This window comes from Topomyia yanbarensis, chromosome 2, assembly GCF_030247195.1.
Source record: "Topomyia yanbarensis strain Yona2022 chromosome 2, ASM3024719v1, whole genome shotgun sequence".
Taxonomy (NCBI): Eukaryota; Metazoa; Arthropoda; class Insecta; order Diptera; family Culicidae; genus Topomyia; species Topomyia yanbarensis.
In genome coordinates this window covers 443,010,706-443,082,794 of record NC_080671.1, presented here as the reverse complement: position 1 = coordinate 443,082,794, position 72,089 = coordinate 443,010,706, and the positions used below count along the sequence as shown (strand labels likewise).

At 36.6% G+C, this 72,089-nt stretch overlaps 3 protein-coding genes across 3 annotated transcripts; all 3 read right to left on the bottom strand.

The window, feature by feature from the left end:
* Nucleotides 1-31,883: 31,883 nt before the first annotated feature.
* Nucleotides 31,884-32,570, bottom strand: LOC131681066 (uncharacterized). The gene has a single exon (XM_058961772.1). It carries the CDS (start codon nt 32,568-32,570, stop codon nt 31,884-31,886), a length of 687 nt encoding a protein of 228 aa, XP_058817755.1.
* Nucleotides 32,571-35,123: 2,553 nt separating this feature from the next.
* Nucleotides 35,124-37,299, bottom strand: LOC131685658 (uncharacterized). The gene is made up of 3 exons (XM_058969527.1): nt 37,097-37,299; nt 36,954-37,040; nt 35,124-36,887 (listed from the first exon to the last, which is right to left on the bottom strand). The coding sequence occupies exons 1-3, from the start codon at nt 37,296-37,298 to the stop codon at nt 35,611-35,613; spliced, it is 1,566 nt and encodes a 521-aa protein (XP_058825510.1). The 5' UTR covers nt 37,299; the 3' UTR covers nt 35,124-35,610.
* A 365-nt stretch (nt 37,300-37,664) lies between these two features.
* On the bottom strand, nt 37,665-39,188 carry LOC131681065 (uncharacterized). The gene has a single exon (XM_058961771.1). It carries the CDS (start codon nt 39,186-39,188, stop codon nt 37,665-37,667), a length of 1,524 nt encoding a protein of 507 aa, XP_058817754.1.
* Nucleotides 39,189-72,089: the final 32,901 nt, after the last annotated feature.

Sequence of the window (72,089 nt, the reverse complement as noted above, 5' to 3'; positions counted from 1 at the left end):
GTTTAGTTTATTATTTTAGTCTAGATGATAGTACACTCCTACAGTATTATTTTGTAATTGTTTCTCATAATTTATCAATTTTGAATGCACTAATAAGGCTCAAGAAGTGTTTATCAATTCTGCATTGTTGGTGTAGGTAGCACTTCGGTCAAAATTTGAACTAGTTATAGCAATATATCTTTTTACATATACTTGAGTTACTAATCTTGAAAAGAAGTATTCCGCTACACAAACGTTGGAAAACACCTTGAATCTGATTATATCTCTGGCACTGTTTGCATTAGAGCGCGAGGTTATTGTTGAAGGATTTGTTCAAGGCATCTAGAAAATACTAGTTTTTAATGGCAGTGTTGCCAAATATGTAACTTTTAGTACATAGGCTTACTGACACATAATATGTCATTACACCTATTTTGACACTAGCTTGGAATTATGAGCACATGGACTCTGATCGAAGTTTTCTTAGCATTCCAATGTGATCTGTTTCAGAAAATCGATTGAATCCTTATCCGTATTTCTACGATTTTTTTCTCTCTGAATTTTGATGCAGGATTTTAGAGAAAGGCTTCTCAGAGGTCTGGTGGATTCCTTTTCAAGATAAAATTCTGTTGAAGATTATGATTTTTTTATGATGCTGATAGAATCTTGTTCCTATTTTCAATGAAATCCGGTGTAAAATTCTGATGAATATGTTGCTCTGAGTTCCAGTGAATTTTGACACAATATTACTCTTCTCCTATTATCCCCTTTAACAACTGATCCCTGCTCAGAATTCCAATGGCATCTTTAACCCCTTCATGTCCATGTTGTTTATTAACAACCTTGTTTCTAAACGACTATAATTTTGGGTTTACACAACATTTGTTCACAACGACAAGTAAGGCTTATGGGACTAATATCCTTCATTAAACTTTCAAATTTTGAGCATTAACAGTTATAAAAATTATCAGTAGAACAGAAGTTATTACAGTTAATCTGTTTGGGTTCCGCTCAAGCAGTGCTGCCAGGGATAGTTTCTGTTAATGGTGAAAACTTTGGAATATTTTCGTAGCCTGGCAATATTATTGAAAACTGGTAAAACTTTCTAATTCAACTTCCCAACTCCGGGTCGCTATCATCCATTTCATTCATTTCATCCATTTGATTCATTTCATTCATTTAATTCATTTCATTCATTTCATTCATATCATTCATTTCATTCATTTCATTCATTTCATTCATTTCATTCATTTCATTCATTTCATTCATTTCATTCATTTCATTCATTTCATTCATTTCATTCATTTCATTCATTTCATTCATTTCATTCATTTCATTCATTTCATTCATTTCATTCATTTCATTCATTTCATTCATTTCATTCATTTCATTCATTTCATTCATTTCATTCATTTCATTCATTTCATTCATTTCATTCATTTCATTCATTTCATTCATTTCATTCATTTCATTCATTTCATTCATTTCATTCATTTCATTCATTTCATTCATTTCATTCATTTCATTCATTTCATTCATTTCATTCATTTCATTCATTTCATTCATTTCATTCATTTCATTCATTTCATTCATTTCATTCATTTCATTCATTTCATTCATTTCATTCATTTCATTCATTTCATTCATTTCATTCATTTCATTCATTTCATTCATTTCATTCATTTCATTTATTATGTTGTTTATTTTACTCATGTAACTTATTTTATTCATTTTGTTCATTTTATTACTTTTATTCGTTTTATTCATTCAATTCATTTTATTTATCCTATGCATTTTATACATTTTATTCAGTTTAAACATTTTATTAATTTTTTTATTTTATTATTTTATTTTATTTATTATTTTAATTATTTTATTAATTTTATTAATTTGATGATTTTTATCATTTTTACATTTCTTATAAAAGAAATGTATAGAATTCGCTCAAACTTTCAAGATTTTTTCCGAGGCCCGGAGGGCCGAGTCTTATATACCAATCGACTCAGCTCGACGATTTGGGACAATGTCTGTGTGTATGTGTGTGTGTCTGTGTGTGTGTGTATGTAACGGACAAATTCTCATTCGTGTTTCTCAGCAATGGCTGAACCGATCTTATCCAAACCAATTTCAAATGAAAGAACTAAAAAACAGTATGAGCGCTATTAATTTGTTTTTGATTCTGATGTTTAGTTTCCAAGATATGAATGTTTGAATGCGTAAAACTGGCGTTTTTGCAGTTTTTTTAATTATCTGCCGAAATTACCAATATAGATTAACAATTTATGAGTTTTTAGATAGCTTTAACGAATACCTTTCGAACAAGCTATAGATTGTTGAAATCGGACTATTATCAAAAGAGATATTGAACATTAAATACGGACGAAAGATTTTTATCATTTCCCATAGCCAGAAATATGACCAAAAACATGTAATCTATTATTAACGCCAAAACGGCTTATTTTAGGTCAATAGTATCTTCGGAGAATATAATGGAGGCAATATGCCCTTTCTTTTGGTATTGTGCTTTTGCTGATTAATCCCCCTATGAGTGAGATATTTTCACAAATTTTCTTGGAAGTGATTATATCGAAATGATGCCTTCAGCAAATTTGTAGCTCTTACTTTTGCGAATAACTTTACTGAAGACTTTAAATATCTATTTTGAATACTTTAAAAGTTATGGCTTGTTGTTTGTGGATTACTCTTTGTCGCCTATTTATTGTTCAATATAGTAATAATCCATTGAAATAAGCTAAACATTATTTCGACAAATCGAATTTTGTATTTCATTTTTCTATCTACAACCGCTAGAAATAATCACCGAACACTTCCAAGTTGTCTGGAAGGAACTTGATAACTTATCAGTGCAAAAATGTTCATTTGTGCGAACCTTCTGACTGCAATTTTTCTAACTTATAACCATCGGATCGATCTGAACCATATCGGAAAATGAGAAGCGAAATAAATAACTCCAACCAACGGCGTAGCTAAGAGAAGGTTTTGGGGTTTAACACCATACAACCCCTCCCACCACACCCAGAAAAAATATTGAATTGAAGTTGAAAATTTATTGATGCAGACTGATTTAATTCAATATTACAATAACAATTATCTGATCCGTAGTTTGATAACCTGTTGTTTTAAACATCATGAGGACTTTTGATAAATTGTTGGAATGGGGTCCTCATATGTAACTGATCTATTGGTCTTGATTTCACAGTTGTCTAATAGCATCAATATCAAATTCCTGCCTGAAAACATTCCAATAGAAAATTCCAGAGTTCTGTAATCAATCATAATCCTCAGATTTCTTTTCAAATTGAGCTCGCTTATGTAGAGATGTACTGTAATAAAGGTCTTTATTTAATAGGAAGCGAAGTTAAAATTGATTTAATGTCTATGAAACATAGAACTGCTTACCAAAAAAATACATAACTTTCAACATTTGCTAAAAATGTTTTTGCCTTTCTCATACATTCTAAAATTCGTCAATCTAATCCCGACCCGGAGAGCCGTGTGTCTTATGCCAATCAACTGAGTTCGTCGAGATCGGAAAATGTCTGTGTGTATGTATGTGTGTATGTGGAAAAAAATGTGACATCTGTCTCTCAGAGATGGCTGGACCGATTTGCACAAAGTTAGTCTCAAATGAAAAGTACAACCTTCCCATCGGCTGCTATTGAATTTTTTATTGATTGGACTTCCGGTTCCGGAGTTACGAGTTGAAGAGTGCGATAACACAGCAAATTCCCATATAAACTGAAATGAAAAATTTTCAAAATCAAATTTATGTTTTTGATGCCAAATGACTTTAAAATGCATGAAACATTGAGATGTTTGACAAAAATTGACTTTTTTGGACTTTGGTACATTTTTGCCTTTCTCATATAGAAAGGTTATGCAATCACTCTAAAAATCGTCAATCATACCGGCCCGGAGGGAGTATACAGTGAGGGGTTGCTACTTTAAAATTAAAACTAGTTTAAAATTTCTTAACAAGTTGAAAATTTTCGGCAGGACCCGGATCTCCCGGATCTTTCTCCATGATCCACCGCTGGTTTCAAGCGATGTTTCAGTATCACATAGTATCTCAAGATCGTGGCTGTCGATCCATTGTATGTATGTGCAAATTGTACTGAACATGTAATATTCATTTCCACCATTGTATTGAACATAACCAGCCATGGAATCGTAGTCTGGACAAATGAGACAAGCACAATTGCACCACTAGGTGGATTAAAACAGGTTTTTATTTTGGAAATGCGTCGAGTTGAGACGAAAAAGTAATATGAATAAAAACGAGGGTAACACTTTCCGAATGTAGAAATTTATGAAAAATGACGATTTCCATTCGACTCTAGCAGGTCCTGATCGATTTTGATGAGCATTTGATTTTTGTTGTATGACCAATTATATGTATAGGTCAAATGTTTAAAAACAGTAATTTAAGGTCAAGATAGCATCATTCTGAAACCGCCAATTTCGGAGGTTTAGTATCTTCAATGAGTTTTACAAACGTTAAACAGCGCATCATTTGATAAAATAATTTTGACGGTGTATCGTCCAAGAAGTATTTATGGTGAATTTTCTCAGGTTAATATTCATGACTACAATAAAGTCTCAACAAATTCGCTAAAAACACGAACTCTGTTACTATTTTCTGAAAAATTAATTCTGCATAATTTTAAAACTTCAAAAATTACGGTTTCGGAATTATGTCGTTTGGACAGTATGATCGAGTTTCACCAAACCCCCACCAAACCGAATTTCTGGCTACGCCGCTGACTTCAAGTAAGTAAAAACAAAGTCGTTCTATACTCGTTCACAAGAAACTTCTTCGAATGCTGAATATCTATTATAATACATTGAAACACCGATTTTATCAGCCAAAGATGAACATATGTTTGATGGGCTCTAGCAGACGAACAAGACTGAATTCGAGTAAATCCTTTCTTGAGCATGTTTTCCTTATCATGAAGATATGCGAAATATGCGAAAATAAAAAGCTCATCATAATCAGAAATAGTTATCAGACTACATCAAGGGACGAGAAGAATATTTTAACAGCTTCAGTTTATTATAAAGAAAAAAATGCCCGATTTAGTCAATGTCCCCATTTTGTCAGCCTAAAATACACCATGCGACTGATAAAAATGGGTCTTTATTGTATCTATTATTCGCTGTGTTTCACATTAATAGGTACATTTCATTTTTGGAGATTTTTTTATTGCATCGAACTACAACAATTTTTAGGTAGTTTTCAAGGGGTTATTTTATAGACTTCTTCCAAAATTTGGCGAACCTATTCCAATTCGTATACCAATTAATTGGTATACTTAAGGGTTTATATGTTGCAGATAGAGAAAATACTGAAATTTTCAGCTTTTTTTCCTACACAATATTACGAAAGTTTATTAAACAATTTTTCCTAATAAGTTTGTGAAAATTATAAACTATTTGAAATTTTTTAATAGTTTTATTTTTTATTTAACCGTGATTTTTTAATAAATAGTGACCATCGTTTCACAACGTAGTCTATTTTTCATGGATTGCGGTGAGCACGATCTCTCGAATTGCTGAACTGAAAATTATGGAATAGAAATTAATTTTTAGTATTCTTTACAGATTTAACTCGCCGCGCAGATAGCTCTGAATTAGACCCGCTGGTGCCCTAAGACGGTTTCGCTAGATTTTCAGAGCACTGTGCACCCAGTGCATTAACGCAAGTGACGGAAGGTTATCGAAAAGTTTCGTGAAAATGAAAATTCCAGTAATGATGATGGTTTTCCCAAACGGTTCGTTTTCGTGAGGTTTTTATTTGTTCTTTGGCATTAGGATTAGCGATAATAATTCAAATCAAGGATACTACTGGGAAGTCACCTTTAGAAAAAGTCGATGTCGAAGTAAAATTTGAAACTATGCACGCGTGCACTTCAGAGATAGCGTGATATCAGGAGCTGCGATTTCAGTTCAACGCTTTTTTGTGAAAAGGGCGGTACTTACAAATGTAAACATAGGACTTTTTTCATACATGCGAATGAGGGCTTTGAAACGCAACAAATTAACCTAAAAATTTCGATTCTACGATATTGCTTTCTTAAACTACAGCAAAAAATACAACGGGCGAAACTGTATTTTTGTTTATTTATTTAAAGTTTCGCCCTCCACGCTCCATGCAAACAAACAGGGCGATACTTTTTTTGCTAGCAGTTTAGAGGCGAAACTTTTTTTTTCGTATTTTTTAGGATTATCAAGCTGATACCAGCTGTAAATAGCAACAATGATCGCTATTTAAAAAAAACCCGGACGAAATCGGTGGTGTAAAACGGTAATTACTGTAAAAACTGTACTGTCAATTTCAATAGCAAAAACAAATTTTAATTTAATAATTTCAAATACTTTATGAAGTTTTGGGTTTCGATCACTGAAAAATGTTCTCAAACGATATAATATCCGAAGAGAGTGATAAGAGTTATAAGAAATGTCTCATCACACAGTTAGGTAGACTTAATACGAATCCGTTTCAACGAATTGTTTTATGAAATATACGTAAATCTTACAAATCTTTACGATCATCTTTCGGTGACCTAAAGAACGAATATTTTCGTCATTCTTCATATTTAGTGTACGTTGCACGAAATTTATCGAAGACGTAACCATTTTTTGTAGTTGAAGCAAAATATTTTAATTTCTATGCAAAAAAATCGACGTGGTTAAACATCGATCCTAACAGATCGTTTGAAAAAATGTACGAAAATTTTGTTCGGCGAACGAAAATGAAATCATGCGACAACGGAATATTCGTGCTATTTACAAACATTTAGTAAAATGACGAACAATTTCGTTTCAATCACGAAACGTAGTTTCGTTTTCGACGATAAATTTTGTGCAACGTGCACTAAATATTTAAAATTACGAACATTTTGTGCCATTTTTTCAATTCGTGAAATGAACGAAACCAACTATTTGCAATGCAGGAAAAAGCTTCGTTGCAGAAAACGACGTTATGATTCATGCATCGTTTAATAATTTTCGTTCTATTAACAAATTTACTTTATCAGTGCCACAGCCCCCCCCCCCCCCCCTCTTCCTCCCCCATAGTTCAATAGCGCCCAGAGGAACCGAGTAAATTTAAGAAGATTCTGATGAAGATGCATACTCAGCTACGGAAATACGGGATCAATTTTTATTGTATGTAGACTTGAAAAAGGAGACATCTACTGGACACTGAGATCTCGCGATTGAGATTTTTTTTATTGGGTGTATGTTTAGGTTAGTAATGATCCAAAAATTAACCTTAGAATCTGTACTTAAAATAAAAAATTACCGTCTTACAAAAATATTACTTAATATACAATTAATCTTCATGTGAATAAACTAATAATTTCCATGACGAAAATAGCACTTCAACCAGAATTCAACGCGAAAATTTGCGATAACTCTAACGTTGAATTTAACGAAGTGTGTTGACGATGACGATAAAATTAACGTAAAGCACCACGCCGGCGATGGCGCTGAATTCATCGTTATCGGCGATAGAGTTGAATTCACCTGATTCTACAAGAATCTGGAAATAAATGTCACCAGAATGCTATGAAAAACTCCAATCTTCTGAGCAGAAAATCCAAAATCTTAATCAGAATTTTCGAAAACATATCGAAATTCTAAACAGGATTCTATCATGGCCCAACATTCCAACGATGTGGCAGGGAAGAGGTGTTAGATGTAGCTCCCTGCGCTGACAGTATTACGTATCAGTGGGGCAAACTGATTCGTACCGAACAAACTCAAATCTTTGTTATCTGACCACAAAGATCATTTTTGCTCGTTTAAACGTCTCGCTGGATTTTGTCACATATCATAGACACATAGGATACATCACACGTCGTCATACAGTCACGCAGATCGTGCAACTAGCCACACAAGATTATGGCCTCAAATAGTTACTTAGGATGAGAATATGCTTTCTCCAAGTGTCCCTACACTAACATGTAGTTTATTTTATTTGGCGTAGTACGATTAGAAAACGTTAGAATCGTTAGGAATCCTGGTACCTCTTGTCGATTCTATCGGTAGACTGTTATTGTAGATATTTTTGTTATTTCTAAAATATGCTTTTACCCGACCATCTTCTTATCCTCAAGATACTAAGAATGCTATCCACAAGTCAATTTCTCAAAATACCTTGTCGAACAACTCCTCATGGATGGTTGCTCTACACACCAATAGCCGAGAAGGCGTGTTTATGCTCCAGTCAACCTAATCCAACCAAACCGGTTTGAAGAAGGGGAGAGTTAGGAACCAGCTTTCCGCATTTGCATCCGGTCCATTTGCTGTCAGCTTAATCGATTTTCTATGAGACATGTACGACAAGCCGCTCGTTTGGTGCTCCCAAGATGTTCCATGATGGGGCAGGTTAGCCTGCACCGACCCCCGGAAGCAGATGTTGAATGTAATTAATCTTAAGCAGCAATTTAATTTGTTAACGTATGTACTTGGATAAATTTACCCGCATCTCGGTAGGCGGCGGTTTTGGGGCTACTGCCATCCCGTAAGGGGGAAAACAGACGGCCGAGAAGGGGACGATAAAATGTCTCTTTCCCGGTACGTCCATTAGTGTCCCTATCTTTTGCCGCAGTTGAATTATGTTCGATTAAATTACGGGTTGATGAACTGTGTCATTTACATTTGCTAAACATTTGCTTGTTGTGAGAAATAGTTATGACCGTATGGTTGTCGGACTGGCTTTCTTCATTCTGGTGTAGTTTGATGAAATGCTAGCACGTCTAGACTGTGTTCGCTTTTTACGAGACTAGACTCAGTTAAGGCAACTTTAACTGTAAATTCTTAATCTTTATGAAGTGTTGTAAAATTATTTAAATGTTGTCTTCAGCCACAAATGTCTAGTTACAAAATAAAATCCCGTCTTCGAATAGCAGGCCGTGAAATGCGTCAGAACTAAATGTGTATATACCAAAAGAAAAAGATCTAAACCTACTTGTCCGAAATCAATTCCTTTTAAAATAGCAGCTAAATTATCAATTTTAAAAATTGAAATCCGCATGTACTAAATCATCAGTACCAATTGGTTTAATTTCCTGCATCAAACTGTCCGACAGGATCGATCCGTTGCCAACGACGAAGCTGCATATATACCAGGAAAAGATCTTAAAAAGTAGCAACTCCGGCGAAAAGGCAGTGCCCAGAGTAAATTTGCATACTCTATCTTGCGCCAAATTGCCTTTTTTGCGCTCCGCTCCGGTCGAGTCCTCGACAGACAGTGCAAAAATCCCTATTCTGCTTCAGTATGTAAATAACACTTTGGGACAAAGGACTTTTTTTGTTGCCAAGGTTTGCTGGTGGACGCTGACACCGTCGTCGTCGTAGTCGTCGTCGCCGTTGCCTTTGTCGTCATCATCATCAGTTGCAGTTTTACATCGGTTGAAGAAAATTGGAAAATACTTCTCTGGCAATTTGAAAGACGTTCCATTTTCCCTAGGTCGGTGGTCGGTGAGTTTGGAGTAAGAGTAGCAACACTGCACAAGATTCCGCCGGCTTGAAATAATGACACTGGACTTACATGGACTTTACGTCAACTGCGAGAATTCGAGGTTTTTGTTCCCATTTTCTCATTTTTTTTTTGCCTTCTTCGAAAGTGTGCTGATATGCAGATGAATGCAAATGTCGGATTTTCCTGCACCGACAGTCGTGGTCTTTCGGAACAGGATGCCTTAACCTATCTGGAATAGAAGACCATCTTCGTTCCGTCTTTTACGCATTCTCGAGAGAATTCCACAATCTAAATTTGAAATGTTGATCTAAATTGACATTGAAACCGAAACAGAAAATGGAAATTTTGACATCTCTAACTATAATCATAATACAACCAGCTACTTCATCAAACTTTCACCCGATGGAACCTAATTCGCCTTCGGGGGTGAAAAATGCACTTGTTTTGCTCAGTTCATTTTCATTACCACCGCCCCAGATTGGATTAATTAACACCGTGAGATGAAAGCGCCGGCGTGACACACGGAAGATTTACTCAATTAGGGTAACCCTAATCTGCTAAATGTATGAAGTCTCATCGTCATCGCTCACGGAAGCCGCCCCGGAGCCTGTGTTACTTACTGTACGAAACGGTGTGACGGTGTCGTCCTGCAACTGAAACCGAAATCCTGTTGTCGGTCATACTGGCAATGATGATGATGATGATGACAATTATGGCATTATGCTGTGGCGTCCTCCGGGACGATGTGGTACTAACAATAATTAGATACACAAACGTATTTATTATCATTACTCCTCGTTAGCAGCGACGAAAAAGATTCCGTTCCGAAGATACTTCGCATATTCATTCTAGAACCAAATAGTGACACGTTAATTATTAACTTGTCATTCACGCACTCCCCGTTCTGTAACCAACCTCAAAATTAGTTCACAACACAATGTTTGAAACAATTTTTAAAAAGCGTTGAAACTCGTCGATGCACACCAATGCAACAAAGTGTCAACTCAACCCCGCCCGTCTCTACTCTGTTGCTGTGGCTGTATCTCGCCTACTACTTTTCATTGTTGCCAACAGATGTGTGCACTAAGTTTTCGTCATGTGCCTCTCTCTCTCTCTTGCGCCGCTTTGTCGGTGCATGTTTTGCTAAATTGAAAATTTTGATCGTGGCACATAAAACTTTATCGTCGTCATCGCCCAGCAGTCGTCACGCGTGGGATGATGATGCTGATGGTGATGGTGGTAGACTTTGGCCACCCTGTGGCACTGCGTTTTGCTACATGCTGGCTGACATCTGCTAAAACTAACATCCAACAGTCTTGTTCATTTGTTCGAACGGGGGTTACACTCAGAAATTGACGCAAGCATTGAATCAGGACTGCAGGATTGTTGATGGTCTAAGTAATTCGGTAATGCAACGCCAAAATAATTGTTTTGTTCGCGTCTGAGTCATTTCAATGTTTACAAAACCCATACAAAATTGGCGAATATGAGCAGGCTGTCAGATCTACAGAAGCTAAAATCGCTCCGACTATTACAGAAAACAATTGTCGATTGCTTTTATAAATCTCGTATTATGGACGAATGATCTATAGGTCAAAGCTTTAATGTTACTGGCTGTGAAAATGTAGATGGACCTCATGAAAGTGGTCCAAATACAGCTGCATCACGTATGTAATATGGTACTGATCTAGTTTAGAAGTTTAGCCGAGGTTTCATTGTGAAGAATATCAAGCATTACAATGTCCAGTACAACAATGCCAGAACGCAGATCCACGCAGATGTGGATTATAATAAAATCGAATTAAAATCACACGATTTTGTACCCCTTGCTAAGCCGGAGTCAATTACAAAGGTCCTGTCAAAGTACGAAGAAGTGGCACATTCGGAACAACACTTGAAGAAACTTTTTCCCAGATATTTCCAACGGCGTTCATATTGTGCAAATGCGGCGTGACCAAACCTATTCCTTCTTATTTACCTGTCTTATAGGGTGGAAGCAAAATGATCAATTTGGGGTCCCTAATAATTAAACGACAAAAATCTTTTATTTTGCCAACTTGCTAGCATTGCCAGTGTACCAAGGATAGTAAAACTTCAAGCTAAAATTACTTCGCAAATTTTTGTTTTACTGAATTGGTATGTTCGGATAAATGATTCAGCTGTGGCTGTGATTCACACTCTAACAACCGTCTATTATTCCTCTCTGGACCAAATTATTCTAGAGGTCATATAGCTTTCGGCGGGTTGAAGTATCTCAACCAGAGCTTTCACCATTCATTCAAAATTGAACTGAACGAACTATGAAACTGCTCGGCACAACTACAGCGCTCACGCTGACTGGCTGAGGTGCCGCTATTACCTGTGAAGATACAACATAAGAAAACAGCAGCGATAACGAATGCTCTCATACATGCAAGCGGATGAACGCGTCCTTATATAATTATATAGTGGTGAGCATCGTGTGAAGAGAGCGTAGCAATATTCTCAAATCTCTTAAATACAAATCGCTTATTATATTGGTGGCTTAATGGTATACATGGTTCAGCCTTCTTCTGGTTACTGAATCATTCACATTCAGTACATATTCCTGAATTTGAATTTGGAAAAACTTCAGTGCGTTGTGGTTTTCAATTCTATGAGGATCTAGAACTATACGCACGTATACTATACATTTCCCGTCACTGAGTTGTTACGTTGAAATATTACGTGCCGCAAGGGAGTTGAGGATAGGTAGCTTGGGATCAATTATTCCACAATGTAATATATCGGATGGTTTTGTAATATTATATTTAAACATTAATCTTTGTTCGTTACAAACAGTTGTATAGACGGTTAGAAAATTTCATTAAAGTAAGATTTAACATATATCATATTATGCAAACGTTACCTATAGCACCTATTTATTTCGATTATCGCTATACGCAGCAACTTACCTTGTGAAGTTTTTTTTTCTCATGAATTAACTAGGAACTTCAATTCAAATTCTGAATAGACTTGATAAGTAAGGCCAGAATATTCGGTTGGGAAGAAAAAGACGAAATATTAGACTGATTATTTTATTCCTCTTAGATTGTTATATAATGAGTTCGGCAATACGTTAGGTTTCCGTTTTATTTAAAGCATCACAAAGTGCCGCTGGGATTAGCGGTTCATTTAGTTTAATCTGCATGATGTTCTCTAGCGTTTCCTCACCAATTGTGTGACGATGTGGAGTAAAAACTAATGAGAAGTGTGAATTATCTCTCTCTACTGAAACTTGAGTAGATGCTGCGGAAAACACAATCTTAGCAATATCCCAGATGCGACAATCGTACACTTTCTGTTTAAAATAATAGTCAACTATTTTGAAATTGGAGTCCGAAGCAGATTGCCGTCGTTGGTACTGTATATTGCGTAGTACTGACTCTATATTGTTCTCAGCTGTTTTTGACTCTTCTTTTCCCTCTCCGAAATGGCTAGATATGTATTTATCTATATCGAAATCATCCGTCGAACTTTGTCCAGGATCCTGGGATGTGCTGGCCTTTGCAACTTGCGTGTTACCACGAATGTTAAATTTATTCCACACACCCAACAAATATTGCTGAAAATATTTTTTTCTAAAACGTACATATAACCTATAGTAATGAAATGTTCTTACTATTATTGATTCTTTCTCGTTTGCAGTAAATAGAGTCGAGCCATTGTAGACAAACCTCGGATCCATGTAGAGTGCTGCTCGATAAGCTTGATTCTTAAAAATTGTCATTTGACGCTTTTGCATGGAGTTGAGTATTCCCTGTTTGAAACGATTGGTCGAAGATATTGAAGAAACCTTTCCGAAAACGGTATGCCATTCCAAATAAAATTGGCTTAACGTACAATCAAGACTTTGCACACGCACAGTTGCTACATAAAGAGATGCAAATGCTTCATTGAACTCGTTCACAAAATCCCAATATGGTGATAGATCTGAGAAAAAACGACAGATTGTTTCATGGCGAACAATGTTATGTTAAAAATTCTTACTTCGTTTTGAATGATTTGTACCCAGTTTATCAAAAAACATGCGTCCATCTTTCAAAACTTGCATCAATAGAAAACACGTTCCCCACCGGGTGATATTTGGAATTGGAGGATATTTTTGTTGATTGAGTTCAAAAGCCTCTTTGAATTCAGCAAGGCGATAAGCTTTAACCACCTCGACAATCTTGGAAATATTGGCAGAAGTCGCTTTGTTGTGGATTCCAAATGTATTATCGGTTACTACGAGATTGAATGTGTGGGCACCACATCGAATACATTCAAGTTCTTGAATGTTAATACGATCGGCCAATGCTTCAATGTGCTCCACTACTTCTTCCTCGTCAACATCTTCAGCAGCAATATCGTCGCTATGCTTAAATGATTCATTCATCAACTCGCTGTAATCTTCTTTCTGTGATTCTTTTAGTAACTGTCCAGTAGCCACAACGTTCCGTGCATTGTCTACAGTAACACTGTATATTTGCCATGATTTAATCCCAAATCGCTCATAAATCTCCTCAATCTTTTTTAGTTAAGTTAATTGCAGAATGTCGCTCGTGAAGCTCTACCATGCCTATAAGAATTTTTCAAAATCTGTCAAAATCTACACTATGAGCGGGAGGATCTAGTAGATTTTTTTTTGATATGCACAGCGCTACGTCTTTTCACTAACAACTACGCCTGAATATAAAAGCAGCCTATTTGAGCTGTCACTATTAAGGGGTTACATACCTTTTTGTGAGAAAAAAATAAAGGGATGTTTGAAATTTTTAAAGGTATGAAGAAATTTTTTTCTTACATTAAAGTTACAGTTCTTTTCATAGTACATTTTTAGTGAAAAAATAAACATTAGTTTATAAAACATACTGATAATTGGTGCAGTTATGGTGTTTCCCCCGGTTTGCGCTGAAAACTCAAAAAATTGCGTTAGGATAGGAGAATTTCCGGTACTTAAACGATTAGTTGAATAAATAATAATTTCTACCTGCACCCGAAAACGTTTTCCCAAAAAATCGATGTTTTCAGCTCTTAAATTGTATCAAAAAATTCTTATCTGCAAAATAAACATTTATACGCAAAAAAGGAATCGTTAAGGTCAAACAATTCATAAAAATAAATTAAGGACATCGGTTAGGTAGTTGTTTGGCAAACGTGATCACCATTTTTGAAAAAAGAAAACATTTCGAGATATTCGAGTTGGAAATTTCAAGTGGTCACAGGTTTTGATAAAGGAGGCGTGCTTCGAAGCGCTGCAATTTTCGATCTATTGATCGGATCTTTATGAAAATTTGAGCAAATATTCTCAAGGAGTTGTACCCTCAGATAAAGTAAATTTTTCTTTCGATTTATGGAAAAAGAAAAAAAGTATGTAACCCCTTAATGAAATATAAATTTATGAAATTGTTTTTCGGGCAACTGAAGTTGCACAGTATTTATATTTCCGTTCAGATAATTACTCATTAAATGTAGGATAAAACGTGTGTTCAATATTATTTTAATGAATTTCCCGAAGATTACTAATATCAAAACTAATACAGTGATTATAACTTAGGAATGAACATAACAAATTTTTAATTAACGAGATGAAAAACTAAAACATTCTATTAAAAGATTTGACTTACCTAGAGTTCGCTTAACCAATATATTATTTTTATAGAACTGAGCGTTCAAACCCAATACACTGCGGTACCGTTTTGTTGTGGTGTCGAACTTCAAAGATACTATTTCTCCTTTTACCTCTTCAGAAATCAATTTATCAATTGTTAAACGCGAAGCTCCAATGTAATTCCCAATATTTTTGTTATTCAATTTAATGTTAAACGGTGCCAATTGATGGTCAATGATATCGTGCAATCCATCCCAACTTAAGGCATTAAATGGCAAACTATGTTTTGTAACCAGTTTAATTACACCGCCTAGAATCCGCTGTTTGGACACTTTGACAAGAGCAGACTCTTCAATTTTCCTCGTACTTTTCACAACACGACTGATATTCTCATTGCATTCTTTACCCAACTCCAGAATATTGTACACTGTTGGGTGATATGCATTCACGTGACGTGCAAAATTATGTTGTTTAAAGGACGACTGCTTATGGTTACATTCTTTATCAACTTCACAGTAAAAAATACCATTTTCTTCCCTGACAAAACTAAGCACTTTTTGTTTCAAAGTGGGTGCACCTGGAGAATTTATTTTTCTTTTAGTGGCCATCTCTATTGAGGTAATAATTATCAGGCACAAAATGCAACACGTGTGCAACGAACAAATCAACCAAATAGAATGAGAAACAAATCTTCTAGCGTTGCCCATAGAGCAGGAGAGATTTCCTTCAAGTCTTTTTTCCATGCACTATACATAACATCTGTGTGCACACGAGTCACACGACTCTTCGCTCTCTAGCGAAGAGAGTGGAAGCGTTTATGTACAGTATACGAGAGATGGTGAACAGTCATCGGCAGTAGCAATACATACGAATGGTAAAGCTAACGAACGATGATTACTGATGTATATACGCTTTTAAAAGAAACCCAAAAAATAGTGGTTCACTGGTTTCGGTGTAAGGGAACCACGGTCATCAACTCAGCAAATGGATGGTGAATGATTCTGGTGCTCATAGATATTTGAACAGAATAGCGAATGAACAGCGTTTGTTCTTATTCGGCATGTTCGTTTTCCAAGCTCTGATCTCAACCAAAAGAACTGATCCACTGGGTGTACCGCATTAGGCATAAATACGTTGGGCATACCGACGTTTGACATACGTACGTTAGGCATAATGGACGTTAGACATAAATTATCATGTTGAAGTATCCTTTAAGCAAATAACTTTTTGGTAGTGACAGCGTCGGGTGTTAAGAGTGCAAATGTTTAAATTTTTTTGAATTACTCTGGAAGCTAATAAAGTTCGATCAACATTTTATTCTATTGTAAATACCTTAAGGTTACATACAAAGTTATGACGAAAAAGTGAGCTAAGTTCGTGATTTTTTTTAAATTTTAATTAAGACAGTTCGTTAGTAGTGCTATCGAAGTTCGAAAAAACATATTGAATCAAAAAAATATTAAAGTTTGGTGGATTTATGGCCTATCCCCCCAAGCGTGTTTTTTTGGATTATTGAAGAAATATGTATTGTGGTGTACTTGAACGGATCGGTTTCCCAATAATTTTTTTTCCTTCAAAAAAATTGAGTTTTTTGGTGTTCAAAATTTTAAACAAAAATTCGTTGCAAAGGATCGAAAATTTTTGTATTAAAAAGGAACCGTTCAAGTACACGAGAATATAAATACAAATAATTAAAAAAAATTGAATTTCGGATGAATAGTTTTTGAGATATTATGTTCACCGCAACGGTACTTTTCAAAAAACTTATTTTCGAGATAATTGCGTTTAAAGTTTTGTGTTAACTTCATTCACGGAAGAACCTGCGCGCTGCGAACGGCTGTAGTTTGAAATCTGGTACTCCGATGTGGATGAAATTTCGCACATATATTTTCAAAAGTATGTACTTTCAGAATATTCAATAATTTTTTTTACGATTTTTCGAGTTCCAACTTTGTATATAACCCCTTAAGAAATCTTCACTCAAATAAAAGATGCAGAACGAATGCACATCGAATGAGCGAATGAAAAAATTGCGCATCTCTAAAATAGGCTAAACACTCTTGTTTGAAATCAGCCTATTACCTTCTTTAGGTGTTAACTTTTTGTAACGAATAAGGTGTTAGCGGGTCATATTGACCCCGATTTCGAACTCAGTTTTAAGACACATTTTCAACCAAATCTATATGAATTGGTACTTAAATTGTTTGTTGGAGTGTAAATTTTCAATTTCTGGTGAATATTACCGATTTTTCACCTTATTGGTCAGTGAGAATCGGTGCCGAATGGGGTCATGTTTGGCCGATTCCGGCCCCGGAGTGGGCATCGAAATCGTAATGCGGGACATCCAAGATCGATCGTATCATGTACAAATTTAATATACACATTTCATTTTTGATTTGTTTGTGTTTATTATTAGTATTCTGTCAATAAATCTGTGATTTATGATGATGGTTCTGCATACATCTACGGATGCCAAACATGACTCCATTCGGCACCGATTCCCACTGACCAACCAGGTGAAAAACGGTAATGTTTACTAGAAACTGAAAACTGAAACTCTAACAAACAATTTAAGTACCAGTTCATATAGATTTGGTTGAAAATGTGTTTTTTGTACAGCTCTTCAGGAATGAGCGACAATTTTGAACTCTATTGAAAATCGTTGCTCTCCACGAAAGAGGGAAAGTCAAGAAATTCTAAACTTCTAGGTGCAAAAATTAAATAGTTATCGCATTTTGAAAGTTCATTTGGGGTTATATTTACCCAAACACCTAAAGAAGGTTAAGGTATGAATAAAGCACATCAACCCCTTCATGCCCATGCCGTTTAGACATTTGATTTAGGCAGAATTTACTCATGAAAACAAGTAATACCAGTAGCTAGGATTGTTAGAACTTAGAACTGAAGTTATTGCTATTAGTCTGATATAACTCTGCTAGAGCAGTACTGCCAGAGATATTTACAGTTGGCGTTGATAAATGAAGTTTTGGATATATCTTCATTATTTTCTAATATTGTTGAAAACTGATAAACATATCAATTTGGACCTCTTTTCCTAGCATATAGAATATTCAAAATTTTCTAGAAGTGTGTTGAGCACCGGAAGGTAAATATTGAGCAGCTTCCAACACTGCGAAAGAAGCATCTTTCAAAGCGGGTTTTCCGTGTTTCTTAAACCCTATGAACGTTAGAGAAAAAGTTGGGTATGTAAGGATTAACTTAGATTAGTTCTTCATGCATGCGAAGTGTATTTGTCCAAGAAGAAAATATATAACCTTGAAGAACAGCTCATGTAAGAAAGAATGATGCATTTTATTATTCATTCAACGAATATACGAATATTACTGGTTCTATATTGATTATATCCCACATTCTTAAGCACAATGATTATATTCTCGAGGCTATCACAAATAGAACTATGGAAACTCTTTGATGTGTGTGTGAGATAGAGTTTATTCTTGTACTGTGATGAGTTACCGAAACGAAAAAGGTACTGTCACAAACGTAGAATCCGTAGCCTAACATTGATGTTGTATATAACACTGCCAGTTTCCATTGGATCCAAAACTTAATGTCTGTTCATTATTTTGTTTTTTTTTTTAAATATTTGGATGCAATTGTTTTGGTAATGCATCTAAAAGGCTAGAAATTTGCTTGTATCAAAAGTGATCACTTAAATGAAGGGATATTTTCTTCATCTCGTCTACCGAAAAAATAGAAAAAAAACTCTACACTTGCAAGGGTTAAATATCTCGCATGGTATTTTTCATTTTGGAGTCTCTCGCTAAAGTTTTGCGAAGGTAAGGTATAGCAAAGCGTCATATTTTCCCTTTCTAAAAAAACACAAGCGAAATCTCCACAATAACGAAAGCCTTGCGATTATTTTTATATATTTGTGATCGTCAATTGTACCTAACGTCCATTATGCCAAACGTATTTATGCCAAACGTCACTCACCCTGATTCACTAGGTTTCTGCCCCATGTCGAAAGAGGCGGAGTCCTCAAGTCAAGGTGTTTTCCGTGTCGAGAACTGAATGGAGGGCGGGCATAAAATATGCCAGTCACGAACAGTGGGTCGTAGGTTTTATCCTTGCAGTATTAAGCGAATCTCTGACACAGTGGACGTTTGTTTATTTGCAAATCGTGAGATTCAAACGATGGTCATTAGAGTGGAACATGATTAAATTAAAAAAAAAATTTCGCTCCGAGTAACTTTTTGGGTCCTATTTGGCTCCCAGAACAACTCTGCAAATTTTTATCGATCGGTGAAACTATATTTTTGCGCCCACGGTTAAAAGTTTACATGGAATTTCGTATGGGAAAAACGTCTTTTACAAATTAATTCTTTCAAGAGTCGCCCGTTACCTCCTAAAAATAAATAGATGTCTGATTTTTATTGGAAATTTGTCAAGGAAACTAAAGACCACGAAACGATCTGATACTTGTGGAAAAAGTTATTAAGCAAAAACCGATTGATGCCCTGAAGGTTAATGAAAATTTCACTTTACTTCACTGCTGCTGACGGTCGAATTATATACAAAATTTGTAACTTTCTATTATTATGTGCAAAATAAGAGTCAATTTATCCCTCGAAACTCTTGCGAAGTGGCCAAACTGTATAGATAAATGATTTAGACACATTAAGAGAAGATCAAAACAAAATTGCACATAATTGGACAACCAACAGCAGTGGTGCTAGAAAAAATGAATATTGTCAGAGCATCAACTGGTTTCAGCTTAATAACTTTTTTCTCAAGCGTCAGATCGTTTCGTAGTTTTCGAGACTTTGTTTCTTTGTTAAATTTCCTACAAAAGCCACATAACCGTTTATTTTTAGGAAGCAGTGAGCGACTCCTGGAGGAATTATTTTGTGAAAGTTAGTTTTCCCATATAAAATCCCATGTAAACTTTAAACAGTGGACGCAAAAATATAGTTTCACGGTTCGAGCTAAAAATTTACACAGATGTTCTAGGAATCTATTTTTGTCCCACCCTTATGGTCATGCCTCTAATACTCCTGTTGGGGCTCGCTATAGGTGCTTATAAGCCAGCGTGTTCGGTATCTTCTAATTGCCGTACAACAAGTGCTGATGATGAGAAGTGTAGCGTTGTTTATTCATTTATTTTAATAATTTTAATACCTTTAGAAATTTTGTTAATTTTATTGATTTTTATTTTATTTATTTTTTCGGTTCAAATATTTAACTCAGTTTCTTTATTTTATTATTATTATCTCATTATTAATTCTGTTCAATCATTTCTTTTATTCATTTCATCTAATTTGTTAATTTGACTCAATTTAAATTTTTCTATTAATTTAACTTTTCTTTTAAACTCTCTAACTTTTCATTCAATGAGCTGGACAAATTTGATTTATTTATTTTATTAATTTTATATGTATTATTCTGCACATATTATGAATTTGATAACTTTTTTCATTTTATTGCTTTTTTCCCTTTCTTATATAAGGAAAGGCTATGCAATCACCCCAAAAATCAACTTTTGAACCGAGGCCCGTAGGGCCGAGTTTCATATACTATTCGATTCATATCGTCGAGATCCCTGTCTGTGTGTATATATGTGTCGTATAATGTCACTGACTTTTCTCACAGATGGCTGAACCGATTTGCACAAACTTAGCTTCAAATGAACGGTATAACGCTCCTATGAGACGCTATTGAATTTTTAGTTGATTAAATCTCCGGTTCTGGTGTTACGGAGTGCGGTCACACAGCAAGTTTCCACATAAACTGGTAACCCTATGATGTCCGAATGATGTAGTACATATTCAAATACGTTCAACATTACTTGGATATTCTGGTCTAGATCACTAATGACCAATCAAAGTACCGTAAAATGGGGGAGCATTGATCATTTTTGCCTTTCTCAATAGAAAGGTATTGCAATTGCTCTGAAAACCGACTTTTTAACGGAGGCCCGGAGGGCCGAGTGACATATACCATTCGATTCAGTTCGTCGAGTTCGGCAAATGTCTGTGTGTGTATGTATGTGTGTATGTATGTATGTGTGTGCGTATGTGTGTGTGTATGTGACCAAAAATGTCACTCATTTTTCTCAGAGATGGCTGAATCGATTTTGACAAACTTAGTCTCAAATGAAAGGTACAACGTTCCCATAGGCTGCTATTGAATTTCTAATGGATCCAACTTCCGGTTCCGGAATTACAGGGTGATGAGTACGCAGAAAATGTCGATTTTAATAAATTCTGCAATGAATGTATAAAGGTAAAATTTTTTCCATAATATGACCACAACTGCTTCGATTTGTAGTATTAGGTCACTAACATCCATTCAAAGCCTATTTGGCCACATTGGCCACCATCATCGGTTCCGGAAGCCCCGGCGGAAGTATCTAAATTCAGAATAACAGTCACATTGGTTTCTCGGAGATGGCTAGACTGATTCGACTAAACTTGGCCTCAAATGAAAGGTATTGCGTCCCCGTAAATGGCTATTTAATTTCATCCCGATCCGACTTCCGGTTCCGGAGTTACAGGCTGTGGCGTGCGATCACATAGCAAATTGTGATTCAAACCGATACTCCAATGAAAGCAAAAAAGGTAAAAATTTCGCTAAACTGTCTCTCAAACAACTTAAATTTGCTGTTCTAGGTCACCGACGGCCAACCAAACTTTCGTTGACTCAGTTCGTGTTGAACACTTGCGCAGTACGGTTGGCTGTTGGCAATTATCTATCAGTAATCTGTCGACACCATTTTTTTTTTTCTGAGAGTGTTTTTCCGTGGCATTAGCATCGTTATTTAGTTATTTCGGTCAGTTCGAAGTCATAGCAGAACATCGGAATCGGGATAGTGTGGATTTTGGAAAGTTTCTGAGTAAAGCCCGCCATCGCTGGCGTGGTTTCTCAGCATTGGGCTACCGAATGTCCCATAGTGTAAACTTACGCAGATTGATCCGTTCAACGACGAAGGACATATTGTGAAGAAAACTCATTATAAAAGTGAATTTCGGATTGGTGGAGCATCAAAAATTACGTATCGTTATTTATTGTATAGCTACATCGCCATTCCACATCAGTAATTTTCGGCTTGGCGTCAGTGGTGGGGTCAACGACCCAACCTTCGTCTTGGTGTCACGAAGTGCTGCTCGTTGGTAAATCTTCGCTCTTTCTCTCGTCACTTTTACTACATCGATACATCGTACAACGCAGAGAGCCGATCCTAAGCTGTAGGTTGATAGGTTGCTGTGAGTGACTCCGCACACAAATAACGATGAGTTACCTTACCAAAGAGTCAGGGCAGCTCGTCCGCCCAAGTGGACGATAACTTAGCCCCCCCGGGCGGGGGACTCACAAAGAAAAGTTCGCTACCAGCATGGCTTAACCTTAACGGAGACGCCATTGATGAGCAAGTGCTAGTGATGAAGGCGATACATTTAGACGAGAACATGCAAGCCCCTCGTCTCCTATCGAATCCCATAATGATCTACGAATCAGTCCGTTTGGCAATCGGAGAAAACCCTAGAAACCTGATAAAAGCCTCCAAAGAAGGACGAGGAGCCAGGTACATCCTGCGTACGTCATCGAGAGCCACGTACAACAACCTCTTGAAAATGAACAAGCTGATCGATAACACCCCTGTGGTAGTCACTTCTCATCCATTTCTGAATGTGGCCCAAGGGGTTATCTATGATCCGGATACTACCGAGGTTGATACGCAACAACTTCTATCTCACCTGCAGGGGCAAGGAGTCACCTATATCAGAAGGATTACGAAGAAGGACAAGGGTACTGTTAGGAACCTACCACTTCTTGTATTATCATTTCAAGGAACCGTGTTGCCTACCCACGTGTACATGGAACTCACCCGACTGCCCGTACGCCAGAACTATCCGTCACCGTTGCTCTGCTATAACTGCTACCAATACGGACATTCCCGTAAGAGCTGTCAGCGGAAAACAATCTGCTCCAGATGCTCTAAAGAACATCCTATCGACCCTACGTCTGCATGCAAAATTCAACCTTATTGCAGGAACTGCAAGGGTGATCACGAGCCATGGAATAAGCAATGTCCAGTTTACTTGGAAGAAGATGCCATAATCCGAATCAAGGTATCGAAAGGAATCACCTTCGGGGAAGCACGTGCAGAACTAAAGACAATGAACAGTAAACCTTCCTACGCCCAAACCGTGAATACACGCCTATACCCCGACACCAAAAAGGACCGGGAAATCCACCTACTACGAGACGAAATAGCCCGTCTGAAGACCACTGATTCAAATACACAAGCAACCCAAGAAACCCAAGAAACCATTTCAACAAATAACAACCGAAAAGATGAGCAGATCGAAAAATTGATTCAGGAACTTGCAAATGCCAACCAGTTGATTGTAGAACTCACGGAAAAATTGCAAACTCTCCAAAAACAATTCGAATCAAATAACATGATTCGCCGAGAATCACCGGAACCAGAACCACCGAGAAAGAAACTAGCCGAAACCAAGACAACCGGAACAACATCTAAACCACCCAGAAGTGAAACGACCAGAAGCACCAACGAAACTCCAGAGTACCGAACCCTCTCTGAGCGAAGATCCAGAAAAACCAATTTCGACCAGAATTGTAAAACCAACTCAAATAGCCAAACCACTAGTAAACCCACGAGTATGAACGCGTCACCGGAGAGGGACATCATAACGGTCCCTGATCATCTATTCGATTAAAATCAATCTACTAAAACCCATCATAAACCTACCAACTGAAGGCCTTTCATCACCCCTAGAACCAGCATGCCACCAGCGTTGCACTGATGACCCTTTCAGGCCCTCGACCCTTAGCCACAATTGTCTCTGCACCGGAAGTGAAATCAAAAAATTCCCGCTGTTCAGTTACCAAAAACTCTACGCACCATCTACAGCCGACATAACTATAGCACCAGGATTGTCAGATCCTCCCTCCCAATTCCCTATACTGGGGTCTTTCGAACGGAAACATAGCAACCACAACACACAACAAGCGACTAATAACTTCAATAGTTTACAAATCTTCGAATATGAAAATCACAACCAAGCATATACCATCAATTCGGGAGTGACAATACCCCCCCAACCACCAGATGTCCCAGCCAAGGCAGACGACCGAATTGGGCAAGGGGCTCTAGCAGAACTCCTGTACGAAGCAAACATGTACTCATCCACAAGCGGCATTTCAGGGCCCTTCCCGACCTCCAATCACCAATCGGAGATCGTGCAAAGGAATCCCATGCCCCCGTGGCTTCCTGTAATAAAAAAACAAGCCATTCGCATATCTTCCTCCGGTACAAGCTGAAATATTCTCAACTACGGACGCACTAACTCCTCCCCACCCCCGCCTAAGATCGGGGAATGCTGGACGGTACTCTGTGCGTCTATCTCAAATATCAACACAGAAAAGGAAAGTTGCAAAATCAGTCGACTTCGTCCAAGCTGCGGCCTTATCCAAGCAACCAATCAACTTTATTATACACTTACCTTTTCTTATTTTCATGATTTTGGGTTATTCAACTTGGATATTTTTATCTAATTTTCACTAGTACCAGCTCTAATTGAAAAATTACGGCGCTTATTGTACTTTTTTTTCCTTTTATTCAAAAGCCAGGAAAATTTTACAGTGAAAAATGTATTAATACCTTTCAGTTAAGTGAATTTAGTATTCTTTTGAAAGTAAATTAGTTTAAAGTTAGTGCTATTATTAGCATTTTCGTTAATTTTCTTAAAATAGTAAATAATAAACATCACCATTATTATCATGGAAATAATGCATCTCAGCAAGTTCTACAGTTCTTTCTTTGACTCCATTCAATTATCTCTTTTGGTTTCGATGCAAAATCGTTTTTATCACATCGTTTCATATGCAAAAATAATGATTTCGAACCCACTACATTTGTGGCGAGCTCATGCTGTGTTAACTATTAAATAGCAGCATAATGAAAAGAGATATAGACAAAGTGTCTAATAAAAAATATAGAGAACATTAAGGGGCATCAAATGAACAATAGTTACGATAAATTTTGTTGATTAATAATTAGAATAATTAAAAAACTCTCCAAAAAACACAAATTTTGAGTTATTTCTTTAGTAAAAAATCATTTAGTACACTTAACTAAAAGATATTTGTACGTACACTGATAGGACATTTTCTCAGCTTTCCAATGAAATCTTGTAAATAACATATTTAAAGCATATTTTTTAGATTAGAGTCTTTTAAGCACTTGCAAGTCGGTTACAGGAAAAGTATAGTAATGAAATTACAAAGAAATAAGAAGAGATATAAATATGACGTCCAAGAACAAATCATGAATCGTCCTAAAACCCAACTTTTGGATACTGGATATTGCTATAATCATACTTCATTATTTCGAGAAAATTAGCAAAAACCTCCTCAAAAACACTAACTCTTAACTACTTTACAGCTAAAAGGTAATTAAAACTAATTACTTAAAAAATATGAAAACACCGTTCAATAGGAAATTTTCTCACCTTTCGAATGGAACTGAACCATTTAAAATACAAAGTATACTTTAAAAGTTAGAGGTACTTTAAGACAAATAAGTTTTTTACACAAAAAGTTCAATAACTCTGTAACGGTTGAGATTTGATGGTATGTGTAGAACGATTTTTTGCTCCAATTATGACAGTAAATCACCCCTCGAGAGATTCTTACTCATGAACCAAACACCCTGTATAAGTCGGAACTCTAATTTTTTTTTTCAAAGGGGGGACCCCATGAAATTTCAGAAATCGAATTCGTATTTTTGATGCCAAACATCTTTAAAATGCATGAAACGTCGAGATTTTATGTTATCTCGAAATTTTTTTTTTTTATAAAGATCGACTTTTTGGGACTTTGCCGATTTCGCACCTTTTTTCAGTTCAATATTACCATGGCTGTTTTTTCTTTTTCAAAATTTTAGAACTCGAATAATGATTTATTTTCCTGTATATAGTTATCATGTGATGTATAATAATAAAATGTAATATATGCATTTAAAAGTTTTTAATGAATATAAACAACGCACACATTCTCGTGATTCATGATTGAGAAAGGCACAATTGCGCCGCTAGGTGGATTAAAATAGGTTTTTCAACACTTGTCCGACTTTTGGTTCCGAAGTTCCAGGTTGGTAGGAATTTCTCATATAAACCGGTACATTCGTAATACCTCATAGGTTAAAATTGAAATGAACATCAAATTACTTCGATTTGCTTGCCTAGATCACTGACGGCGAATTAAAGATACTTGAAATATATTGTCCACTCTCGATAATTCCGGAAGTCTCGAGTTCCTGGCATACTTCAGAACTTAGGCCGCTTCGGTGATGACTGAACAAATTTTTACTAACCTGGTCTCAAATGGAAGATATAATATGCAGTTCGGTATTGCACACCCCATCCACCCTTCCCCTTCTTTCTTCTCACACCCCCCGCCTCCATTACCACCGCCCCTCTCAGACCAACCTCACACACGCATTCCCTTCATCCACCCCGTATACCAATATAAGTTGGGTGGTTCTCGGTGCATCCTTTATGATAACAAATTCAATTTAAAAATGATACACCTCTCATGTATCGTTTCAATCTGTTCAAACAATTCCTTCTATATTTATGAAATAAATCAAGTTCAACTGAACTAATCACTTTTTTAGAAACTTTGTCCAATAATTCATTTAAAAAATCCGAGATTTTTGTTGGTAACTAGTTAATTTCTATTATTTTGCTGAAAAAGTTCAATAAAAGCTGGCTGTATTCTTCTACGGATATGCAATTTACACAACACTTTGAGCGTTATCTCTCATTTCCACACACATATTTTTCTGATAAAAGTTACCCTGAAAACAAGAAATGAAAATGTACAACAAAGTAATTTTATTTTTATAGTAAAACTAAATAAAATATCCAACAATTTGAACATTTTCAATCTATTTGTCGGCGCCGATTTCTCAAAGCTACCGAACAAGTGGGGGAATCTGTCCCGAGGTAATTTAAAACGGAAGTGGACTGTATACACTTTGGTGGAAGGGAAAAAACATGGCGGAACACGGGAATTTCTTTCCTTGCGTTCTGGTAACGGGCAACAATAATTAAACCACCTTCAAGTTCTTATTCAACTATTATTCACATCTACTTTATTTATATTAATCACTTATTCACTGAAAATATTATTCACTTGTTATCCATCGCACGACTTGAATTTGAATGAGATCGATTAACTTATTTCTACGCCTTGTATGTATGTATGTAAGTAGCCACCATCTTAGCTTGAGTCTTGCTCTGCATGCGGCTCCACTTAACAGTACGCTCAAATTTCGTTACCATTCGGCGTTCAGCATACCGCTGTATAAAGGGCCAAAAGGGGGGTGGCGGACCCGTAGGCAAATACACCTACTCAGTATCCGCGGGCATCAAAGAATCTCCTTCCAACAGTAAGATCCAGCAGATTGAATAACGAATTTTGCAATACTTGTCAAGCTTTCCACGAGATGGTTTGTTGTAGAAGAGCGCGTCAAATTGTTTACAACTGTTGGAGAGAAATGTATCTGTCGCGATCGACGGACACTTTTCCTCCTTGACTCTGATTGGCTTCCACCTCATTGTCCAGTTGTAACTTCAATGATGCCCTGATGCACCCTCCTCACCCCTTTCTTCATATGCATATAATGTCAATATATATAAATCAATCAATATATAATGTAATATAATATAATGCAATATAATATAATATAGCTTAATGCAATATAATTCAATGTAATAATATTCAATGTAATAATATAATTCAATGTAATAAAATATAGATGTAATATAATATAATCTGTGTATATATAAAAGTCAATGTTTGTATTTATGTGATCCATGGTGATGTGATGTGATTTATGTTACTACCACCCATTGTAGCAGGACCACCGCCCATAGCACTGAGCAGTCCTAGCACAATAATTTGATCAAGCATGACTGGCTACTCCACTCTTCCTGTCCAAATCGCTTCAACCAACTCCCAATTTCCATACATTTTATATATCTAGCATGTGGTTACATAACGAAAAATTATGATTGCATATATGAATAATAATACAACGTTATCAATAAGATCTGTATATGTAGATATTGTAAATTACGGTACCGCTTTAGCTGAAAAAATAATAAAAACAACATACAATGTAGTGTATATTAAATAAATGGTAATAATGAATGCTTTGAGGTGATGTATTCCGCCCTGAAAAACGAAAAATGTTTAACCTAATCCAAATAGTATATACGTAACAAATATAATCAAATGGAGTATGTAATGAATATAATATGTACACCTAAAATATAATGATTGTGGTACGAAAATTAAGTGCATTTACATACAGAATGAGATTAGTGGATATAACACATATCCACATACAATAAAATAATAAAAATTATAAATATGAAAATTATGGCATATAAATATAAGAAATTTAAAAAAATGTGGCAAATTGTTATGACACCGAACGCTTAATAGTTCTTCTAACCTAGTAATTACATAATATATGAGACAGTTAGGTATAATGCGGCAGTCATATAACGAAATCAATATTTACAATAATTGTCATTCATCTGAGTACTATAACGAATATGAAATGTACAATGGATACAATGCATGTAATAAATTTAACGAGCGTGATTAATATATACTGAATGCCATTGAAATTTGATCTCCATTGCATGTCTACGGATACGTCCTTAGAATGAGTTAAAATAATGCGGCAATTATACGTGGAACTTTCTGTGTATATTTAATTTATAGTACTGTGGTTGCAGTTTGTGTTTCGGAGGTAATCCCACATTTTATAAATATTAACAAATCTGTTAGTTATACCCACTAGCTAAATGACCAAAAATAAAAAAAAATAAAAAATATCTCCATTCAATGCCAACTTGGTTATTTCTTCAGTGATTGGTGATCCTTACGGTAGTTCCCGATTGATTCCTGAAACTATTAGGTTATCGTACCCCTACCTACCCAGTAGTAATTTGCATATAAAAATATGTAATATAATAAGTATAGTGAATGTAACGAAATCAATATATACAGTCTATATAATCAATAACATGTGTTGAATATAAAGGCATTAGTGAGAATAAGGCATAGAGCTAAATTAATAAATAAATATAATGAATATAATATGAAAAATCATAAGGTACAAAAATGCAAAATGTTTGTTACAATTGTTAAATAAAGTTAATCAAATAAATGTAATAAATATGAGGTACATAGGGCATATAGCTATATTAGGTGTATAATAAAATATCATAAATAACATAATGCGCATCATTCTAATCTAATGTATGTTGCTAATTGATTGTAAATAATTCGCATACTAAATTACAATCGAATAAAAAATAATATTCTACATGGGATATTATATATTGAATGTAATAATCAGAATGACTGCAGTACATGTAAAGCATATAATGTTATAAATAATTTGCAAAATGTATGTAATAGTGTAGGCAATACAGATTTCCTGCTCGATCGGCGCTGCGAACCGAATGATAAATTAGTAATTGTAAATTGATAGAACGTGTAAATAAAATACCCAAACCTGCAAAACAAATTTGAATTCAAATAAGTAGGGTGATGAGCCTATTTGCGCCATATTTCTATTATCACCCTACCCATTTGAAGCTGTTGGTTAGAGCAGTGTCTGCCATCTTTGTTCAACGCATTGAGTGAAATGGTAGCGCAACAATAGGGGCACTCGATTCGAGTTTTCATTGTGCTCAAACACGAGAATTTTACTGTTTTCAACGCATTTGTGTTATTATATTGGTTCTTAACAACGAAGCAAAGCGGTTGATGTCAATTTTTACGCATTCTATTGATTGTAAGGCAAGAAATTATCGAATTAGTGAGGCACCTTGCTTAGTATGGTGAAAATAGGCTCATCACCCTGTATATTGAACGAACTTGACATCGTTGCATACTATTTACATAGTCTCCTATGCCTTCAATTATGTGCAGCAATCTTGTTATACCTCAGTTATCAGTAGTTGTTTCGGTAGATGAAGAAAACAACGTCCAAGAATTATAGTTAAAATGGGGCAATAAGAATTTAAATAATAAACAATTAAAACTTCAGTTGATAGTGCTATACAGTAGTTATATTGCAGCCCGTTGGATTAATCATGCGCTCCGTTCAGCACTAGTAAAGTATCCGTGGACATTGGATTCCCCTAAAACTAATAAATAAAAACGGTAGCAAACAGCACCTCTTCTCTCACGATCAAACACAGCTGAATCCCAAAAGCCTCACAACTTCCCCCAACACACTTCTACATCGTTTTTCTATTTGGTATCGAAAAACTAGTTCAGTTTTTATCGGTTTTTACTGTGCTGCATCATTCAATATCCGCACACCGCTGTATGGGCCGATGAGCTTTTGCTGTCCAACTTGACACTAATCCCACTAGATCGCCACATGTGCTCCTGTACCACTAAATAGCTATAAAACCACACATTCAATCAACACTCACACACTCCGCATCTTACATATCCAGTCATCATAACACTCGCTCTGTCGCTGAATACGTTACCTGACGGCACACTTTATATAAGTGCGAACGAAAACACGCACACAGTCATGAAACGAACTCACCCGAAAATGAAACCAGTACAGTACTCAATTACTGATAGGCCTGCCGTATACTTTCTGCTTCCGCGAGTAGCTCTAATGCAACGCACAACTTTTGCTTAATTTGTTTTGCATTCAGTCATCGTATGACCGAAAACAGTCGATGCACACACTTTGCCTAAACTCCTCGCGTTCTTTCACATGACCATTTTATTCGAATTCAAATCACTATAAAAACTTCGGTGGCAGTTAATGTATGTAGCACTATGCCATCCGATTCGACCGAACAAGAAAAACCGCACGCGCAGAGCTAGTCGAAAAAGCACCCGTCGTCTTCGGCTTACCAAACCGAACTGATTAACTTATTTCTACGCCTTATATACAAAATCCCACGAAATGGCTTCCTTGTCATCAGCGGAAATACAAAGTGTGCTTTCTCTGTCTTCCGGAAAAAAATGCGCGCAATCACTCTCTGCTGACATATCACAGTTGATCCACAAAAAATGTCAATCGCTGCAATCGGGGGTCATTCAATTTTCATTTCAAAATTTTCTTCGAGCTGAGTAGAAGGGCTCGAACATCCTCCGCCCAGAGAAGAAGAAAGAAGATTACCTTGGCGTTACTGGCTGGTTTTCCAAGACAGGCAATGGTGCCAACTTGTGAATGGGCCGTGTGAGAATTCCAGACCGTGTGCGAACGGCCACAACCCGCACTAAGTCATCTTCGCCTGGATACGTCTGCTCTACCTTTCCCATTTTCCACACTTGAGCAGGTAAGTTATCCTCCTTTATTAGCACTATCATTCCAGGGCGCACATTGACACGTTTGCGCGTCCATTTTTCTCGACCTTGAAGCTCAACTAAATATTCTCTTTACCATCGCTTCCAGAAATGGTCTCGAAGAACCTGAATGTATTGCCATCGCGACAATCTATTCTGCGGTATGCCCTTGTAGGTGGGCTCAGGAATCGCTGTAAGCGGACGGTCAATCATTAGATGCCCCAGAGTCAGGACTTCCTGGTCATGAGGATCATCTGAGTGTGCAAACAATGGCCTCGAATTCAATATGGCCTCGACCTGACAAAGCAACGTACTGAATTCAACGATGGTAAGCGATGCTGGATTACAAATTTTCCTTAACACGGTTTTCACACTCTTTACTCCCGCTTCCTACAATCCGCCGAATTGCGGAGCATATGGTGGAATGGTCTGTTTTGGCTGACAAAACTCAAAAATTTTCTGCTCTGTCATTTGCTTCTTGAACATTTCATACAGTTCCCTTAGTTCATTCTTTGCTCCCACAAAATTTGTTCCGTTGTCGGAATAAATTTCCTCAGGGACTCCACGTCTAGACACAAAACGTTGCAAAGTTGCCAGAAAGGCAACTGTCGAGAGATTTTCCACCGCCTCCAAATGTATTCCCTTGGTGACCATGCAAATGAAAACGCAGCCCTTTGCTTTACGGACGCCCTGCCTGATCATAATGGGCCCGGCCAAATCCACACCAACCTTCAAAAAGGCAGGAGCTTTTTCCAAGCGACATCCAGGTAGATATCCCATAAATTGGTTCAATGCTTTTGGATTTACCTTGAAACAACGAACACAGCTTCTTGTAATCAGTCGTATGGTGTTGCGACACTTAGGGATCCAAAACTGTTGTCGAAGAATCGCCATCAGTCCTGACGGACCTACATGCAGGTTCTCCTGATGTAATGCCTTGATTAGACTTCGAACCACCGGATTATTAGCTGGCAAAATCCACTGGTGCTTCACGTCGAATGGTAACTTGGAATGTCGCAGTCGGCCACCAACTCGCAGTAAACCTTCATGGGCCAATAAAGGACACAAATTTTGCATATATTTGCAGGGCTCACCTGTTAAAACACGCTGGATCTCGCTGTTATATTCCAGGTTTTGCCCGAATTGTTGTCTTCATAGCCTCACGAAGCTCAATCACTGTTGGTAGGTTTCCTAAAGTGCGATTTTCCTTCATTTTCTTGGCATTGTTGCGAAATCGTATCACATAGGCTAGGACGCATTGCAGTTTCCTAAATGACTCGAATTTAGTGAACATTGGAAGTTCGTCGTACCTCGCGACTATATTCACCGAAACTATTGGCCTTAACTCTGGGATTTCTTCGATGGGCAAGGGTGGGGGAATTTACATTCGATAAATTGCATCTCTCAAAACCGCTGGACCATTCCACCACAAATCACTATTCGAAACCTTGCTAGCTGATAACCCTCGTGACACTATATCAGCGGGATTATCCTTTGTTGGAATATTCAGCTTTTTGTTGGTGGCTGCGTTCTCAAATGCGCACCCCACTTTGACAATTCCCTCGTCCACTGTCAATTTTATCAATCCTAGCATGCTCTGCTTAGATCTGTTATTGTGACAATAAGCTCCAAAATTGTTAACTGTAGATACGTTTGCTTATGCTTGCCTTTTCCAAGTCTTCGCAGATCAATTTAAGTGCTAATTAATCGGTGCATGATCGTATTTCCGGTCACATTAAAGCAGCTGTGAGTATCTATGTCCATAAAGCTGAGATCAGGACCATATATCAGAACTATTGCAATAGCAATGAGCGAACAGTCCTGCACTTGTCGATCTTTGTCATCGAAGGTTGAAAAGTTGAGTTCGGATGATCTCATTAGGTAAATTTTAACACTTTTATTAAATATTGTTTTTGATTTCTAACATATTAATTTGTATCTCAGATACAAACAGAAGATATTAATAACAGACGGAGTAGACCCATATTTAATGAAATATGATTCTACTATTCTGCCGCTGACAGTAGATTATGACAAAATTTACACCCACTTGATCAACAAGCATTCATTTCAAACGGGATTACCTCATCGAAATATCAAATCGCTCGATGCCTACAAATCTTTTCAAACTGGATTTGTTAAGGAAGTTAAAGGATGCATACATGGCAAGGTTTTCGTTATTTCCGGAAAGGTATGCCGAACTTTTGTTTGTCATGCTACTACTAACATTTTTTTTAGGTGCTTCATAGTATGAGCGTAAATAATCCCCCAGCTGATTGTTGGATTATAATCAACAACGAAGAATCGATCGAAGAAGAGCTCGGTTCTATCTTAGTTGCTCATTGTAACTGTACAGCAGGTGCTGGCGAAACTTGCACTCACGTTGCAGCAGTTCTATATGCTCTTTCCTACGTCAGAGAAATTTGTCTTGGGAAACAGGTTAATGAAATAATTCTACCCAATTCATTGTTTCATTTCCAAATTTTAGCTTTCAGTTACTGAGTTACCTTCCTATTGGGCACAGCCAGGAGGTACTATGGCCACTCAAAATCTATATACTACGATTGATGAGATGAGTTTTGGGAGAAAGAGAGAAACGTTCTGTGAGTTGAGAAACTTTTATCTCGAACGGACAGAGGAGGAGTATAAAATGCTTATAAAAAGCATTCTCGATACAGGACAGGATGTTGCTGCAAGTAGAGCTTTTTTCTTGAATCCTGGTGATAGAATTGTAAATCAAGAGTCATTAGAAAGTATAGAGCGTCTTGAAAAGATTTCTATGATGACCCATTATGAAGAAAGTTTTAAGGGAAAAACGCTAAGTGAACTGCGAGTTATTGGGAAAACAATCAACTGGAATATAAGCCAAGCTGATTGTGACTTGATAGAGAGTATGACTCGTGAGCAGTCATCTGATCCGATGTGGTTTAAACTAAGATTTGGAAGAATAACAGCATCGAACTTCGCTCGTTGTGTACGGACCACAATAGAGAACCCATCAAAATCACTACTTAAAACCATATTCGGTGAAAACCAAGTACAAAACGTACCAGCACTACTTCACGGAAGGCGTAATGAGGCTAAGGGTGTTATCGAGGCCATCAGGATCTTCAAATTTCAAGGCCATACCAATGTTACCAACAGAAAAAGCGGATTAGTCATTGCTCCAAAGTATCCGTATTTTGCTGCTTCGCCGGATCAAATTGTTCAATGTGACTGCTGTGGAGTAGTTGTCGTGGAAGTTGAATGTCCGTTTAATTTTGATCTATTGAACAAGGAAGAAGGTATTAATATGCTACTACATCGACAGCAGCCTTATATACGTCGGGACAATAATGGAAATCTTGAAATGTGCCACAGTCATCCATACTACTACCAGGTCCAGATGCAAACTTTTTTAACAGGAGCATCTTATGGGATTTTCCTAGTTTGGGCACCAAGATTTTCAGTTTTTGTGAAAGTGGACAGAAATGAAGAGTTTTGGAATATTCAAGTCCCTAAAGCACAATCCTTTTTCCTAGAAGTGTTGGCACCAGAAATTATTGGGCGATACTACTCTACACGGTTTTAGTATGTAGTGTTGGTTTTTCTTTCACTGATATTTAATTATATAAGGAACAACATAACGCATTATCAACCCATTTCTCCGAAATCAGATTTTTAATTCCAATAAAGCTCGATAACATCGTTTTCGTGGTCGAGTAATCCGGGTGATCCGAATCATGACCGAATTTAGTTCTAGCTTGTTCGATCTTGGGCCGCCATTCTAATGTCTCCTTGTACGCCCGCCACCTACACATCTTCCTCGATTGCACACAGCCAGCGAACGCGCGGTGTGATCTGAATTCGACGGCTACTCCCAACTTTTCTTCTGAAGATAACTCGGTCATAAAAAATGGTACGATCTTTTAGTTACATACACATACTGACATCTTCGTATCTGAGACTCAGCCCTCCGCGTCTTGTTTTGGCGTTATATAGGAGAAATGCGAAAACTTAAAATGGTCGAATAGTTTTAGTTTATGTACTCTATATTGAAGGTAGTTACAAATTATTCCATAAATAAAAAAAATAACTTATTGATAAGAACTAGATCTACAAAAATGGGAAACATACACTAGTTTTGCGAAACAATTGAAGGGCAAAGATTAAAAATCGCACAAGCAACCGTTACAATCATGTTCAATACATTTTCTCCATTGTGTTCGTGATTTAGAAGTGTTATTGGGAGCCGAGTGCTTAGTATTCCAGTTTTCTGTCTTAGAGCTCCAATTGTACGCTCAATTTCGATTCGAACAGCGGCTAAAGCTCTTGTCCTTTCAACTGCAGTTGAGCTCATTTGCTGCTTTTTGCTAGCAGAATCTGGTACCTTGAGAACAGCTCCTCTCTGCTCTACTGCCTCTCTTATAGTAAATCCACGATCAGCTAATACTATGTCATTCTCCATGAGTTTGTCAAGAAAACCACAATTTTCTGTTATATATTTATCTGAAGATCTTCCTGAATATGGTTTGGATATGAATGATATAGATCCAAAAGATGTAATACCAATCATTTCTTTGACTGTGTAGTGATGCTTGTATGAGCTATACATTTTAACTATTGAATCTTTAACACCTGGTTTCTCAGTAAACACCTCAAAACAATCCAGAATCACAGCGATTGGAGCATTGTACAATTTGTGAAACTTTGGAGGAGTGTTGGAATTGATAATTTCTCCAGTTGGCCATCTAACTAATCCTTTTAGTTGTTTAAACAATGAGTAAATGCCTGAATAGAAGTATTTAGCAATAGTTGATGGACACACTCTAAATAAATATGCTAGAGTTTGGAAGCATAGCCCTAGCCGTAGGTACATCAACACCATTATGAACACCTGTGCTTTGCTTAACACATCGGAAAATACCAAAATTCCCGGTTCAACAAATTGAAATACCAATTCCAAAGTCTCAAAACTCGTAAAGCCGGTGAGATGTTTAACTTTGCTGTCGTTATTTTTGAAAGAATCTAGATCATAACTGAAGCACTGGAGAATTGTTTGTTGTTTAGAAATTATTCTCTTCAATTGATTTATTTCGTCAGCCTGCTGTCTCATTACCTCCTCGTACTGACGTATTTTTTCGTGAAGTGATATTGTTGTATCCGTTGCATTATCATTCCGCTGAACAGAAGGGTGTTCTGAAGTGCAAGTTGAAATACTCTCATCTGTAAAATTTATGTTGGGTACGTCAGTAATGTTTTCGGTGGGGTTATCCAACCATTCCTCTTCGCAGTCTTCAGGGGTCGTCAGAATTTGGACTGTTTCTTCTGAAGGGTCGCACATCTGATTCTCAGCAGGTTCACAATCTCCATTGTTATTCATGTCAGGTAAATTATTGCATAATGTGAAATAGTCTGACGACACAAAATAAATGAACAACCTCATAATTATTTAAAATAATGTTATGTTCCGTCACTCACTAGATTGATCATTGTCGTCATTTCGCATAATGTTCAGTGTGGGGATCCAATCTGGATGTTGCATAGCATTTGGTGCAGCAGGTTTTCCTGAAAGAGGATGTTCACTGGAACTAAACATTTTGTGTTTTCGACTGGAAACATACCTCCATGAAAATGCTGTCCACACACGTAGCAATTATCCACATTTTGAGGATTCATGCTTAGAGCTACGAGCCACTGCGTTCGCCGAAATTCCTCACGCGCAATGTTACCCATAGGAAAACGATGAAATCCCGTTTTAACCTTTCCATACACTGCACCACATCCATTCACAATGCAACGTCTTGGCATTTGTATCCGCCTCATGTTTTTTAAAGCAATTTAAAAAAAATCACTCCACTCACAACGACAAAAAACGCAGTGAAATCAATAAAAATGACGTAAATTGTTTGGCGTGAAAACAGATCTAAGCAGGGCATACTAGGATTGATAAAATTGACAGTGGACGAGGGAATTGTCAAAGTGGGGTGCGCATTTGAGAACGCAGCCACCAACAAAAAGCTGAATACTTCCACTCAAACTTAGTACCAGTTGCTGTTATTTCTCTCACTCGATTGCGAACATATAATTCCAACTGCTCGGGGTGCTTAGTAAGCCATGCCAATACCACCTGACTGTCTGACCAAAGTATCACTTCATTGAATGACATTTTCAAAGCAGAAAGAATTTTCACTACCAGACCAGATGTTGCAGAAGAGCTGCCAACAACTCCTTTCTTGGTATACTTAGCGGTGCGATGGGAGCCACTTTCGATTTTCCAGTAATAATTTTCATGCTTGCAGATCCATCTTCGGATATCGACCGTATATATACACAAGCTCCGTAGGCCACATCGGAGGCATCCGCAAACCCATGCATTTCGAATGCCACAGCACTGCTGCTTACCACTCTTCTTGGTATCCGAAGTTGATTGACCCCTTCCAGTGCATGTAAGAAACCTGTCCAACCCTTGACTAAATCACCAACAATTGGCTCGTCCCAATCGAGTTTCTCCTTCCAGACCAATTGCATTAACATTTTCCCAATAACGACGACCGGAGCCACTAGTCCCAAAGGGTCGAACATCTGGGAGACTAGCTGCAAAATCTGACGCTTTGTAGGCTGCCTTACGTTCGTGGTGGGCTTCGATACAAACATTAATTCATCTGAATCTGGATTCCACATAAGACCCAAGGTTTTTATTACTTCATTTGCTCCATATTCGCTTAAACTTACTAACTCTTTATGATCTTCTCTCGGTAACGATTCTAGCAGCGCTGGAATATTTGACGACCATTTATGAAGATGAAAGCCACCGGCCTCCATCATGCTGATTAGCTGCCTTTGAGCTTCAAACGCCTGCGGAAGGCTATCGTATCCGAAGAGTGCGTTGTCCACATAACAGCTGTTCTCGACAATGGAAGCTGCTAGAGGATATTTGTGGTTCTTATCAATTGCCAATTGAAGAAGTGCCCTTGTTGCCAGAAAAAGTGCTGAAGCCGTCCCATAGGTAACCGTGGATAGTTCTAACACACGAAGTGGATCAGAAGAATTTTTTCTCCAAAATATTCTTTGTAGAGGGGTGTAACAATCAGCAACCACAATCTGCCTGTACATTTTTGCAATGTCAGCCGTCAAAACAAATCGATGTTCCCGTAATCTGAGCACTATAGCAACCAAATCGCTTTGACTGATTGGACCAATCTTCATCATCTCATTTAATGATAAACCAGACTTCTTAGCAGACGCATCAAAAAGCCGTAAAACTGCGAGATGAGGTAAGTACCACTTTCTCATCACTGGTACGTCATTCTTCTCATATACTTCCTTACAGTGACCCAAGGATTCGTACTCCTGCATGAAGTCTACGTATTGCCGTTTTAACTCCGGTTGTTGGGCAAAACGTTTCTCTAACCCGAAGAATCGTCGGAGCGCCAATGATCTGGATTCTTCGAACTGCTCCAGTGAATCTTTTAGTGGCAATTGCACCACATATCTTCCTGTTTTATCTCTTCGGTGTGTTGCTATGAAGTGCTTTTCGCATTCATCCTCTTCGGTGCTTGACTGGAATTGCTGCGGAACGCTCTCTACTTCCCAAAATCGCTGAATCGAGTCGCAAAGTTCCTCAATCGTAACCGTAATCGTAATGGATGATTTTAGAAACCGGATGCCATCATCTTGGATTTCAAAATGGAGTGAATCATCTATTGTCCTCATCTACTGACAAAACCCCTTCTAATGACACCCATACTGCCGTTCTACGCCAGATTGTCCCATGTTGTAAATCTGACAACTGAGAAAAACGCGATTGAAGATGTAACTTGTATTAGCAATCTGGAGAGAAGCGGTGCAACAAATAAAGCTTTATTGTCTGGAATTACGTTCATAGCTATCGTTTTCAATATATTTGGTCCAGTTTTTTTCATTATAAAAATACAATTAACGTTAGTTTTTTAAGAAAAATGTTTAGTGGGACTGTTATGCCGAAAAATCTGACAGATACCGGAAAATTCTACGCATATCAGTTCCACCACCATCTACGCAATGATGTTCATTACTCATTTTGTTTACAAAAATGTATGTCGACAGTTTTCTTGTTACTCGGGAGATTTTTTGCTTAATCAAATTCTGAAACAGATGCGTTTGCCATGTTAATATGGAAGCGACGATAGTGATGAGGAGCTTTACAGGATACTTCGTAACTAAACGCTACGTAATTATTTATTTATTGTATACTTTTTTAGGCTTTTTGTTAGTGGGACCATTATGCGTAGAATATCAACAATGGGACAAACAGACTTGGTATTTTTACACGCAGTGTTCGAACAATCTGTGTGATTTTGATGTGTTTTATGAAAATTTACATAAAAAAGATTGTTTGACGAAAAAATGTGAAAAAGATCAAAATGTAATATGGGACAACTATGCGTAGAATATATTGATGATGCTTTTCAATGTTTTTACATTTCTTATAAAAGAAATGTACAGAATTCGCTCAAACTTTCAAGATTTTTTCCGAGGCCCAGAGGGCCGAGTCTTTTATACCAATCGACTCAACTCGACGATTTGGGACAATGTCTGTGTGTGTGTGTCTGTGTAACGGACAAACTCTCATTCGTGTTTCTCAGCAATGGCTGAACCGATCTTATCCAAACCAATTTTAAATGAAAGACCTATCAGACAGACAGAACGCTATTAATTTGTTTTTGATTCTGATGTTTAGTTTCCAAGATATGAATGTTTGAATGTGTAAAAATGGCGGTTTTTGCAGTTTTTTTTTTAAATTATCTTCCGAAATTGACATCATAGATTAACACTTTATATATTTTTAGACGAATACCATTCGAACAAGCTATAGATTGTTGAAATCGGACTATTATCAAAAGAGATATTTAACATTAAATGCGGACGATTTTTTTTATCATTTCCCTTTGCCAGAAATACGATTAAAAACATGTAATCTATTATTAACGACAAAACGGCTAATTTTAGGTCAATATTATCTTGAGAGAATTTAATGGAGGTAATATGCCCTTTCTTTTGGTATTGTGCTTTTGCTGATTAATCCCTCTACGAGTGAGACATTTTCATAATTTTTTTTGAAAGTGATTATATTGAAATGATGTCTTCAGCAAATTTGTAGCTCTTACTTTTGCGAATAACTTTACTGAAGACATGAAATATCTATTTTGAATACTTTAACAGTTATGGCTTGTTGTTTGTGAATTACCCTTTGTCGCCTATTTATTGTTTAGTATAGCAATAAACCATTTGTATTTCATTCTTCTATCTACAACCGCTAGAAATAATCACCGAACAATTCCAAATTGTCTGGAAGGAACTTGATAACTTATCAGTGCAAAAATGTTCATTTGCGCTAACCTTCTGACTGCAATTTTGCTAACTTAGAACAATCGGATCGATTTGAAACATATCGGAAAATGAAAAGCGATATAAATAACTGCAAGCAACGGCGTAGCCAAGAGAAGGCTTTGGGGTTTAACACCATACACCCTACCCATTCTGATGCTTAGTTCCTAAGATATGGATGTTTGAATGTTCAAAAAAGGCATTTTTTGTAGTTTTTTTTTAATTTCTGTCGAATTTAACAACATAGATAAACACTTCATACATCTTCGGACAGCTTATACGAATACCTTTCGAACGAACTATAGTTTGTTTTTTTTTTTTCATTTCGTTTATTTGATAGGCACAAATGCGTTAGCTTGGCGGTGCCAAATTCTTTTCTTTTTACATTTTGGATATCTTAAAACTAGGAGGTTACAATGTTGAAATATTTTTTTATAAAAGAGAAAAATTTTACAGTTATCTTAAGACTAGAAAAAAGATTCTATATACAAGAGAGGGGGCAAAAAATTTTTTCATGAAAAATTTTAAAACAAGGAATTCAATAGTAATAGTTATTTACAGTTATCTTAAAACTAACAATATAGTTTGGTACACAAAAGGGGGAACAAATATTTATGAAAAATTTCACAGGTGTTTTAAAACTAGGGATACAATTCTATTTACAAGATGGGGGACAATAGTTTTAACAAAGAGTAAAAATTACAACTATCTTAAAACTAGGAATACGAAAACTGTAGTTTGTTGAAATTGGACTATTAGCGAAGAAGATATTTAACATTAAATACAGATGACGGATTCTTACCGTTTCTCAATATCTAGAAATAAGACCAAAAACATGATATTGACTATTACCGCCAAAACGGTTAAGTTGAGGTCAACAGCGGTTTCGGAGAAGTTATTGGATTTTATATGCTCTTTCTTTTGACATTATGCTTTCACTGATTAATCCTCCTGTGAGATATATTCATTCAATTTGTTAAGCTATTATATTGAGATGATGTCTTCCGCAAATTTATAGCTCTATCTTTTGCGAACAACTTTTCTGAAGACACCAAGCGTCTATCTTGTATGCTTTAAAAGTTATAGCATGTTATTTATTGTTCAATATAGTACTTAATGATCCGTTTTAATATATCAGCCGAATTTTATTTCGATAAAACAAAAAAGGATGATACCAGGACATATTTTGTACTTCATTTTCTACCTACAACTGCTAGGATTAAGCACCAAACAATTTCAAATTTTCTGATTGTGTCTTGATCACTTGTCAATGTGCAATCTTTTATTTGCAAGTATCTTCTGGCAGTTAATTTTCTATCTTATGACCCTCAGATCAATCTGGATCAGAGCTAAAAAAAAAGTGACATCGCTGCATGAACTTGAAAGAAAACGAAATTCAATTCATGCCCGCTGCGATGAATGAAATTTTTGGTTCGTTTCCATCGTCATTCGTTCTCCCGACGCAGCGCTCTCAGGCACGGACATGTTCGGTTTCAGAAGCAAAGTGAATTTTATTTCTATGCTGGCTCTGAGAGGGATTATCTATCAAAAGTGCACCAGAAATAGATTACGCAGTTCACTTATGCTCGAAAATGTAGAAGCTGCTAACTTCTGCCTTCAAACTGTCGACATAATAACAAATGAAAGCTTTGGTTGGTGAATGAGTTTATATTTCCTCTGCACTCAAGCATTCGATTCTGCATGAAATTTCAATCAGTTGGAAAGTGAATGAATGAGGGAGGCGTTGAATCTGAATGTCGATTTCGGTAAATGCAAGTTGAAATAGGTAACTGATTTTGAAATTTCGTAACACTAATCTGGATCATATTTCGGAAAACAAGAAACGAAATAAATTACTCCAAGTAAGTGGAAACAAAGTCATTATAACTCGTTCACAAGAAACTTCTTCGAATACTGATTACTTGGGGATTATTTTTGAGGATATAGTTTGTCTATTGCATCGATCCACACCTTTTTTGGTAGTTAGTTAAAAGAATAATTTCACGGTTTCCTTAAAAATTTGGCGAAGCTTTTTCCATTCGTTCATTTGTTTGGGTAATTTATGTTGAAAAAGTGCCCCAAATTAATAGGCACAATTAAGGAGGTGGACTGCTTTGGGAGACAAAAAAGAGGCTTGCTCTCGAGATGTTTTGAAAGGGGATGAAACATATACACATTTGGGAAGCTAAAATAAAAAATTTACTTGAAAAGCTTCACAAAATGGTGGTATAAAGGAATATTTAGTTACTGGAAAAGTGCAGCTGGTAGTTACGTTTGATATCAGTGAAACAACAAAATTTCCAATTTACATAAGTAAGTATACCTTTTGTTTGCCATACCGTACCCGTTTTTCCGCAGTCTTCTAGAAATTATATTTTTACATTTCTTATAAAAGAAATGTATAGAATTCGCTCAAACTTTCAAGATTTTTTCCGAGGCCCGGAGGGCCGAGTCTTATATACCAATCGACTCAGCTCGACGATTTGGGACAATGTCTGTGTGTGTGTGTGTGTCTGTGTGTGTGTGTATGTAACGGACAAATTCTCATTCGTGTTTCTCAGCAATGACTGAACCGATCTTATCCAAACCAATTTTAAATGAAAGAACCAAAAAACAGTATGAACGCTATTAATTTGTTTTTGATTCTGATGTTTAGTTTCCAAGATATGAATGTTTGAATGCGTAAAAATGGCGTTTTTTGCAGTTTTTTTGAATTGTCTGGCGAAATTGACATTATAGATTAACAATTTATATGTTTTTAAACAGCTTTAACGAATACCTTTCGAACAAGCTATAGATTGTTGAAATCGGACTATTATCAAAAGAGATATTTAACATTAAATGCGGACGAAAGATTTTTATCATTTCCCATTGCCAGAAATATGACCAAAAACATGTAATCTATTATTAACGTCAAAACGGCTTATTTTAGGTCAATAGTATCTTCGGAGAATTTAATGGAGGAAATATGCCCTTTCTTTTGGTATTGTGCTTTTGCTGATTAATCCCCCTATGAGTGAGATATTTTCACAAATTTTCTTGGAAGTGATTATATCGAAATGATGCCTTCAGCAAATTTGTAGCTCTTACTATTGCGAATAACTTTACTGAAGACTTCAAATATCTATTTTGAATACTTTAAAAGTTATGGCTTGTTGTTTGTGGATTACTCTTTGTCGCCTATTTATTGTTCAATATAGAAATAATCCATTGAAATAAGCCAAACATTATTACGACAAATCGAATTTTGGATTTCATTTTTCTGTCTACAACCGCTAGAAATAATCACCGAACACTTCCAAGTTGTCTGGAAGGAACTTGATAACTTATCAGTGCAAAAATGTTCATTTCTGAAAATATTCCAATAGAAAATTCCAGAGTTCTGTAATCAATCATAATCCTCAGATTTCTTTTCAAATTGAGATCGATTTTGTAGAGATGTACTGTAATAAGGGTCTTTATTTAATAGAAAGCGAAGTTAAAATTGATTTAATGTCTATGAAACATAGAACTGCTCACCAAAACATTGCATAACTTTCAACATTTGCTAAAAATGTTCTTGCCTTTCTCATTCACTCTAAAATTCGTCAATCTAATCCCGACCCGGAGGGCCGAGTGTCATATGCCAATCGACTCAGTTCGTCGAGATCGGAAAATGTCTGTGTGTATGCATATGTCTGTATGCGTGTATGTGTATATGTGGAAAAAAAATTTGACCTCTGTTTCTCAGAGATGGCTGGACCAATTTGCACAAAGTTAGTCTCAAATGAAAGGTACAACCTTCCCATCGGCTGCTATTGAATTTTCTATTGATTGGACTTCCGGTTCCGGAGTTACGAGTTGAAGAGTGCAATCACACAGCAAATTCCCATATAAACTGAAATGAAAATTTTTCAAAATCAAATTTGTATTTTGGATGCCAAATGACTTTAAAATGCATGAAACATTAAAATGCATGACAAAAATTGACTTTTTTGGACTTTGGTACATTTTTGCCTTTCTCATATAGAAAGGTTATGCAATCACTCTAAAAATCGTCAATCATACCGGCCCGGAGAGAATATGCAGTGAGGGGTTGCTACTTTAAAATTCAAACTAGTTTAAAATTTCTTAACAAGTTGAAAATTTTCGGCAGGACCCGGATCTCCCGGATCTTTCTCCATAATCCGCCGCTGGTTTCAAGCGATGTTTCAGTATCACATAGTATCTCAAGATCGTAGCTGTCGAGCCGTTGTACGTATGTGCAAATCGTACTGAACATGTAATATTCATTTCCACCATTCTATTGAACATAACCAGCCATGGAATCGTAGTCTGGACAAATGGGACATGCACAATTGCACCACTAGGTGGATTAAAACAGGTTTTTATTTTGGGAATGCGTCGAGTTGAGACGAAAACGTAATATGATTAATAACGAGGATAACACTTTCCGAATGTAGAGAGAAATTTATGAAAAATGACGATTTCCATTCGACTCTAGCAGGTCCTGATCGATTTTGATGGGCATTTGATTTTTGTTGTATGACCAATTATATGTATAGATCAAATGTTCAAAAACAGTAATTTAAGGTCAAGATAGCATCATTTTGAAACCGCCAATTTCGGAGGTATCTAGTATCTTTAATGAGTTTTACAAACGTTAAACAGCGCATCATTTGATAAAATTATTTTGACGGTATATCGTCCAAGAAGTATTTATGGTGAATTTTCTCGGATTAATATTCATGACAAGTCTCAAAAAATTCGCTAAAGACACGAACTCTGTTACTATTTTCTGAAAAAATAATTCTGCATAATTTTATAACTTCAAAAATTACGGTTTAGGAATTATGCCGTTTGGACAGTAAGATCGATTTTCACCAAACCCCCACCAAACCGAATTTCTGGCTACGCCGCGGACTTCCAGTAAGTATAAACAAAGTCGTTCTACACTCGTTCACAAGAAACGTCTTCGAATGCTGAATATCTATTATAATACATTAAAACCCCGATTTTATCAGCCAAATATGAACATCTGTTTGATGGGCTCTAGCAGACGAACAAGACAGAATTCGAGTAAATCCTTTCTTGAGCACGTTTTCCTTATCATGGAGATGGAAATATGTAAAGTAAAAAGTTCATCATAATCAGAAATAGTTATCAGACTACATCAAGGGACGGGAAGAATATTTTAACAGCTTCAGTTTATTATAAAGAAAAAAATTGCCCGATTTAGTCAATGTACCCATTTTGTCAGCCTAAAATACACCATGAGACTGATAAAAATGGGTCTTTATTGCATGTATTATTCACTGTGTTTCACATTAATAGGTATATTTCACTTTTGGGGATTTTTTTATTGCATCGAACTACAACAATTTTTAGGTAGTTTTCAAGGGGTTCTTCCAAAATTTGGCGAACCTATTCCAATTCGTATACCAATTAATCGGTATACTTAACGGTTTATATGTTTCAGATAGAGAAAATACTGAAATTTTCAGCTTTTTCCTACACAATATTACGAAAGCAATTTTTCCTAATAAGTTTGTGAAAATTATAAACTATTTGAAATTTTTAAATAGATTTATTTTTTATTTAACCGTGATTTTTTAATAAATAGTGACCATCGCTTCACAACGTAGTCTATTTTTCATGGCTTGCGGTGAGCACGATCTCTCGAATTGCTGAACTGAAAATTATGGAATAGAAATTAATTTTTAGTATTCTTTACAGATTTAACTCGCCGCGCAGATAGCTCTGAATTAGACCCGCTGGTGCCCTAAGACGATTTCGCTAGATTTTCAGAGCACTGTGCACCCAGTGCATTAACGCAAGTGACGGAAGGTTATCGAAAAGTTTTGTGAAAATGAAAATGCCAGTAATGATGATAATTTTCCCAAACGGTTCGTTTTCGAGAGGTTTTTATTTGTTCTTTGGCATTAGGATTAGCGATAATAATTCAAATCAAGGATACTACTGGGAAGTCACCTTTAGAAAAAGTCGATGTCGAAGTAAAATTTGGAACTATGCACGCATGCACTTCAGAGATAGCGTGATATCAGGAGCTGCGATTTCATTAAATTTTCTTAGTTCTCAGTCGCGTTGGAAATTTGAGTAATGTATAAACTTCAAATCGATTCAAAAAAAATTCGATTTTTTTGGCTCAGTACAATATATAAATTCAGTTTTCCCACCACAATTTAGATATTTTATTTTATGGGGCATTTTTTCGCTTTCCCATTGATTTGGTTTGAGATTTCTAGCACTGATGTTGTCCTATGCTGATTTGAGCGATTCTCTGAGTCCTGCCACTATCCCATGTAATATGTGTTATCAAAAACATCGCGAAGCATCACGTTCTAAATGTTCTCAAACGATATAATATCCGAAGAGAGTGATAAGAGTTGTAAGAAATGTCTCATCACACTGTTAGGTGGATTAAAAGCGTTTTTTACATGAATTTTTGATACTAACGTGACACAGAAATGGTTAAAATATTTGTTAGAATCTTAAGAAATCTACATATGTTAATTAAGTTTTGTTTTTTTTTGTGTTTCGAATTCATCTCGTCAGTAACTAGCACCATCTGGGTGTCTAGTTCGACGATGTATCTAAACTAGTACCCAAATTAGCACTAGTTAGACACAAAAAAAATCCAAACAGTTCACACGACATATGTGAACGCCTAAAGCCACATGTCCCGAGTGATGTCCCGGGAAGCAAATATGGGTTTGGTTTGCTGACGTGAAAGCGAAGACGAACTCTTGTCTTTTGGTTCAAGAAACCAAACGCCTGGTATTATGCAATAAAAATTGGACTAAACCGTTTTGCGCGTTAAGGGCACAAGACCTAATTTTAATTAAGTTTTGTTTTTTTGTGTCTAACTAGTGCTAATTTGGGTACTAGTTTAGATACATCGTCGAACTAGACACCCAGATGGTGCTAGTTACTGACGAGATGAATTCGAAACACAAAAAAAAAAACAAAACTTAATTAAAATTAGGTCTTGTGCCCTTAACGCGCAAAACGGTTTAGTCCAATTTTTATTGCTACATTTGTTGTAAGTAAAAAAACTCGATTTTTTCGATCTTGTATAGCAGGACACCTCGTCAAAGGTTTATATATGTAGCGAATCGACAAAGATTAGAAAATTGCATTATTTTCTCTATCACTCAAAAAGGCAAGTTAAAATTGTGACCTAAAGAAACTTCGCTTCTAAGACTCGCTCGATCATTTGTGTGAAGTATTGTTTCTCTTTAGTTGGGCACCCTATTATACTACAGCATGCAAACCGTTGAAATACATTATAGCCGATCTAGTAGGCCTTTCTTGGAGTTTTTCCTACTGCGAGCTTCTCTAGTTTAGAGAACTGGATATTCTTTCTTTCCGCTTTCAGACGTCAACCGAGCAACAGTCGTTACTAGAACCGAGGTGGTTAACCAAAAGAAACAATTTGTATTTCAATTTAAAAGTCCATCGAAGCTAGAAAACTGTAAATAGCTGGGCCTGTGAGACCTCTTGCCCTTTTGAGGGCTAAACAAGATTGCAAAATTTTATTAAGGGGTTCAGGAATCAGAAGGAGATCCCATAACATTGCATTGCATTGCATAACCAAGGTGGTTCATTTTCATTTTCAAGCACTGCTGATGAATCACTGTATAAAAATTGGTGATAAGGGACGCGGACGAAAATAGCTGACCACCGCCGCGATTTATAATACTAGTTTTGATGCACAAAAACTAAAAGTGTCAAGTGTTTTCAACACAATATTGTGGCTGGACAACATTATCACACAGACTAGTTCTTTTGAAAAAGGTCCACGAATCTATCTTCCGTAATTTTTGATCTAGAAGTTAAGTTTTTTCGATTCCCTAGAACAATAGAAAGACGATATTTAGATTTTTGGCGAAATGACATTTTTTTTAATAGAAAAAACGCTGAACATTTCATAAAAATTGATACAAAATGGCTTATTTTAGAAAAATGCAAAAAAAACGAAATCATTGTGAAAATTTCAGAAGTATTAATAAGTTTTCATCATTACTTACTTCCATAATCTGAAATAATTGAAACTGAACAGATAAACAAGTGAAATGACCAAAAGTTATATTCAATTGACAGTGACAGGTATCTAACGCCGATGCATAGTCAGCCCTTCTGATTTTAATTGTCGGCCGTTCATTTGACCATAAACTCTTTTTGTACGCACATCACATTCTGGGTGCAGCCGAAGTAAAAACTTCAGCACACACGTTCGATTGCACATCGTGAGCAACAAATGGCGCATAAAGTTGCACATATCCAGTTGTAAAGTACTCTCGGCACTATGCTTTTTTTAAACTGCCTGAGTTAGGTAGCTGTCAGCCAAACACACTGCCATTATGTTAATCAGTACTTAGAAAGTATAAGCTCCAGATTGAGTGACTCCATTGTCGGAAACACAAATATAGGCATTCAGATGGAATGTAAGTAGCAACGAATGGGCTTGCAAAAAAAAATCAACCAATTAGACCGTGTTCCCGTACTCTGGATGAACGAAAAAAGAACGAATCATATTACAGCAAGAGCGGTAAAAAACCCGCCGATTTTCCGGTTGCCATGGGTTTTTTTTCGGCGTTGCTAAATATCAGTACAAACGGCGACATTGGCCGGGGTGGTCCCCGTGGAACACCGGAAGGCAGCCAAATTTCATCGTGACAACAACGCAGCTAAAACAATGCCACGCTCTGCACTGTGACTGGTTGGCCTGGTGGTGGTGGTGGTGGTTGCTGTATTACATCAAATATCCGGGTCCGACGAACAAGGGAATACCCGAAAAATGTGCGCGCAATAACAAGCTGAAAATTACATTCTTTTGGTGCAGTGCTTCCGGTGGGACATTTCCGGGAAATGCCAGTCGCGGCGCGCATTCAGCGGGAATTGTACCTAAATTTTTAGTTCGTGAATGGACGGTTTTGTTGGTGGGAAGCAGCAATTGTCAGCGTAGCGTTGCGTTGCTTTATTTAGGCACTGATGGTGGGTTGATTTCCAGCTCAAAACTGGAATTGCTGGAATGCTTTGCATTGTCATATGCAATCAATGGTTGCTTTGATGTGAATTTTTTTTCCCGAATTGTGGTGCGCTCTTTTGGTGAAAACCGTTATGGACCGTAATCTAATCATTTTTGCGTTTATTGTTTGTGGGGCACCACGAAATTCTCATCTTGATGATATAACGCAAATTTTTTGTTGCTAACACAACGTTAAATATTAAGTTTTGAAATGTTCGATTTTAATTGTTTATTTACTAAGCCTATTAAAATCGTAAAATATATTTTTTCAACAATGTATAATTTTTCCTTTATCGGACCACTTCAGTCAAAACTGTGTTTGTTTGACGACCTCACAAAACAATTTTTTTCTCAATATATTTCGCTAGAATTTCATTGAAATCTTCTTACTACCTAAAATAAAGATACAATATTATTTAGAAATTTACCAAAATTTGAGATGTGTGTTCATTACAAAGATTTCCTGTCCAGAAAATTTTAGATACCGTATAGATCTAATCAACAAAATTCATTTTGGTACTTCCATTTTCTAGTCAGTTTATCTCCGTAAATAAATAAAAGATAACACTGAACTTACCTTGATCCCTTCGTGGCATTCCAAGGAAGCTTTTCCAATATACTTCTTCAACCAAAAGTGTACAACAATCGGATTTTCCTGTCCGAAAGATTTGGGTGAATAGATGTGTATTTACATCCATATCGGCAACACTACGGTGTTTGCAATAGTTTGCATGCACAATGTGAACTCGGGTATAATATGGTCAAAAGCAAGTATCGAATTTTTTAAAACGCACAAATTAGAACATAATCGCATATGCATATAAAATAAGCTACAAATAGTGTGTTCCATAGTGATTATCAATATTGATATGCATTTTTACCAAGTTACAATGAAGAAAGGTATGAATACATACTTGCATAAATGGCCATACATAGTGGTATATTTGATACAGTGTGAAAACATTTTGCATAAAATGATATTCCATGGACAGCTAGCTTCAGTTTGATTTGTTTGTTGACTCAAATGACATGACTTCCATTGACGTCAATCCTTTTATCTAGCATACTAATTGAAAAGGGTTTATATCAGTTTGAGAAAACCAACACTGCGAAAAATAACGAAATGTTGATTTGATGTTTCTTCACATGCTTCAAAAATGCAATGCCGTGCAGTGAACACGAACACTAATGACAACGTATAATGAAAAGATTTAGCTGTTCCCAAGATAAATTAGTTGCAGAAGTACAACTGTAAGCAGTTGATTCTTCGGATACACATCTGTCTTACTATCCGATTAATTATAGGTGGCTTTTATATCTGTCCCGAATAAACAGTCGAAGCAAAAGAAATGTGAAATTTCATGTTCAAAGTTATGTTACATCTATTATAACTATTGCAACGTACTTTCAGTGGGCTCTAGTTTTTCAAATGTTAAACCGATATCAAGCATAAATGATCAATATTTTATTCATTTTGTAGTTCTACTTATTGCTCAAATCAGACAAGTATATAAGCAAGAAAAATATTCGGAAAACCTGTGTAAGCATTTGAATAAAAATTCGTTCCATATCACACTCTCCCTCAATTTCGCATATGTACGACAATAATCATTGTGTGCATCCTTGCACACTACCCAGCAAACAACGAAAGCTGAACGCGCTAATATAACGAGGGAATAAGCTGAACAAAAACCATTATACAGCTAAATTGTTTATTGGGAAAGTCCATATACCGATTGCTGAAAGTCTGCTAGCCGACCATAGCGCCGGTTAGCGGTATGTTGATACTTACTGATGTCTTTCAAAAACGACAGATATATTTGTTACACATGTTGAAATCTTGACAAAGATGTCAGTTATCAGTATTGCAGGTATCTGGCCCCGGATTTACACTGAAATGTTGTGGGGTCTGTGTTCAAACGTCTCTTGAGCCATATTCGTGTTTTTTTCCGTCTCGTAGGCACTTAGTGAAATTATAACATGATCTTTATCAAATCTTATATGTAAACATTTCGAATTTCATTTGGAGCCATATTGACAAGTTTCCAACAATCTAGAACCAGTTTTGGAGCCCTTGTAGAATACATACATTCAGCTGAGCGCTCGCTACTCCGTGGAAAATGGTGAATTTCACTGCCGTGAAAATCTCAAGCTGTGAATGCAAACGTATATACACCATGGCATTGCAGACAAATAATAGTAAAAAACTACATAAGCAGGAGACCAGGAAGTGATGGTGTATCAGTAGATAAATATCAATGAAATTTAACTGACATTGTCTAAGAAAACATCGATTTCGTATTCAGTGGTGTGAACGAAACTCGAAATAATATTCATTCATATCACGTAAACTGATACAGTCAGTCACGATTCACCATTCGTATTCGTAAATCAAATCACAAATTCAGAAAATTCGTTTTCACTTTCATGATATAGTTAATAAAATATGTAGTTTTGTGCTTGATATTGGCATTTTTCCGTGAGTAATTTCACAAAACTCAAATTTGCTCATGGATCCGCATGCTGGTGAATAAGTTCACAAATTTAGAAGATCATTTTCACTTTCATGCAACTCTGCACATAGCCTTGAAATTTTCACGCGAACTATTTCATAAAAATTTATAAAATTTTAATATACTATTTTATTTCTTTTCGTGCACTGTTCATGAAAAATTACATAGTTGTATCCAGCTGCAAGTGACCAGTCAGAGATACAAGCAGTAGATCTAAGAAAACTATTAGGATCTCGAACGTCGTTATTTATTTGATAAGGTTCAGTGTGATGACCGATAAGAAAACGAAAACTAAGCTGAGCTCCAAAAATACATCACAGAGTCCCAATTCATGCTACTGAATTAATTCACAAAACCATAGGATACCACTGTTCGGTTACCTTTTTCATGATCCCGTTCCTATTGTCACGGTACTTCTCTTAAAAATAAATAGTAAGCTGAAGACAAAAAAGATCACGATAATGCGAAAAGAAGTTTTGAAAGTCGTGACTAAATTACTGCTATCATGAATGTAAATCACATTACTCTGCTAGAGAAATAAGATTGAAACTTTATGAACAAAACAAATGTAATTAGAAATTGCGAAAATCGTGACTAACCTCCGGACACCACTTCGTTCAATTCTCGGTTCTTTTAGTGGATGTAGTTAATACAAACCAATGTTTCTTCAAATTACAAACTAGAATCATTAAAAAAAACTAAACGTATTCAGGACACAACCATAGTGATTTTACCAAACATTTGTGTGTTCAGGGCGTTCTGTGGTATTTCGACCCAAGCATAAAAAATCCTGACGGAGTGACCTCAGGGGTCAATCAAAATGATGCTTTCGAATTTCTGACTACGCCGCTGACTCCAAGCAAGTAGAAACGAAGTCGTTCTACACTCGCCCACAAGAAACTTCTTCGAATACTGCCTATCTATTATAATACATTGAAGACCCGATTTGATCAGCTCCCAATTTTATCAGCCTCATATGAAAATATGTTTGATGGGCACTAGCAGACAAACAGGGCTGAATTTGAGTAAACCCTTTCTTGACCATGTTTTCCTTATCTTAAAGATGCAAATATACAAAAAAAAATTTGCATTTTGCGCTAGAACACTATTTAATAATCATAAATAGATATATGATTACATCAAGGGAAGGAAAGAATATTTTAACTGCTTCAGTTTGTTATGAAGAAAAAAAATATCGCGATTTAGTCAATATCCCCATTTTGTCAGCTTGAAATACACCATGAAGATAATAGGAACGGGTCTTTACTGTATTTATTATTCACAGTAATAGGTACATCCCATTTTCTGAGGATATTTTCTTCAAATTGCATCGAACTACAGTAGGATTCCGTTTTTGGCAACAATTTTTGTTTTTTTCAGTTGCCAAAACCGGAACCGTGCCAAAAATGATACCTTATTTTTAAAGTGAGGATTTTCAATTTACGACTTCAAAAATGTTTCAAGGATTCTTAATCATATGTGAAATGAAATGAGATGAAAGAAAAAATAAGCAAATTCAATTTTATTCATGAGTGGGGCAAGCTTTCGCGCTCAAAACCTCTACCGCCCTGGGTATATATCCTGGAGGATTAGTGTCTTTAGCAAAGCATCTTAGATGGAAATGATCATTATTTCGACAACTTTGGTTTTAATCTAGATAAGTAGAAACTGATCTAGATCAGTTATATCTTTTGATAGAGGTGTTCTATCAAAAAACTGTCTTCGGCAAAGTTGTTCGTTTTGATATTTCTAACACATGTACTGAAGACATTTATACTTTGTAACCTATGTAGATGGCGCTACATGACATTTAAAAAAATACTCGATAAAATGAATTTTAACATTTGTTTATGAAAAATATATCTAGAAATAAATGTTTTATTCCTAAATCTTCGAAAATATACAATAATAAAAATGCTTAAAAGAGTGATAAATGTTATCATGACATTTTAAGGTCGTCTTCATCAAATATATTAAAAAAATATGTTCCACAAACTTTGTAATAATCCACGAAGCGGCAGATCAGGAATCAGAAGCATCTGGCTCAAATGGCACGTTCCCCAAGTTGATCGGATATTTGTGCCTTCACAGATGGCGGCAGCTGGAATTTTGTTTGTGACTAGTAAAACCTTTAACTTTATAACCACGAAGAGAAAAAAGTGGGGCAAGGTGGGCCTTTTGCAGACAAATGAAATGAGGAAAAAAATATAACATATTCAAATATTTTTTTGTTTTCGAATTCAAATATAATATTTCGAACTGAGAATAAATTTATCAAGTAATTTATAAAGTAATCTTATTTAAATCACTGCCGTGTCTAGTCCTTTCTTCATTTTTACGAATTGTAGTTCAGTCATAAGGCTATGCTTATTCTTTGCAAGAAACGTTTATCAGTCAGTTGTCAAAATAATGCTCATTTTCATCCAAGATACTTTTCCGAAGACACAAATCCTTCAGGATACATACCCAGGGTGCTAGAGGATTTGAGCGTCGAAAGTAGCATTCTGCCCACTGTGCCGTCCTGTAGAATTCTCACAATCTTCGCGCATTTCTCGTGTGCAATTCTCCTCATTACGAATATGTAAAATAGCATTTAATTCGAATCGCTTTTCTTCGGCCCACTGAACGTCAAAACTTGAAAAATTCACTGAAGGGTAGTGTTGATTTCGCTCCTGGGGCTGTTATGTATTCTTTCTGAAAATTATTGAACAATTTTGTTTAAAAAATACGTGGGTGAAGTTAATTCATAAAAAATGGAGCATTTAAAATTTTTTTTTGGCGATACAGATAAATTTATTGCTTCTCCATAACTAATCAATCGTTGATCTGTCGAATGGAATTGATAGAATGAAAATCGAACTGCAATGCTTGATGATATTTAGGCTTGAAGAAAACCATTTTTGCTGTAAAAATCACTTGCAACTTGTCCATATTATACATAAATAATGCATCTCTACACTTATTGCAATGATTAAACACAACACGTCTAGTGTAAAATATAGGTAACCCTTAAATGCATAACACTGTTGTAAAACAACATTGCGAAAAACATCTCAAAATTATCACAGTAATGTATTGACACTATGAGACAATTTTCACAATATTAAAAAACAATTGATTTGTGCCTTTGAGGGTTAATATGACTCCCATGTTTGGAAAATGAAGTCAAATAATGTGATATCAATTGATACAAAATCTCTATTGCACATTTTTAAAAGACTTATTATGACCAACAAAAATGTTGCCAAAAACGGAATCTTACTGTACAACAATTTTTAGGTAGTTTTCAGGGGGGTTATTTTATCGACTTCTTCCAAAATTCGGCGAAACTATTCCCATTCGTGCGACAGTTTATGTTAAAAGGGTATACTAAATTAATTCGTATACTTAAGTGTTTATATGTTGCAGTTAGAGAAAATTCATAAATTTTCAGCTTTTCCTACACAATATTACAAAAGCTTCTTAAACAACAGTTTCTAATAAGATTATGTAAATTATAAACTATTTGAAAATTTTTAATAGAAGTGACGGAAGGTTATCGAAAAGTTTCGTGATAAAGGAAATTCCAATAATTTTAATGATTTTCCCTAACGGGTTAAGAGAGTTTATTATTTTTCTTTGACATTAGGATTAGGGATAATAATTCAGATCAAAGATACTACTAGGAATTCATTTTTAGAAAAAGTTGATATCGAAGCTAAGTTTGAACTATGCACGTATGCACGTCAGAGGTAGCGAGATATCAAGAGCTGAAATTTCAGTGCTTAGTTCTCAGCCGCGTTTGAAATTTGAGTAAATGCTTTTGAGAGTATGAACTTCAAATCCATTCAAAAAATCGTTTTTCAAATTTTTTGACTCAGTATAACATATATAACTCCTTTAGGAAAATTCTGTTTTCCCTACACAATGCATTGATTTAGATATGTTATTAACGGAGCATTAGCAATAGCAATTCTCTGAGTCCTGCCACTATCCTATGTAGTATGTGTTATCAAAAACATCGCGAAGCATCAAGTTCTAAATGTTCTCAATCGATATAATACCCGAAGAAAGCGATAAAAGTTATATGAAATATATCATCACACTGCTAGGTGGATCAAAAGCGTTTTTTCTAAAATAAATTTTCATTGCGAGTTTCACAAACTCAAGCTTTGGATAAAATGTAAATTTTATCGTTTATAAGCAGTAGAAGAGATTTATCATAAACAGTAACATCATAATAATTTATTTTAAAGGCAAATTCAAATAGCCTAAATATGAAATACACTGAACACATGGAGCCTTCATGCCTTCAACAAAGTGGTTTGTAATAGCAAAATTTTGCTGAAAACATTAAGTCCGGAACTAAATTTGTTTGAAGAGTAAATTCTTCATAAATACTGCTTGGAGAATATAACGCCAAAATTATTTTATCAGCTGATGTGTTGTTCAACGTTTGTGTAAACTCGTGACTTTCGAAAGTCCAACTTAGTCGTGCGAAGGCGGCGACTTTATTAAGTTAGGACTTGCCACTAATTTACGTATGATTGTCTTACAGTGATAAATCACCGCGAGACTTCTATGAACCTTTACAATTAACTAAATTCGTCCAAATTCCCTGAGGAATGAGTATGGAACACTAGTTAATTATAATGTTCGTTTTCAATCTAAGCGAGAGGATCAACTAAGATGATATATTCTAAACTCCGAGGCTCAAATCAAAGATTATCACAACGAACGTTGAGATCTATCAAAACTGAAGAACTCTCGTCAGATTTGAGGAAGTTTTCGGATAAGTGATAAGGCCGCATGGTTTCCAAAGACTACTCTTGCTTTATTCAAAAATATTTACAGAAGTTATCTTAAATCTACGTGTTGTTGCCGCGATTCATATATCGCGGCGAAAATCCTATTCGATTCCTTATCCCTTTTAGTCCTGGAGTTTTGCTCTATTTGCAGGTTTTATAGCTTATATTTCCACTGGCCCTGAACGGGTTTCTCTGCTACCTGCCTATGAGCGGCAGCATTTGTACCGCTTTTTACAGGTACGTTATCATTCTGATTATGAGAGGATGTAGGAAAGAATGGACTTAGTTGCCTGTGTATGTAAATTAGGCGTGGGTAAATAAGACGGTTAATCCTGTTTAGCCTCAATAAGACAGATGATCCTGTTACGCCTGTTCTCTTTATTCTACATTAGTCTTCTTGGCATCAACATCGTCTCCTGATTTGTGAGTTGCGTACGCATTTAGCGCTTAAATAGTTTATCATTTATAAATGGGACAAACTAATTTTGATTTAAATGAGACAAGATATTGAATGCTGGTAATTATTTCGATTTCTTACAGTTTGTATAATTCATCACTGATACTAAACCTCCGAAAATGGCTGGTTCAAAATGATGTGATCTCTAGCCTAATTTACTGTTTTCGAACATTTATTATACCTATTAATATATTTGGTAATAGAACAAAAATCAAATACTAACAAAAATCGATCAGGATCTCCTAGAGTCGAACGGAAAACGCCATTTTTCATAAATTCCCCTACTTTCGGAAAGTGTTATTCTCGTTATTAACCACATTACATTTTCGTCTCAACTCGACGTATTTCCAAAATAAAAGCATTTTCAACAAATGTTGAAAGTTTTGCAATTTTTCGGTGAGCAGTTCTATGTTTCATAGACAATTCCAATTTCGCTTTCTATTAAAAAAGATGCTAATCCATATTACAGTACAACCCTTCAAAAGTGAACTCAATATGTTAGGAAATCTGAGGGTTATGATACATTTGAGAACTCTGGAATGGACCAATAGATCATTCCCACAATTTTTCAAAGATCCCCATGATGTTTAAAACAACAGGTTATCAGTGTACTGATCAGATAATTATTATTGAAACATTGAATTAAATCAGTCAACATCAGTAAATGTTTAACCTCAATCCAATTATTTTTTTTGTGTGGGGGAGGGGTGATGTTAAGCCTCAAAGCTCCCTCTTGGCTACACCGCTGCTTGGAGTTATTTATTTCGCTGTTATTTTCCGAGATATGTTTAAGATCGATCCGATGGTTATAAGTTAGAAAATTTTCAGTCAGAAAGTTCGTGCAAATGAAATTTTTTGAACCGATACCATATCAAAATTATTGCTCGATTTGATATTTATATCATATGATATATAATTATGATATATGTCGCTTGGAACAAATTATGAATAAAATTTAAATTTAAATTGGGTTAGTAAAAAATCGAAAAACATCGATCTTGGGATGTCTTGTCAAAACCATCAAAGTAACCAACAGTGTTCCTAGAATATTTTCTCTGTCAACGTATTTTTTTACATTGAAGTGGTCTCTTAAAAATACATTTACTGTAGCACACACCATCCATACAATTCCGATCAGATAAAAAACTAATTTCGTGATGTCCCCTGATTACTCTATTATAAATTCAGAAAACATCGTTTCAATCAAAAAACAATAAAGAAATCTGCAAAATATCTTCAAATATAAAAACAAGATAAGCGAAAAGAAGTGGCTTCGGCTTCTTATGCAGTTCCTTCCACCCATAAAACTTAATGGCCATCGAAACTGCTCCCTGGACAGATTTCGCCGACAGTTGCCATGAGCCCAACCCGCAAAATTTTCACAATGGGCAATTTCTTGTGATTTTCTTGCCATCAAAACACCGAAATTGCTGCGACCTGCAGAAAATTTACGACACCCACCAACAGCTAGGCAAGCAGCTCTCACACTGTTGTATGTCAAACAAATTCAGTATCCAAGTAAAACATTTTATTGCCAGACAACAGTAGCAGCAGCAGCAGCAGCAGACCTGAGGGGCGTAACTAAACACTAATTACAGCAACACACTATGCTGAAGGCATAAACCAAGCAGGCTGAACTCAACTACATCAGCTCTCTGCCCCCGACCGACTGCGTCTTCCATCATCATCATCACCATCACCGTCGTCGTCGTAGCATGAACATAGCAACCCAATGTAAACAGCATCGGTTGCAATAAACATGAACCTCTGGCAGCCTTTCTAAACCCAGTTCCGCCGGTGGTAGCTGCAAATGATTCCCATAAAACATTGTAATTGAACTCGTTTTCGCAGCTCGCCCGGTGTAAAGCAGAAAACGACTTCTGGGTGGAACCACCACCCAGAAGAACCTGAGAGTGTTCCGAGCAGAGGCTCTAAAATTTACAGCCCCATTCTACGCCACCCCCCAGCCGAAGCTTGCTGTCGAAAAGCGGGTGCAGCTGACAGGTCTCCGACGATATGGCGCAGATCCAAAAATACTCATCAGTGTGTACAACTGCTACAACTATTTACGAGACTGCTCAAACCGTACAGCATAGCAACAAACACAGCCGCCTAGGACCAATATTGCATCGTTAAGTCTTATTGCCGGAAAGGGGCGTTATGTCAGGCTACTCGGTTGGTGGAAAAAGTCGGCACTTGAAATGAAAGTTAGTTTCCATCATCGATTGCCGGGAGGCTGGACCAATAATGGCCAACACAGAACCGTATATCGGTACCCACGTGGGAAGAGGAAGCAGAAACTTTTAGCCTGATTGCTCATCTATCAAACAGAACCAGTGTGTCCAGTGTGTGGACAATCCTGACTCGCACGCAGTTCGTTTGAGTACAGTTGATTTTCCCCTGTCCCTGTCATTTTTTCCCCAGCTAGGGATGTCCATGATTGGAGGACTCCTACACCAAACTGACTGAATGAACTGCAGAAAAAAAACTAGCTCATCCCAACCGGAAGCAGCTTGACTTGAATGGAACGATACTTTTCTTGTCTTTGTGTGTGGGAGTGTGTTTTTGTTCGCTCCAAACAACTGGTTATGATTTGTAGAAATAATTGGAGTTGAAAGTTTTGTCAGATGCCTTCGAGTCGAGTTGGCGTAGGACACGGCAGGGTGTTGTCGGCTTGTTTACGTTTACTCGGAATCAGAACGATGGGAAAACTGTTTTTCTTCTGTTGCTGTTGTACCGATTGAAGTACACGGAAAGAAGAAATGTGCATCGACTTTTGTACTGTTTGTGATGCAATTATTTGGTCTGGAAATTTCATCAATCTTAATGCGTTGCACCACTTAAGAGGGCCAGTTGGTGTATGCTAGTATTATATTGGGATTTTAATTGGAATACTGCTACGATGTGTGAGGGATTATTCGTAGTTTTGTTTTTTGAAATAGTCATTGAATAAAGACTTCCGGCAATATTTCTCTAATTGATAAAGCTCTGTCAGAATGTTTTTCGTGAGAATTTCGAGCACTTGTTCGGATTTACACGCACGCGGTTCTTGCTACACCTCAAGCGAAGCTTTCAAGCTGTCGTTGCAGAAATCTGTAATTGAGACCATGAGATGAAGTATACTGAGGTCGTCAGCGAAGGACTGTGGATTTTTTAGCAGTAAACACACGTCATTGAAGTAAATCACAAACAGCAACGGTCCCATGTGGCTTCCCTGGGCTATTCCTGAGGTAGATGTAAATGTCGGTGTTTGGCACCGTTTTTCGATTCCAAAACTCTACTTCAGTTATTGTTATTAAGTAGTTTATCGAAAGCGACTGTCGGGTCGGGGTAATTTTGACCGCGACGTCCCATATTATCTGTTATGTAGGATACTAGCGACGGCAGATTAGTCGCTTTTCAACCTTTAGGCATGAAAAAATCTTGATCCTCGACGAGGTGTTGCATTATTCCACGATTGTTTTTGATACCTCTTTTATGTCCCATTTAATTGACTGGAAACATGTTCCCGGATTTTTCGGCAATATTGAAAAATGCCGCCGAAAAGAGTTACGCGAAGGTTGTGCAGAAATGGAGCGATTAAACGTGTGCTTTTTCAGAAGTATTAAAAGGAAATTTGTCGGGTTTTGGATTGGAAAAAAACTGAATCCGAGAAGAAACTCTGGTAATCATCATTTCATCAACATCAATAGCACCAACACTTTGACACGGTTCTATTCGTTCTTACATTTTTTTCTTCTGATTTTAACTGTTATATTAAAATCATGACTTTATTAACTCAAAAATAATTTTGGTGCTTTTTACATGCTTAAATTCAGAGAAAATGAAATAAAGATGAATCGGTGCTGCGTATTTATTCACCAATGCTGGCAGAAGCCTCACTTGCACCGTGGCTATTAAAAGATTTGTTTTTTTTTTTTAAGAAAGATGGAATTCATTAGAAAAGACACATCTAGGAACTACTTCCTGGTACTTCAAATGGTGTTTCCGTGGTGAGAATCAGACTCATTACCCACATTACATCTTTGCACATCCACAGTATCCAGTGTCATTACCTAAACCACAAACATCTGCCAAATTTGTCGCTGCTGTTCAGATAATTTTTTACGGCAAAAAGTGCATTAAGTACTTCCAAATGAACAGCCAGCACCATCATTAAGTATGTTCACACACCGTAAGGCTATGAAAAAAAAAAGGAAGAAATCAGATTTTCGCGAACATGTAATGTGACCATATCAGGGAGTAAAAAACCAGGACAGTCAAAGTAGCTCTTCCCTTTCTTCCCTTCGCTAAAAACCTCTCGCTCGAACATTACATGCAAAATTCTCCCCAGGTTTTCTGCAGTCATTAAAGTAGCTAGGGATCTGGCAAGCTGTGCTCTGTCACTTGTTCGGATTTACACACACGCGATTTCTGCACTAAATACACGCCATTGAAGTAAATCACGAAGAGCAACGATTCCAAGTAGTTTCCCTGGGCTATTCTTGACACAGAAGTAACATTATCTCTTGCTCCGGGAGCTAGGTACGAAACAACCGGGAAAAAACCATTGATTCCAAAACTACATTTTAGCGATTGTTATTATGTGGTTCACTCTATCGAAAGCAACTGATAGGTAATAACTAACTAACCTCTAGACTGGAAAAAATTTTGATCGTCGTTTAGGTAGTGCATGCATTCTATAATCACCAGCTCGAGACAGTACTCATTCCACGCTTGTTATTGATATCCCGCTAATATTCACAGAGGTCTAATATTCCTTTTAATTGATTGCAAACATGTTTGCGGATTTTCAGCAAGATGTACAAATGCCACCGAAAACGTTCTCCGTTTCTTAAAATATCTTTAGTTGTTTCTAGACCTCAGGATACAGGTATGAGAAACGAAATCGATTGAATTCACCTAACAGTGCGATAATACCTTTCTTCTATCAATTAATATGTTGTCCACAGAATCGACCGGTCTCGTGTGATATCTAGGAAATTTTACGTCATCTTATTGCTGAATGGATATTAGTTCATAATAATTTTTAACTTGATGGTCTCATATTCAATTGCGTTTACTATATTTTTTTTATTTCATTGCGTACAGGCATACATTGATTTCGCGCATTTTGTGACCCAGAGGAGTTTGAATACTTGAACCGTAAATTAAATCGAAAGCAGAAAGAACAATGTTCTCATAAAACATTTCTAGTTGCTTATGCACCACAGAATACACGTATGAGAGACGAAACCAATGTAATACACCCAACAGTGCGATGAAACCTTTCTTCTTTCACCGCATATGTTGTTCCCAAGATCGGCCGGTTTCGAATAATATCTTGGAAATATCACGCCACTTGAATGGCATTTGAATATCAGTGGTAAAATAATTTCTTAGCTAGATGATTGCATATTCATTTCATTAAAAAAGCTGTTTTATTTATTACTCAGCCTACAATGAGTAGGTCGTATTTACGACTGTATCATATAAGGTTTCTATTTCGTAGGGCGAACAATAAAAATTTTTTAGAAAATTTAATTCCAAAGAGACACCAACCATACGATATTGAATGGTGTGATGGTGAATGTATTAACTTAGATTAAATCTGGGGAGCGGGAGTTCACGTGAGTTTTATATAGAAATATAGAGAAGTTAGTTGAAGCGAAAGCAATGGAAACGATTATCTAATTAAAACTAAATTACAAATATATAATGTGGCTAAGATAATTATAAATGAAATATTTTAATCTGAATTATTTTTATGAAACAAAAACACCATGAACAAGGTAATGGAACATTTCTTATCTTTTTTATCATTTCGATTTTTAGTTTAAAATTATTTTTCTCTCTACTTTTTGATTTTAAAATCAAATAAACTGAAAAATCTACAACTTGGCATCATTCCAAATAAAGTTGGATAATTTAAAAAAAACTAGAAGATATTAGATTTTTTAATTTAGGAAATATGAAAAGTTAATAAATCAAACAAATCGAAATAGGAGTGTTACCAGAAGAAAAAATGAATATTTTATGCGAGTAGAAGCTCCAGAAGCAGTTTGAAAAAATGCGGTGTCCTGAACCAATTGTTAAGAGATTTTATACAATTTTTTCTGGATTTTTTTCAGGCAACCACGAGAACTTTTCCTTAAATTATATATTTATTTTTTGTATATCAAATTAATCGATTTTCTAGCGAAAATCGGGTTTTTGGCTTCTAAGTGCTACAAATAATTGAAATAAATCAAACAAAAATGAAAAAAAAAATGTATAGTTACTTGACTGCAATGACTTCACGCCCCTTAGAGGTCCGCGGACCCCACGTTGAGAATCACTGCAATAGATTATGATGTACCTTATTTTCGAAATGGAACCGGAATTTTTTTCTGTCACTCGCTCAGTTTTTATAATCTTGCAATGATAGTTCATAATAAAATCTTGCAATGAAAATTTCTATTCTAAAATGCAAAATTTTCAAATGTGGCATTTTACTATATAGAAATTGACTGAATATACAGTGAAGATCCGATTTTATCAGCCCCCGATTTTAGCTACCCCCGATTTTATCAGCATTTTGACCCAATTTAATCAGCTTCATATGAAAATTGATAGTTGGTAGTTTGATGGGCTCTCGCAGACGAACCAAATTGAATTCGAGCAAATTCTTTCTTGAGCATATTTTTCTTATCTTAGAGATCCGAAATATGCAAACAAAAATTTTTTATTATCTTTTTGAATTTTTCACTGTCAGACACCCTTAAGGGAAGTTTAAGCTAAATAATCAGGAACGGTTATGAGGCTATATCTAGGGACTAAAGAAGAATATTTTAAGAGCTTAGGTTATTTAAAAAAGAAAGAAAAATATATGTCCCGATTTTGTCAATGTCCCGGTTTCATCAGCTTAAAATTAACCAAGGGACTGATATAAACGGATCTTTGCTGTACTACCAATCCCTATATCGCCATAAAAAATTCACAAGCTCTTCTTTTTTATGAACTTACCCTACCGAGATCCACCAACCCCTCCCTATGATGATATCTTCAGGCATTAAGACTATTTAGACCTTATATTTGAAATCAGCGACCCAAAAATACCCTAGAAACCATAGCTTGAAAATATTTAACACATTTTTTTAGTTTTTTTGCTTTCCGACTTTTGTATGACGTGGAATCACTATGCGGTGGGCCAAGTTTAACATTCAAATCGACTCAGCTTGACAAATTGGGACAATGTATGTATGTATGAGTGTGCCTATATATATGTACACTAATGTCACGTAATTATCTCAGGTACGGCTGAACCGATCTTAACCTTTACAGTACCAAGTTAAAATTTTTCTGAAAATTTTGTTTAAATTTTGCTCTCATTTCGTCAATTTTTGACCGAATTGGATGGAACCGGCTTTAAAAGATTTGGAATTTAGTCCAGTTTCTATATACCGAGTAGTGTTCAAATCCGTGGACCGGTTCCGGAACTAATCCGAATTCCCTTGGGGTATATCCGGCATCCCAGTGGGGTGACGGACGAGTTTTGAAGAAACATTCCATAAATTTAAGTAATTGTGTTTTGAAATGTGCTACATATGACTATTTCCCATTGATCCTTCACAATAGACATGAATTGGACCAATCTTGGCTACCAGAGAACTGTTCCGGGAGAACCTAAGAGATTGTATTTATTTTTCTATCATTCCAGCGATTTGGGTTCATAGCTCTATACGAAATGCGAAGTTCTTCCAATCATACGGTTCTACAGCTCCCTCAAGGCCATTCCGGCACCGATTTCGTACGGACGGACATTTGACGCCATTTTGAAAACCAAGATGGCGGCTTCCGGTTGCCACAAAACAGTGAAAAGCATCATCAATATGGGTGTCATTCGAAAGGGAGTGGTCAATAGAAGACAGAAATTGATTTTTGACATTTTCAAAACCAAGATGGCGGTTTCCGGTTATCACAGTGCAGTGCAAACCACCACCAATAATTGCGTCATTGTAAAGCGCTAGCGATCAGCAAAAGCCAGTAATTGGTTTTTGACGCCAATTCGAAAACCAAAATGGCGGGTTCATGTTCCAAAGAAACAGTGAGAACCGTCATCAATATAGGTGTCATTAGAAAAGAGATGGTCACTTGAAAACCAAGATGGCAGCTTCCGGTTACAAAACAATGAAAACAACCATCAATATGGGTGTTATTTGAAAGAGGAAATTTATAATTGACGCCATTTTCAAAACAAAGATGGCGGTTTCCGGTTTCCACAAAGCAGTGAAAACCACCGTCAATAATGGTGTCATTGTAAAGCGGGTGGTCAGCAAAAGACGAAAATTTGTTGTTTACGCCATTTTGAAAACCAAGATGGTGGCTTCCGGTTTCCACAAAACAATGAAGACTGTCATCAATGTGGAAGTCATTTGCGAGTGGATGGTCGGCAGATACGGATATTGATTGACGCCATTTTGGAAAGCAAGATGGTGGTACCACAAAATAGTCAAAATCATCATCGGTATGGGTTTTATTTAGAAATGAACGGTCACCCAAGTAGCAATTTTTATTTCAACTACTATTTCACACCAACAATAAGTATGTGCTGTTGTGACAGACAACTAAGTTTCTTCGTGACTCAAAAGGTACAGATTTAGACTGATTTTCAATATAGTTCAGCGAAACTTTTAAAACTTGCTCCCGTTTCGTAGTCATTACGATGCGAGAATAACCGAATTAAATCACATTGTTGTCAATATGTTGAACGCAGATCACAACAAGATTAGTTCATTCTAGCCGATGTTCACATGGACTGTCAATCGGCAATATTATTATAATAATAATTTTCGATTTAGACATGTGTATTTTTCCTGGATGTATGGAGATGTATTTGTTGATTCACGCGTTCGGGATTGGTGTCGGTGTCGGCTTCATAGTGTGGTATACGTGCAGGTTTGTGGGGCTTCTTCGATGACTCCATCGTTTATGGAGTGATTGCTGGCCTCAATTAAAGCAGTGGATGATATCAAGAAGTTTTGACTCGTGAGCCGCTGCCGAATAATGTGCCTGGGGGAACGACGGCGATTGGAATGCCGCGGTTGCCTACTTTTTTCTCTTTTTTCTTTACTTTGTAAGTAGGAGTTTTCCACTACTCGGGTTCTTGTTTTCCCTAGGTGCTGCTACAGAATTTCGGATTTTCGTTTCACAACAAAAAAAGGTAAATAAACTAATAGATTTACCGACTTTTATTCCACCAAATCTCCTCTTTGCTGCACTCTGTCGATGAAGTTGATCAGCTGCTTCTGACGATGGCGGGCGGTTTCTTCCGACCGGCCGGGAACACAACGATCGCGTTCTCCTGCTGGTGTCGTTGGCTGCTCCGGCAGCAGTCCTTGACTTTTAGCTAGGGAGGTGAGCTTGGCTCCTTTGTTGGAACCTCCCTAGCGACTATGGTGAATTATCGCCGGATCTACTCGCTCCCCTCGAGAGATCCCAGAAGTCACCGCAGTGTACTTCCCAGGGAGCACCTTTGGCCACCCCGCTTCGCTCTCCTTGACGTTTAGCTATGAAGGAGAGCTAGGCTCGTTCGGCTGATCCTTCACAGCGAGAGCGGCGTCTTCTGGGTCCTTTATACTTAGCCGGGGAAGCGAGTTGCTCCTTGGCGCTTAGCTTCCTTTTCCGGCGACCCGATACCAAAACACTTGAGTACCCGAACCACGAGTCGGCACTTTTCGAACGGGATTGTCACCGTCGCACACGCGCACTTCACCGCACTGGTTATTGTGGCGGGAAACTGTCCCGAAAAAACAAAAAAACTCGGGACGTCTGTTCGATGCCGTGGTCCGTCACTATCTAAAAACCTCGATGAACTCGAATTTTCTCATATAAAAATCCATTTTTATTGGCCAAAATTGAGAAAATCTTCAAACAGTCATAAAAATTGACCCAGATCTGCTAAAAAGAAACCAAAAACGTAGTTTTTCATAATTTCTCGTCTACTTCACGATAAATTATGTGTGAACTCAGAATACTCAAGTTGGTTTTTTTATTTTTGTGCGCCTGCGATTTTATATGGGAAATAGCGTTTTTTTTGCTTCAAAATATCGCTGATTTGCTATTTTGCTGAAAAAATCGGATAGTTGGCAGCACTGCCGCCAATAACTAATATTTTTTTCTAAACTTCTTGAACAATTTTCTTCAAAACCCATCTTACGATTTGGTTCTAGAGTAAATAGAACCGGAAATATGTTGAAAAGGAAATCAAGGTTTTTTACAATTTGCCAAAACGGGGGAGGGGGGGGGGGTGCTCCCATGGCCCGAGGGGTGATTGAATAGACACAAAAATTTGGGTATTTATATATTGGCCCTAGATGAACAATTCCTCCAAATTTGATTCAAATCCGTGAAGGTCGATTACACGTGCCTTGATCACTGCGCGTGGAATGACCCTTACATAGAATACATGAGAATTGAGAGGGACCATCAAGCCATCTGATTGAAACGATTTGGACAGGAAGAGTGGAGTAGCCAGATTCTTGTTGCTAACATTTCGTGAACATTGCGCAGGATTTTCTCCCCACCTATTGAGTCTACTTTTTATAACAATGGCTTGCATTGTAATTGGCTTATATGGTCTTGTTATTGGAAGCAAAAGCTTCCGTAGTACATGTAAGCGAAGTCCCTTTCCGACCACGCAATTCCTTTTTGGCCGTTCGTACAGTAGCATGCTGAGTATGGTCAGAGAGTAATGCTTGAATACGTCATGCTTGTCGTGTAAAGATTGCTCAGTGCTATGGAGAGTGTTCCTGTTACAAAGGTGGTAGTACCACCGTCACCACTACATCTACTGACCACCCCCTTTCAAATGACACCCATACTTATGGTTTTCACTGTTGTTTGTAGTAACCGGAAGCCACCATATTGGTTTTCGAAAATGGCGTCAAAAATCACTTCATGACTACCGCTTTCTGATACCTATACTTATGATAGTTTTCGCTGTTTTGCAGTAACAGGAAACCGCAAACTTGGTTTTCAAAACTGCATTAATAATCAATTTCAATCAATTACTTCTTCTCACCAATCTCTTTCAAACACCTATATTGATGGTAGTTTTCACTGTTTTTTGGAAACCGGCAGTCGCCATCTTGGTTTTCAAAATGGCGTCAATCATCATTTTTCGTCTCGTGCTGACACACCCCTTTCAAATGACACCCATATTGATGACGGTTCTCACTGTTTCTTTGGAACAGGAACCCGCCATTTTGGTTTTCGAATTGGCGTCAAAAACCAATTACTGGCTTTTGCTGATCGCTAGCGCTTTACAATGACGCAATTATTGGTGGTGGTTTGCACTGCACTGTGATAACCGGAAACCGCCATCTTGGTTTTGAAAATTGCGTCAAAAATCAATTTCTGTCTTCTATTGACCACTCCCTTTCGAATGACACCCATATTGATGATGCTTTTCACTGTTTTGTGGTAACCGGAAATCGCCATTTTCTTTTTCAAAATGGCGTCAATTATTAATTTCCGGCTTTTGCTGACCGTTCTCTTTCAAATAACACCCATGTTGATGGTGGTTTTCACTGTTTTGTGGCAACCGGAAGCCGCCATCTTGGTTTTCAAAATGGCGTCAAATGTCCATCCGTACGGAATCGGTGCCGGAATGGCCTTGAGGGAGCTGTAGAACCGTATGATTGAAAGAACTTCGCATTTCGTATAGAGCTATGAACCCAAATCGCTGGAATGATAGAAAAATAAATACAATCTCTTAGGTTCTCCCGGAACAGTTCTCCGGTGGCCAAGATTGGTCCAATTCATGTCTATTGTGAAGGATCAATGGGAAATAGTCATATGTAGCACATTTCAAAACACAATTACTTAAATTTATGGAATGTTTCTTCAAAACTCGTCCGTCACCCCACTGGGATGCCGGATATACCCCAAGGGAATTCGGATTAACTCCGGAACCGGTCCACGGATTTGAACACTACTCGGTACATAGAAACTGGACTAAATTCCAAATCTTTTAAAGCCGGTTCCATCCAATTCGGTCAAAAATTGACGAAATGAGAGCAAAATTTAAACAAAATTTTCAGAAAAATTTTTACTTGGTACTGTAAGGGTAACGTAACTGGTTTCAAACGAAAGGCCTAATGTGATCATGAATGAGATATTTTTAACAGTGTTGTTTACCACTTGTATTAAGCGTTGCGTTCAGCCGTGAGGTGGATGTTCAATGATATATAAAGACACAGATCACGAAGTACTCCACTTGGTAGTAAGTAGTCTTTTGCAAGATTTAGGTTATTACGAACCCGATATTTTCAATGCGAGCACTAATCCGCTCCTTGCTTCCAGCCAATTGCGGCATTGTAACCTGCAAATATATTATCAGAACGTCGGCGATATGAACACAGGAATCGATAATTATTTGGTAGCAAGTTCGGATGAGTGTTACGATATAATTGCCCTCACAGATACGTGGCTAAGCGAAAGAACTCTTCCAGTGCAAGCATTTGGCACAAACTATGACGTCTTCGCGGTCCACCGTCGTTTAAAAGCGCAACTGCTCGAGGATATTCTAGGGGCCTGTGTCGAATAGGTCTGGGTGAGAATCAAACTGGCTGGCTTCGCACTCTTTCTTTGTGTGGTTTATTTTCCACCTGACCGGACACGCGATCTATCATTGATTGATGCACATACTCAGTCACTGGAACGGATCTCCACTCAGGCAAACCCTTTTCGCGAGATTTTGATTGTGGGTGATTTTAACTTCTCCGGATTGCAATGGTCCACCGCAACTGATGGATTCATGTTCGCGGATTCCGAACTGTCATCTTTCCATGCTGGCATTACCGGTTTGCTTGACTGGTACAACCTAAATCTTCTGCGCCAAATGAATAACGTGGTGAACGAGAGCAACAGAATCCTCGATCTCTGCTTTTCGAGCAAATCTGGCTATGCGCCAACAAAAAACCACGATTTCGAACCCATTACATTTGCGGTGAGGTCATGCTGTGTTAACTATTTAATTGCAGCAAAATGAAAAGCGATATGGATAAAGTTTCAAATAACAAGTTATAAAGAATGTTAAGGAGCACCAAATGAACAATAGTTACTATAATCTTAGTTGATAATTAACTAGAATAATTACAAAACTCTCCATAAAACGCTAATTTTGAGGTATTTTACTAGTAAAAAGTCATTTAGTACACTTAACTAAGAGATATTTGTACAGACATCGAAAGGAAATTTTGTCAGCTTTCCAATGAAACCTTGGAAATAACGATATAAAGCATATTTTTTAGATTAGAGACATTTAAGCACTTTTAAGTCGATTACAGGAAAAGCTGAGTAATGAAATTACTAAGAAACGAGAAGAGATAGGAATATAATGCTCAAGAACAAATTATGAATCTTCCTAAAACCTAACTTTTGGATAACAAATACTGCTATAATAATAATGCATTATTTTCAGAAAATCATCAAAAACCTCATCAAAAATACTAACTTTTAACTACTTTACAACTAAAAGGTAATTAAAACTAATTAACTGAAAGATATAAGGACACCATTCAATAGGAAATTGTCTCAAGTTTCCAATGGAACTAAAAGATTTGAAATACAAAGTATACTTTACGAGTTAGAGGTATTTTAAGGTAAATACGTTTTTTACACAAAAAGCTCTATAACTCTGTAACGGTTGAGATTTGATGGTATGTGTTGAACGATTTTTTTTTCTCCAAATATGATAGTCAATAACTCCTCGAGAGATTCTTAATCATGAACCAAACACCCTGTATAGGCGTGACTTAGGCCCGGAATTTGATTATTTCGGCATACAGTGAATAATGGGTAACAATCCGAGAATCGCTTATGGGACATTAAAAAAACAAATAATTTATTTATTCATACTACTTCAAAATACATGAAATATAATTGTATTTATTTTCGAATAAATAGATAAAATATCCAGTTACGCACAACGGGAGTTACATTAGTTAATCTTCTAATACCACCTTGCTGGGCGATGCTTGAAACAGTCCCCTATATGCGCTGAATGTTTAAGTAAATTATATTGCTCATCAAAAGCTTTGCATTGTACCGAAAATACCGGTTCTTATATTTATTCAGTACCGGTATTTGGGTACCAAGAATGGGTCGTCGGAATTTTCTGTACAGGTACTACTGCACAGTGGTCGGAAACGCCAAAAACGTGAACTTAATTCACTAGAGGCCAAACCATCGAATATATTCACAGGGTGTCTTTGGGGGAATTATTCGTATGAATATTCCCCACAATCTGATAACAATTAGGCATGGATTACTATGATCGAACTAAAAAAATTAACTTTTTATCCTGACGAGGTAGAAAGTTAGTATCTTCGACAAAGTTTTAGAAATGCTAGTGAAGAATTTTGTTGAAGAACTTGAGCTTGTAGGACTAAAGGTTATCGGTTTTCTATGGAAAAGATAAAAAAAAAACAAGATAAA

What these genes read in the sequence shown, in the direction of transcription:
- LOC131681065 (XM_058961771.1), bottom strand. Translation starts at nt 39,188, where the DNA reads ATGAGGACAATAGATGATTCACTCCATTTTGAAATCCAAGATGATGGC.
- LOC131685658 (XM_058969527.1), bottom strand. Translation starts at nt 37,298, where the DNA reads ATGAGGCGGATACAAATGCCAAGACGTTGCATTGTGAATGGATGTGGT. An exon ending in TGGACAGCATTTTCATGGAG is followed by an intron (nt 37,041 to 37,096) that starts GTATGTTTCCAG and finishes ATCCTCTTTCAG; the next exon opens with GAAAACCTGCTGCACCAAAT. An exon ending in TGACGACAATGATCAATCTA is followed by an intron (nt 36,888 to 36,953) that starts GTGAGTGACGGA and finishes TTGTGTCGTCAG; the next exon opens with ACTATTTCACATTATGCAAT.
- LOC131681066 (XM_058961772.1), bottom strand. Translation starts at nt 32,570, where the DNA reads ATGCAAAATTTGTGTCCTTTATTGGCCCATGAAGGTTTACTGCGAGTT.